At 38.6% G+C, this 72,089-nt stretch overlaps 1 non-coding gene across 1 annotated transcript; it reads right to left on the reverse strand.

Moving 5' to 3' along the window:
* Positions 1-20,970: 20,970 nt before the first annotated feature.
* On the reverse strand, positions 20,971-21,077 carry LOC127090136 (small nucleolar RNA R71). Its single transcript, XR_007791667.1, has one exon. It is a non-coding gene; the product is annotated as a small nucleolar RNA R71 (small nucleolar RNA).
* Positions 21,078-72,089: the final 51,012 nt, after the last annotated feature.

A 72,089-nucleotide genomic window follows, 5' to 3' on the forward strand; every position in this document is an offset into this window, starting at 1 on the left:
CAATTTGATTGAGTTCATTTGATTATCATGAGCTAACCTCTTTGTTTTGTAGGTTGCTTGGCTCACATGCCTTAAGCCTTATGCCTTGCACATCCATTTGCCTCTAATTAATTGTTGATGTCTGTTTCTTTTGCTTTGTTTTGAAGTAGCATACTAACATCTGCTTGACCATTTCAGGTGCTTTTAGTTGCTCAGTTCCTTGTGAACTTCTGCTTTGCTTTGCTTGTATAAGCAATTTGCATTGAGGTATATTTCTAATCTTCATGTAGTCTGGAAGACCTGGCCTGTTACTTGGCCAGGCAACTGTCTGAAGTCCTCCTTAAGAGGCAATGTTTGTGGATGTTTAATTTTGTCCCTGTACATATCCAAAGTCCTCCTAAGTGAAGAGGCAATTGGCAGAACCCAAGGGATAAGCAACCTATCCCCTTCTATTCTGTGTGTCATCTGCTTTGCTCACACCACTGTGTTGATGCATTGCATATACAAACCCAAGATCTTGTACAATTGTACAGTTGAGTCAGTATCAAATGTGTAGAAGGGTTCCCACTTTCTGAACCCACACATTCTTGTCTTAAGCTCCCCCAGGCCAGGGATAAGAGCTGTGAAGTCTCATCTTCACTCACCTTTCATCTGCTTCACCTTAGCCCCTCAATGGCAAGGTTAAGAGCACATTCACCCAGTTCCAGAGGTTTGTTTGTTGAGGTTGATATGACCCCTCGACTAAAACCTAACCCTTGTTTGAGCCACTTGCTTGTGTATAGTGTGTGCTATCTGTGCTTGTATGTTTGTGTGGCTTGCTCCCTGTGCAAGTCATGACTAGGATAGGCTGGCTCCCTGTGCCAGTTAGCTAGAAACCTTAACTTAGGGATGAATTTGCATGATAACATCTAGGCTCGAGTCGTAGTCTCCCTAGTGTTGTGTCTCCCTCTGTTATCTGGCTAGGCTAGTCCTTTATCCCTGCGTAGGGGAACTACGTTGCCCTGATCTTCATACCAGATGAAGTACGTAGGCAGGAGATTGAGCTGATCTCTCCGGGCGCCTTTCTTTCTTTTTGTGTGTGTTGTTTGACAGTTGCTAGGCTCGAGTGCCTGACTCCTTAGCAATTTGTTGTCTGTTTGTTTGAGTGTGTGCTTGACAGTTATAGGCTCGAGTTCCCGACTCCCTATTAACTTGTTGTGTTGTTGTGTGCTTGGAAGTTGATGTAAGACCATCGAGTGGCATTCAGGTTCCAGTGTGGGTGTGTTTTGGTTCGGATGCTGATGTAAGCCCAGTGATTGGCATTCAGGCTCCACGTTTGCCTTTGCTTGTGTTTGTTTGTGTACGTGTCAACCGAGCTACGAATGCTCTGATTCTCCTTCGTCCAAGGAGATACGTATGCATAGGATGCGATATCCTAGCGAGCATGTGTCGTTTCCCCAGTCCGAACTACTTTGACTCTGATGTCTATGCCTGATAGACTAAGTAGGCCCAGGATGCGATATTCTGCCGAGTCAGTCTCTTTTGTTTTCTTGTGTCTCTTTCAGCCATTGTGTGTGTGTGAGCAGTGTTTTAGCAACCATTTATCCTTCCTTTTGTGCGTGGATCCCGTCGAGTACGACAGATGCGTAGGGGTGCTAATACCTTCCCTTCGCATAACCGACTCCCGAACCCATTCTCTTTGGTCGCGAGACCATGTCTTTTCCAGGTTTACTCTGAGCGTTTCCTTTCCCTCTTTTGGGATAAATAACGCACGGTGGCGGCTCTGTTGTTTCTTCATTTCCCGCCGGTTTTTCGCGTGATGCGACACATACCACACACATGCGCTGAACAAACGGGTACTCACACCAACGAAACCAAATAAAGGGTGAACATACGCGAAAACAAAACAGCAAAAAGAAAAAGGGTGCCCGGAGAGATTTCTCACAACCTCCTGCCTATGTATCTCATCTGGTATGAGAATCAGGGCGACGTAGTTCCCCTTAACAGGGGTAAAACACTCTCCTAACCAGAGACCAGGGAAGCAAAAAACTAATAGGGAGAGTGATACTCGAGCCTAATAGTTGTCATGCAAACAATATCCCTAAGTCGAGAATAAGGGTAAGCAAACACAAAACAAATAAAAAGGGTGCCCAGAGAGATTGCTCACAACCTCCTGCCTACGTATCTCATCTGGTATGAGAATCAGGGCGACGTAGTTCCCCTTAACAGGGGTAAAACACTCTCCTAACCAGAGACCAGGGAAACAACAAACTAATAGGGAGACTATGACTCGAGCCTAATAGTTGTCATGCAATCAACATCCCTAAGTTGAGGTCTCTAACATGCATTCAACTTCCTCAGAAATCAATCATACAACTCCTACAGAAATGGAGGTGAGAAGAGGAAAGCAGATAAACACACCAGCACAAGTGAACAAGCATCACACACTATATCCATACAAGAGGCCCAAGCAATGGGTGGGCTTTAGTCAAGAGGGGTCATATCAACCTCGACAAACAAGCCAAACTGTAAGGGGTAATCTGTAGCTCTTAACCACTAACATTGAACGTTAGGGTGAAGCTAATCAAAGTCTGAATGAGGATGAGACCTCATGCTCTTAACCCTGGCCAGGGTGAGCTCATGACACAGAAAGCGTGGGGATCCAGAAAGTGGGATCCTTTTCCACTTGACAGACACTGTACAAAGATCTGGGGCACATGTTCAGAAGCATCAACACGTAGTGCGAGCATAAAGAACGACACACAGAATAACGGGGGATTGGCTACTAATCCCTTTTATCCGTCAATTTCCTCTTCTCTTGGAGGTCTTATCAAATAACACATGCCTCTTCTTGGAGGTCTTTGAGCACAATTTTAAACAAACACAAACAGAGCCTCTGAAGGAGGACTTGCCAGCAAAATGCCTGCCAAAAAGGTGACAGGACTTCCAGACTACATGAAGTAAGAAGCTAACTACCTGAGTGGTGTGTTAACCACAATCCAAAGCTCAAGCAAGAGCTAAAGCAAGCAAGCACTAAGGTACCTGTACAAATACTAAACAGTCAGTACTTCAGTCATAAAACCAGAAAATAAGCAGTGGAGCTCTCCAACAGTTACACAATTCAATGCATAATGCCAAGCACTCAAATGAACTCACGAGCTCACCACATCAATTAAAACCCTATAAAACAAACATAGGTTAGAACTCAATGCATCTCACAAGGTGAGAGCAAACCCAATCATCAATGATGAGTATCCAAACCTGAAACACAAGACAAAGTTAGTTTATGTACAAAACTCAACACAACAAAACCCTAGTGCAAAGGCCAAATTCAAAACCTAACAAAATGACCAAAACAGAACCCATCCTTCTGCACATTACACCTTCAAACACTCCATCCAATGTCCTCAAAAGGACCAGCATCAAATCAATAACCAAGTGTCTCAAATGGCCTATGCCATGTAATGATCACAAATATGCACAAAATGAACTTCCAACTTAGGAAATTCATATCAAATCAGAAATGCATGCAATGACTTTGAGATTTTTTGTACAAGTTCCTCATGTCATGAATGTTCAATGTGCAAAAAATCAAGTCCAGAATGATGCAAATGCAATATGAACAAAAATGCACCAATTCAATGTCAAAAATGTGACACAAATTGTCACATTATTCTCTATGTGTCAAAAGTGATGATAACATGTTAGGAAAATTCCAAACCATTGACCAAAAATTCATATTATGTATGAATGTCATGTATTCAAAAAATTGGATCCGAAGGTTCAAGAATGAGGATTTCACAACACATTGAATACACCATATCAAATTAGCATCACATGGATCCAAAAATTCACACATAAAAATCCAGCCATCAACAATTCATGAAATTAACACCATAAAAAAATAGACATCAATACAAAACCATGAAAAAAAATTGGGACTCATTTGGACAATTTTTGCATTTTTTATGATTTTACAAAACAAGCAAAATAATTGAATAATCAAATGGAAATGGAGGGAAACAAATAATTTGAATTAAATCCAGAAAAAACATCAATCGTCTGATATGGCGCGCATAAGCAATCAATGGCTCAGATTTAAATGCATGAAACGCTGCGTTTCATTAATGCGTCAGCACACACAGTCACCGGTCCTTGCATGCGTGGCCTGGTCAAACCCCTCACATCCAATCAAGCGTCCAAGCAAGCTTCCACGCAGCGCACACATGGCTCACACGTCATCCCAAACCCTAAACACGCAGACGCCGGAGCTACAACTCCGGTCGTCTCCTTCGGCGAGACGCGCGGAGGCGCCGCCGTGAAAATTTCCAGAAATCCACAAGGCTTATATCATTCAAACCGTCTCTCCACGAGGATTCCAAATATCAACTCAATTTCTCCTAATTCTCCATGGATTGTTCAAATCGAAGACAAACATTTTCTAGATCTAAACTCACAGTCAACATAACTTCCTCAATTCTCAGCCAAATTCAATTCTAAACATATGTACATGCTCTACTCAACACGATCTACAGTTCTATGTCCAAAAAACAGCAAAAGGAGAGATCGAAATTGAAGTCACCTTGGATTGGAGAGCTCTGAAAACGTGTCCTCACGCGCTCATCTGCTCCAGATCTTCTCCTATGCACCTCTTTTGAAGCTTTAAGCAAATAGCAATGGCTGAAACCACTTGAATTCACCTTAATTTCCAAAATCCATCAACATGATAATGCACATGAACTGCTCGAAATCTTGATGAATTGCACCAAACAAATGATGATTCTTGATCAGTGAAGGATGATGATCAAGAATATGCAAGAATCATTGAGAATTATGTGGAGAAAATGAAGAATCGAAGAGAGAGAAAGTTGAGAGAGTTCTTGAATTTCGATCTCAAAAGTTTGTTATGGCAGTTACAATTAGGGTTTGGCTATTTATATCTCATGCTAATGACAATGCTAATCACCTTTTCCATTTGTTAATCAGGATTAGTGAGATATGAAGCATCTTGCAAAAATGCACATTAAGCTCATGTGGCCATAATACACGTGCTCCTCTCCATGCAATGGCTTTAATCCACTTAAGAACATCCAATGGTCATGATTTGAATATCAATATCTTGCATCTTAAGTCAAAAATGAATGGTGAAGATTTAATTCATTTTGCACATGTGTGAAATAATGAGCATACAAACTTTTCCCATGCATGGAAAAGCTCATTTTGAGATGTCTTGAACATGAGAAGCATTTTGCAAAAAGAATGAACCAATTTGGAGCATTGTATCAAAAGTTATGCCATTTTGAATTTCCATGCACACTTTGTGATCAAATAATCATAACTCCTCAACCAATCATCATATGGACATGAATTAGGACTTTTTAGAAAGGGGAGACAAAGATCTACAACTTTGATGTTCACCAAAAATCCATTTGAAACATCTTTGATATTGAAAAGTCAAGTTGAAAGTGGACCAAAAACTTGCCAAATTTGGAAACTTTGAATTATAGGTCACTTTCCATTTTTAGTAACTTTTGCCATGACCTTTGAATCTTCAAGATGGATGTTTAGAATGATGAATGAACCCCATTTGAACATGATTGAGGTGTCTCAACTCATTTCCCCACCTCATAGCCCTCAGTTAACTGCACAGTTGACTTTTGGCCCTCAGATGACCTTGAAATGTCTTGATGATGATAGAACCATGATGATGGTGATATATCCTTGTAGATAAGATGATGTTCAAGACCTTTTGAAGAATCAAGGAACCCTAATTGAATCCCATACCCTCAGATGGTTGATAATCAATTCATAGAGACCCTTAGGCTTGAATCATGTAACTTCTCCATCTTTTGAAAAGACCTTGGAGGATGACCTTCTTATTTCCATATGATATGCAAAATGCAATGCCTAATGCTCTAAGCATGAAATGCAATGTGTCAAACTAGTCTCAAGAAGAGGAGGGCAAATTTTGAGGTGTTACAACGAGCATAAAGAACGACACACTGAATAACGGGGGATTGACTACTAATCCCTTTTATCCGTCAATTGCCTCTTCGTGGAGGTCTTTAGCACGGGTGCCTCTCCTTGGAGGTCTTTGGGCACAAAAGTAAACACACAAAAAACATCGCCTCCTATCGAGGTCTTCCAGCTAAGAAAGCGGTAAAATGCGGGAAAGATAAAGGGATCAAGAGATCTACCACACGGATAAAAATCTGAAGTAATAACAACTAAAGAAGCAAGAAACCCGGTGATCTCTCAAGCTATCACCATCAAAGAAAGCAAATCAGCAGGGTAATCAAAATAAATCTCCAAATGGTACCCCACAAATAAAGTGGAATACCAAGCAAGCTATCTCTTCAAGAGTCATGTGAGCCCTCACAAAAACTCAACAAACAAGTTAGAATAATAGGATGGGGTGCAATCAAGAGTTGAACTAAACAAAATGTAACCACATGAATCATGCCATTAAAGCTCACAAAAAAGCTCACAAGAAGCAACCAAGGATAAGAGGCCTAAACCTCTTGTCAAACAAATGCATCAAAAGGGTATCAAAGCTCAAAATCAGGGGGCAAGGATCCACACATCAATACATGGCATACATACCAAAACATGTGCCCGGACGTAATAGAGAGCATGTCATAATAAACACCAAGCAAATTAGAGAGCAAAAAGCAGCTACTGTCGCGATCGCTACTGCATCGCTTAGCGAAGCTTCGCTACAGGCTCGCCTAGCGAGGTGCTAGCGAATGCCTGCGGGTTTTGGTTTCTTCCTTGATAACAGTCCGATTTCGGTAATCCCAATCCTTATGGTACTCATTTCAGAAATTAAGTGATCAAATATTCAAGGCATTGTTTTACACATTCATGCATAACTAAACCCACAGGTGAAACCTAACGATACCCATTCTTCCACATTCACCCATGACGCCTCATACATTCAGAAATTTCAAATTGAAAGCGTAAAGTAATGGAGATAGGGCAAATCTGATCGGAGAGATCGAATGAAATTGAATCTCCTGGTTGGGTTTGCAAAGCAATCTTAGGGTTTGTGTGAGATAGAGGTGGTAGAGGTGATCCTGTGCAAAGGAGTTCTTTCCTTCAGTGTCTATGGAGGCTGCTCTGAATTTTGTTAGCTCTTCTCTTTTGCCAGGGTAATAGGAATATAATAGAGTTTGGCTCAATGAAATTCTGAATCTATAACCTGATTTTCGTGGCTTTGTGGGCTCAAATGAGAGAGGTTCAAGTCCAAGATTTTCTGTTATATTTTGAAAACGCGTGCGCTTCGCCTAGCAAAGAATTTGCTCGCCTAGCGAGCATGACAATTCAGATTCGCTAAGCGAACCACGCTGTTCGCCTAGCGAGCATGACAAACTTTTGCTCCTTCAAGATTAGCGTTTTGAATGATAAACAAACCCCATTTGAACATGTTGGAAGTAACTCAAGTCATTCCCCTGTGTTGACTGATCATCTAAATAGAACCCACAAAGTGTCTTGGATGATATTCAAGCTTCTCGGATCTAATCCTGATTGACATGATGAAATGCAATATGAAATGTTGAATGACCTAAAAATGAATGTATGAATGAGGGGGGGGGGGGGGGGGGGAATTTGAGGTGCTACAACTATGTACTAAGTGTGTTCCAAAAATAAAAGGGTTAAGAAACTTAAAGCAGAAGTATATGAAGAAAATTGGCCAAAAGTTCTCATTAGAAAAACTTAAATTTTGAGCACCAATATAAAGGGAGACTTATATAAATGCTTCCATGATGATCATGCATACCAGGCTCTTGCGCACCAAGCTTCTAAGAAACATGCCCATTAGAGGGAGAAGTATGGTCTTATGTCCTACTTAATTTTTGCTCTCTTTGTGCATATCTTTTTCATCCATTTAGCAAGTAACTCATTCCTTTTAAAATTTGGTATATGTGCTTTTTCTATTTATCTATTTTATGTTTCTCTCCTTTTTTATAATGCCAAAGGGGGAGAGTTGTACTCTCATAGGGAGTAGTGCATACTCTCTAAATTTGTGATGGGAGTTTAACCACTCCAATCTTTTACCCTTTGATTTTCTGTTTTGTCCACCTCCTTGAGTTATACATTGTCATCATAATAAATGGGGAGAATTTGGACCTATATGCTTGCAGGTACAACTATCTCCATATGTTTAGTGGTTTTAATGCTAATAACACCTAATGTCAACCTACATTCATTGATTCCTTGAGGATCTTTGATCAATCAACCTTTGATGATGACATTTATTAAAGAAGTAATATCAAGCCTCATCAGATAGAAGAAGTCAAGTCTCATATAAAGTGTTGAATCAATGATAAATAAAGCAATAAACCTTGAAGCTTCAAGGTTCTAAAAGAGAGCTAGTGTGAAATCTCGTTTGGTCTTGTGTTTGAGTCTGTATTGTAAAAGTATAAGAGCGCTTGGTTGTAACTGTGCTTATGCTTAACTGTTATTCATCAAGATTATGATTCTCTCGTTTTATATCTCGGGTTCTTGATTTTCCTGCTAAAATCTATGTCTGGATCTTTAGATTGTCTTGGTAAAATCTCTGATCGATTTTTTAGATTCGTCGGTAAAAACTCAGTTTGGTTCGTGACCTTAATCATCAAAAGCTCTGTTTGGTCTAGGGAATTACCCTATATAAAATCTCTCATCCGTTGTAATAAGGTTCATGGGTTTATTCTTAAAAGATCAAGGCATTAATTTAGTGGAACACTCAAAAATAAATTCTTGGGTAGAGGAGTAGACCAATTGGTTTCGTCAATCTTATGTAAATTATGGTGCAATCTTTCTATCCTTATCTTTTATTTCAGTTGTTTAATTTTCTTTCTATCTATATCCTTATTTCTATTTTTCACTGATCTATCTTTGCACTAATATAAAATTGTTTTTCAAAATAAAATATTTTAAAAATTAATCATATTTTTACACTTAATATATCGTCATTCCCTCTTGTATTTGAAATCACTTACAATACTCAAGTCACCATCAATTCCTATAGTCAACTATGAGTTTATTTCAATGGTTTGATTCTCTAGTAGAATGTCAATTTGTTATCCTCTATTAGTTTGTTCTTTTTGAAACCATTCGTAAAACTTATTATTAGAAGGAATAACTTAGATGTTTTTTTTCAACGTTCAAATTTGAGACAACTAAGAAATAGTAGAAGGTACAATGATACAAATTTATGTGATAATGTAAGAAAAAATTTGTTTTCTAAGTATTGGTCTTCCATTGATTTATAAAATTAAAACTTTGGCCAAATGTTATCTTGAAGAGTCTTAGAATATCTATAATGTGATCAATAGATATAAGACATTATAGGGTAGGTATACTTGAATAATGTAACCTATAGTTGAATGAATTTATGATGGGTGGAATGATTACAACTTTTCATGAAAGGTTATATTTTAAATTATTACTAAAATTTTATTTAATATGACAACCCATTGTAACTCTTTAGCGAAAGAGAATGGTCTAAATTATTATTCTGATTTGAATTAATACGGTGAACCATTGTAACTCTTTATTAAAATATGTCATGGTACATTCGCAAAAAGCCATAACATTATTGCATACTCATTCATCAAAGTTTTAGAAATAAGGAAAGGAAGATCCTATTCTAATAATTATTGGTATTCAACATCAATTAAAAGCACACACATTGATAATTAATGGCTTCAAAAGGTATGTTCTAAACCCTCTTTATTAATATTCATATGGTATGCTAATTTATGAAACTATGATCAAATTTATTGTTTGTGACATAAGATAAATTTTAACATGTGACATCAGAGCCCTAGTTGTATGTTTAAGATCTATTTAAATATTTTAATATGAAAATAATATGTTTTGAATGTAATATTTGTCATGGGCTTGCGTTCATGCATTGAAGTATAAAAGTTTGTGATCAAATTCATGTTATACGATGAAACTTGTAAACAATATTATAGTTTTTGCATCTTTGATTGATTAAGACATGTGAATGTTAACAATTTTTTTTAAAGAAATTCATATCCATGAATAACTCATCATTCTATATTATCATTTTAAAGTTTTTTTTAAAGTTATTTTACTTCTAAATCTTCTTGAAATTGATGCCAATATATTAGCATATTTCAACTAATATGTTACTATGATGTCAAATTTTATGAAAAGTTGTGTCATCCTAACCACTCTTTTTCATCCAAAAGAAGTTTGATTTGTGAAATGATTTGACAAGTTTAATCATTAGTATTTGGATGGAGACAAGTATCTAATCCTTGGCTAAGTACGACCAACATTCAGACTACTCAGGAGTTGAGAGGACAATGACATCTTAACTACTATTTGCCTCTCTTAAGAGCAACTTGATTGAACTCATTTTATTGTTAGATGTTTTGAGGAGGAAGTCAAACATCGACCCCCAAGTTAGGTACAACCGACAACCCAAGTACTTGAATGTTGTGTACAAGCATGTACACCTTATTTTTGTATTCCAGTTTATTGAGAAGTTGTTTCGAAAAGGGAAATTGACGTTGGAGCAAGTGTTTAACATTTATTATGAAAAGGTGTGTGTGAAGAATGAATGTAGAGATAAAATGAGATAGATTGAGAAGTTGAGAAGAGATTGATAAGAGAATGAGAAGAGAATGATGCGGATAATGGAATAGATAAGAGATATTTGACGTTGGATCAAGTACTCGCGTTGCTATGAAGTGAGTTTGATTTGGAAAACACTTGACGTTGGATCTAGTGTGCTTTTGTCTTTTGAAAAGTTTTGTTTTTATCGTTTGGTTTTATCTTTTAGTTAGCATGCATGGAAAACTATGAAAGAAATAGTGAACATAAACTATTACACTTGCATGGGATGGGGGGACATATGACCCACAGTTGGGGGATAGAACCACACAATACAAAAGGTAAGGAATAAGGATTAACAAGTTACAAACTAAGTACCATGCCTAAAAAAATCAAGTGGCATGGTGTCCTCAAACAATACAAGGCAAATGAATGATTAAAGATCATGATAGATTGGATCTACACTTGAATTAAACTTGAAAGCTCAAAGGCATGTAATAACACAAACACATGGAGTTAGTATGAGATGAAATCAAATGAATCAAATGGACATATTAAATGACAATGTTGATTCAAATAGATATGGATCATGAACCATCAAAGGATGATTAATCATAAGATCAGGTGTAGCGGTAAATTTTTTGAGATTAAGTTATTGATTAACTTAATTCATAAAGCAAGAGTCGTCACCATACTTTTATTATTTCCAAAGGAAAGGGGAAAAGTACGAACAAAACCCAAAGAAGTTTTAAAACAAAACTAATAAAAAGAGATAAGGATTCGGTGGTTGGTTATGCAAATGGAAGATATTAGCACCCTAAATCGATAGAACTCTATAGGAACCTCTTTGAAAATCTGTGCATTTTGCCTCAAAATGGTGTTGTTTGTAAAAGATTGGAGAGATGAGAAAACAAATATTTTTTTTTATGATTTTTGGGTTTGCCAAGACTTTCTAAGTCTCATGCCTACGTACAAACAAAGTGCAATGGAGGATCAAAATCTCGCAGTTCATGGTAAAAATAACAAAGATGTTTGTTTTGATTCATTTTTAATGAAAATACATTTTGTTATTTTAAGGAAAATACTCATCTAGTCACTCACAAGTATGAGAACTGTGCATTATCATAGAGAAGGGCTCCAACTTGGATAAAGATCAACAAGTATGCCACTATCTCTCATAGGTAGAAAAGAATTATCATCAATTTATGGGTATAGGAGAATTATATCTCAACTATGAAAATAACTCATGTCTAAACTTTGAGAAAAAATTTAAAAAGAAAAAATGTACAAAAGACATAAAATAGTTTGAATGAGTTATGCATTTTTAAGTATTAGTCTGAATATGCTTAAGATATATTAACATTTATTAAGAAAAAGGTTTTGAAAATTACTTGACAAAAGTCAACGTTTTACTGAGAAATTGATTCAAGTTTGAAAACAAGAAAGTTTTGAAAAGAGAAAGGAGATTTTTAAAATTAAAAAAGGAGAGGAGAAGAAGAGACTATCCTAGAGCATAAAGTAAAAGGTAGAGAGGAAATATCTAACCAAGAGATAACAAGTTTTATGACATAAGTCAAACAAGAATTCCCTCATTTGGATTAAGCCTCAAGTAATTCAAATAAGCAAAGAATAATCCATATGCCAGATGAAATCAAAGTAACCAAGCCAAGTCTTTAAAAGAAGCCCAAAATCAAAGGTACCAGATGAATCCCAAGGTCTCAAAATCACAAACTCCTAAAGCAAGGGTCATGGTCCTACTTCTAAGCCTACAACTCCACAAAAATGCTAATGATAATAACCATAAGTACATGAATCAAGAGAATCATTTTTAGAGGGTTTTCCTTTATTAATGTCTTTGAAAGAAAGATAAATCCAAATGGACAAAGAACAAATAATATAAGCATAAACAATATGATATGAGATGCTAAATAAAAGCATAAAGTAAATAGCAAAAATAAAAAGCATCAGATAAATGACATTAAAGTAAAGTTAATACAATATAATGTTAGTAAGTGATGTTAGTAATCAAAAAAGGGAAAGGAAATTTGTCATTTTTTGGAGAACACTCAACTATTCACCCACAAATATGAAAATATGGACCTTTATATCACCGTGAGAAGGGCTCCAACTTGGATAAAGATCAACAAGTATGCCGCTAGCTCTCATTGGTGAAAAGGAAACAACATTTTCCATATAATACCATGAGGAATAATAGACTTACAATCTCACTTATGAAAATGACTTACTGTAGCGGTAAATTCATGACCATCAAGCAATGGATAAACTTAACGTCAATAAAACCAGAGTCGCCACCGCGCTTTTATTGTTTCCAAATGAAAAGGGAAAAGTACAAACAAAACCCAAAGATAAGAAGTTTTCAAATCAAAACTAATAAAATGCCAGAGATTACAAGTAAGGGGGTTGGTTACACAGAGGGAAGGTGTTAGCACCTAAAGTGTCCTAGGTACTCCTAGGGAGCCCTTTTTTTATGTGTGTATGTGTTTTTGGTATAAAATATGTTTGAGAAAAATATAGTGTGAGGATGAGAAAAGAATTCATTGATTATATTTTTGTGTTTGACAAGACCTTTGGACTTGTGCCTATGTACCAACATAAAATGAGGGATAAAAACCTCGTAGTTCACGGTATCAATTTCAAAATGAGTGGATTGCTTTTAATCAAAATTTTAAGTTAAAAGAGGCACAAAGGGTCAAAAAGTTTGTATGGGTGTTAATTCTTTTTGTCTTTTGAAGTTTTAAGTTAATATAATTAGATTTATTTAAAAGTTTGATTTAAGAAAAGAGTTTGAAAATTGCAATGGCATAAGGTCAAAGTTTCTATTTGAAATAGGTCTAAGTTTGAAATCACAAGCAAATAAGGTTTTTGAAAAGGGGTAAGAGATTTTGAAATTTAACAAATGGGAGGAGATGAAGAGACTAATCCTAAGTATAATAGTAAAAGTTAAGAGTTGAAAAGATCTGACCAATGGGATGCCATCCAACAGGCAAGAGTGTCATATAGAAAACCCATTTTCCCTTTGGACTTCGAATTAAGAAATTATCAACAAGAAATTAGTAATATAAGACATTATGAAAGATCAAGGCATCAAATAAAGATAGCCACATCCAAGCAAGCAACTCCCATAGCTAGCAGTCTTCTTTGCCTTCTCATGTATCAAATGAAATACTCCTTGATTAACTCAGAATAAAGCATTATACATGAGGTCAAAATAACAGTTGCATCAAGACCATGTAGCAGATGAATTCAAGTGGATCCCAATACTTGCATCAGATGAAAGCTTCAAATTACAATAACTTGGTCTCAGAAATGTTGGCATTGGCCAAGTCCTTTTGCATATAGAATGTTGCCTAATCCTAAGTCCAAAAGTTCAGATCAAACCCAACAGTCCACACAAACATATTTTAGGATTTTTGTTATTTATTTAGGTATTTTAAGGTCCTAAGACCACAAGCACAAGCAAAATACATAAACAAATATATACAATCACAATATATGACTCAAATTAGCAAAGTGAAAATGACATAAACATAAACAAGTTAAATGATAGGTAAATGACAATGAATGATAAATGACTAAAAATTAAATTGCATAACGTAAATGACTTGAAAGTAAAGCAAAACTAATAAGAGTTAGTCAAATGTTAGTCAAAGTTAATTAAATGTTAGTGGTGTTTTTCTTTTTAATTGATTAAGTCATTCTTTGGAGAACACTCAACCATCTATTCACTAGCATGGATCCTTGAACCAAGACATCTTCTGAAGGAAGGAAAAAAGGCCAAGTTTCTACACAATACCATGAAAGATGAGAGACTTACAATCTCACTTACTAGAATGCTATGCCTTTAGGGTCAAATTTAGCTCTATGTTAAGCAATCATAATTGGACTTATGTAGAAGTCACAACTATCTGAGGCCGAGCAATAAAGATTTAGGTGCTAATGCATGTTAGAGATTTGGTATAATGAACCAAACTCATAAAACATACCACACACTAAAAGAAAAGATCAAAATGATGGACCTATCTCATCCATACTTGTATTAGTTCATCTAACACAAGGTTATTGATAAACCAATTAGCCTTAGGATATTGAGATTTCATTGGTCAATGAAAGGGATGGGAAATAATGGGAATGAAGATGAAGAGGGAGAGAAGCTGTGAGAAACACAAATTGGTCATTGGAGGAATTTTATCAAATTAAAATCATTCATTCATTTTGAAAGATGAAATATACATTTCATCAATCCCCTAAATCCAATGATTTTAATCCAACAAAAGTCAAATCAACCTTGACTAAGGTCCAAACAAATAGTATAACATCACAAGACCATAAAAATGGCTAAACACAATTTTTACACAATTAATCAATTAAAATCAAATTAAAAATGCATTTAAATTCAATTTGATTTGGTCAAAACCTAAAATATCTTCAAAACACCAAATAAATGACCAAGAGATTTATCCTAGGTCAAACAAGATCAAAGGACCTTAGACAAAAAATTCCATGATTTTTGAAAAGTCAGAAGTATTTTTAAACAATTAAAAATATGCACAAAAACATTTAATTCATGAAAAATATAAAAGTTAATCCAAACAAATAATTTTAATTTAGAAAATGAAAGAGAAAAATATTTAAAGATTTTTGGTGAAAGTCCCATATTTTTTGGATGAAAAATGAAATTATTATGAATTAAAAAAAATAAAGCAATTAAATGAAAAATCAGAAAATACAAAAAAACAAGGGCCATCAGATCTCCCTCATTAGTTGAGGTGGTATATTTGATGGCCAAGCGTGTGCTTCACATCGTACACCTCAGTCAACGCGTTATAGGGATGGTAATCACAAGGAGTGGTCAGGATTTGAACATTTTAAAAAGATCTGATGGTTGTGAGGCGTGACAACACACCACCGGAGCTAGGGCTCCGGTCTTCTTCTCCGGTGGACCTCACCGGACTGGTCCACCACCAACCACCATCAAAATGAAAAACAAGGACATGGATTTAAAGAAAAATGCTCAGGAACTCGAATATGGTCTCAATTTTCTCCAATTCCAAGTATATGAAAATATACAGGGATTTGAATTTTGAGGATCATAAACTGAGTTGCTTCGATTTGACAATCTTCTTGCCTACATTAGTAGGACTTCAGCCAACCAAAAATCACAAAGAATAGTGAAGAAATGAGGGAGAATCTAAGAGATGAAAATTCTGAAAAATTACCTTCGAGAGAGCTTCAACCTTGCTTGATCTTGATTCTAATTATGCCTGGCCTTGTTTCAGGAGCTTGTAGGAAGTGATTAAGATCAGAAAATGGCTTGGACTCTTGGAGTTTCAATCTCAAAACAGAATGAGTTTTGAAGCTCAATTTTCAAATGAAAACCTTCAAGGTTATCCTTTAATGGTGAAGGTTTCGATTGTAGGTTCAAAGCTTGAGCATGAGGTCCTCAATTCCGAGCATGAGGGGTTGTATTTATAGGCCATGAGATTCATTTCCACACACATCCAAATTTTGCCATTTTTAGCAATTTTCAATGCATGCTTGCATGGGCGTGTGTTAGGCCCATCAAGTGATGTTATCAGGTCCAAAATTGCTTGAGAATCATGCTGAAATCATGTCATGTGGCCATGCATATGTGTTTGAAATGTGAAGGTGAAAATCATCCAATTGATCCTTTGAAAAGAACCCATGTGCAAGTCCTTCATTCCTTGGCCAAATGAGATGATCTTGGACGTTTTTGAAAGATGAGATCAAAGGGAATAACTTTAATGTTAAACACTTTTCCATTTGAAACTTGGATCATGATGAATTTTGAGGTGGAAGTTTGGAAAATCAAACATGTTTGCAAATTTTTGAAGTACCAAGTCAAATGTTCACTTCTTCCACCTTGAATAACATTTGCTATGGACTTCAAATGGAAACAGTTCCTTCATAAAAGTTGTAGCTCTTTCAAACCTCTTAAATTTGGTCACATATTTGACCTAGTTTGGATTTGGCATGAAGGAGTTATGCGTTTTAGAAGTTGAGGAAAATCACTTGTTCAATGGTAATGGCCCAAAATGACCTTTGATGTTTCCTCTTGGAAAATGCATTTGGAAGTTAAATTTGAACTTCCTCCAAACATAAAAGTTGAAGTAGACATCTTGAATTTGATCATGGATTTTTAATGGATTTCATATCATGAAAAATGAGCAAGTTATTGCCTTGGGAAGTTGACTTCCTAACTAGGGTTCAGACAAAATTACCTATAATCTTTCACCATAAAAAATGACTTTCCAAGCAAAACTAGCTCTAGAATTAAACATGAAATTTATTTGGAATGTCATAAGGAGTAACGTTTCTCTTGGAATCATTTTCATATGACAAATATTGTAGGAGATAGGGTCTAGGGAACCCCAGTTTTAACCAGTTGACTTTCTCTGGTCAACCACCATGAACCATCTTGCTAGCTTGTCATTCTCTTGATTTTTGAAATTCATGGAGGATAATATATGTATAAGATGATGTAATATGAAGTATCCCTTGAAATATTTGATCAATTGATAAGGAAACTTGTTGAAGAAGTCACACAAGATACCCAGATGAATTAGGGCTTCCAAGGCAAACAAGCTTCAAATTCTTGATGATTTCTTGATCAAAATGATATGTGAAGACCATGGGGATCCATATATGATGTCTCGAGTCAATGTGAACCATATCTTGATTATTATCCTTGCATTGAGGGTCTCAAGCCCTAGATATGAGCTTGGTGAGGCATTGGTGAGCATACACACTACCTACAAAAGTAACAAACTATACATTGACATATTTTTGGTATTTTGGTTAGTGAATAATGAAAAAAAAGTATGATACAATCAAATGTGCTTGGTGATCTCTCCCAATGCAAACCCAATGAATGAGGGGTAAGGAGGATGCCAAGGTGTGATCCCAATGCTAATGCATATGATGAGATAGCATGAGGGATCTTAGGGTCAAAATTGGGGTCTTACACTTACTTTCGGGTAAAATTTAGCATTATGTTAAGCAATCATAATTGGACTTATGTAGAAGTCGCAACTATATGAGGCCGGTCAATAATAATTTTTGTGTTAATACATGCTAGAGAAATGATATGTAAATCATTCTCCTGAAGCTATGCCACAAAAAAAGAAAAAAAGAAATGATCAAGTACAAGGGCTAGGAGAGTGGTTCATTACACCAAACCATGCTTCATAGTACTTATGACAAACTTATGCATTAATCCAAAGTACCTTAATGATCCATGATCAATTAGGAGGTCGATTTAAAATGATGAAAGTTCATCAAGCACCAATTCAAACATCATGATCAAGATACCATCCAATTGATCAAAATAAAAAGAAAAGAGAATGGATTAATAAGAAGAGGACAAGAGATATCACACCCAAATTGGATCAAAGGCTTGATCAAGTCATCATCAAAATCAATCATCCATTTTGGTGGATTAGGGTTTTCACTCCATCAACACCCAAGATCATGCACAATGAAAATTAATCAAAATAAAGCACAGGATCTAATTCAAATTGGACCAATCAAAACATTTCAAATATCCAGCGTGTCTCCAAACTCAAATGACCTGAGATGAACTTTGATCATCTTCTCTAATGGTCCCTCACCAGAGTTTCATCATTTGGTAAATTCGGAACATGAGACCACCACTAATTTAACCTCATGCTCCAAATTCATATATCTAAACTGAGCATGGGGAATTTTTAGAGAAGTCTCATAAGCAAGCCACGAAAAATAAGCTTAAATGATGAACACGGTCAATCAACACTAGATAAGTTATGGGAAAACATCAGAGAGTGGATGACTACATTGTGGTAACTTGTTTGAGTTCAAATGATTCTAAGAAGTACCTTGTCCAAATGGTGATCAAAAGTTGATAAATCTCGATCTGGTTAAAGCACTTTAGGAGGTCTTGGAGCTTGGGAATTGTTGCAAAAGCTTCAAAGAAGATCGAAGTGCTAATGGAATCAATAAATTGGATTGAAACAAGCTAGAATTTAAAACACGATAATGGAATATTTTTGGAAAATTTAATATTGAAACAGGGATTTCTTGGCTCTCAAAAACTTGGAAATGAATGCAGTAGCTTCCTGATAACACTGAAATTTACCGTATTTTCGACTCCGATTTCACATGCATTCTAGTTGTTTTATTATCATTTTGTTGTGTTATTGCTATGTTTTCCTTTGTTTTCAGGTTTTTACTTTAATCGGAGCCCCGATCGAGAAAAGGAGTGAAAAAGAGCTAAAAACCCTAAAATTCAGCATTTTGTACTTGTGGCCTACCCCATAGCTGGCGCCATAGACCCTGCCATGACATGTCCAAGCTCAACTTCCCTCAACTTCCATGTTCCCCACTACTTCCACTAAGGCGCCTCATTTTGTGCTTGTGGCGGGCGCCATGGCCTTGTGGCGGGCGCCACAAGAGGAAAGTTTTTCCCTCCTATTTTCAAGTTGAAGGGCATCCTTGTCATTTCCATCTTTTTACTTGCTTATAAATAGAAACTCGAAATCACTTTTACAATCATCCAAACTTAGAGAAGAGGCAAACTCAGAGCAACTTTGTTTCACTTAGGCATATATTCAGTATTATAAAGTGGTAACCGCTTCGCATTGGAGTGTTACCATAATTGTGTAATCGAGTCTGTGATAGAGTCTGTAATCGAGTTTGGAGCACTTTGGAAGGAAGTTAATCCTGCCGCCATTTTCATTTCCGCTTTGCAATTTATTCAACCCTCCGATTGGAGCAGGTTTTTATTACTTGTCTTTATCTTATTTATTTTCCCGCACTCGCTTTACTTTTATTTATTTTCCTCGCACTCGCTATAAATTATTTATTTCCTCGCACTCGCTTTAAATTATTTATTTCCTCGCACTCGCTTTAAATTATTTATTTCCCCGCACTCGCTTTACTTTTATTTATTTTCCTCGCACTCGCTTTAAACTATTTATTTCCTCACACTCGCTTTAAATTATTTATTTTCCGCACTCGCACTACTTTTATTTACGTTCCGCACTCGCACTACTTTTATTTATTTTAATGAACTTTTACTTTACCATGTCTAGCTAAATTTATAAGGTTAGAATGTAAGGATCATAATTGAACCGATAATCCGTATAATTGTTCGTAGAAACACTTAAGGGCTATTTTAACTTTCAACTTAAGTTTTCCCGCACTTCAATTCCGTTGGGTAAGATCGAAAGCCGTCCAGTGTCTATCTAAACTTAATTGTTTTAACTATTTCAAAAACAGCGAAAGCGCTTTGTTTAGTTAATTAGGAGTTTTTAACTTAAGAAGAAAAGAGATTTTAAAACTATTTTCGGACGCGTTTATAAGTTTAGAGACTGGTTCGTGAGAATCTCTTTTGGTTAAGAAATCCAGGTTATAATACTTTTCAACTTAGTCAAGATACTATATTTGTTAAAAATAGGTTTACTACTCTAACGCAATGCACGCCTTTTTATAAGTGACAATAAGAGGGTTTGATTAGGGAGTACAACTCGGTTCTGAATACGCGAAAGTGACAGTTCCCGTTAAATTAGTTCTTTTCAAAGTAGAAAAAATTGCCCATAAGTAGCTCTATTAGCAAGTACTTGGATTATTAATTGATTACGTGAATTACATTCGACCCTGTCTTTATTAATTAATCTTTATTCAACACTTTACTTTTCATTGCACACTCAAAAAACAGCTATTTCTATTGCCTTTGATAAACACCATAACAATAGATAACGATAGATTAACACTTGGTCTCTGTGGATTCGACAATCTTTTATATTACTCTGACGCGTTCGTATACTTGCGAAACACCGCATCAAGTTTTTGGCGCCGTTGTCGGGGACCAATTTCGTCAAATTTCATTTCCCTATTGTTATATCGTTTAGACTTAGGCTATTTCCCGCCGGTCAATGCGAAGAACTCGCAGCACCAGAAGTTTAAGCTTAGTATACCCTCTGGCGGAACCTGAACGTTACGCTCGCGCACATTTATTCTTTCATAGAATTAAGAGAGCTATGGCCGAAGATCAAAACCAAAGACCTCTTAAGGATTTCGCTCAACCATCTAATGAAGAACCTAGTTCTAGTATAGTAAACCCAACCATCCCAGCTGATAATTTTGAACTTAAACCATCCCTGTTGCAACTAGTGCAACAGAGACAATTCACAGGTCTCGCTACTGAGAATCCAAACCAACATTTAAAAATATTTCTTCAATTAGCAGACACTTTTAAAACCAATGGAGCTTCTCCTGAGGCAATACGTTTAAGATTATTTCCTTTTTTCCCTCAGAGATAAAGCCCTATCATGGTTAGATTCCCTTCCACCCAATTCCATTACGACTTGGGATAACCTTAGAAGAGTTTTTCTTGCTAGATATTTTCCCCCGAGTAAAACCGCCGTTCTTCGAAACCATATAACTAGATTTACCCAAAACCAAGGAGAATCGTTGTTTGAAGCTTGGGAGAGATATAAAGAGTTGTTATGAGCATGCCCACATCATGGCTTAGAAAATTGGTTAATCATTGAAACCTTCTATAATGGACTTCATTACAACACAAAGATGACCATCGACGCTGCCGCAGGCGGTGCTCTGATGAACAAACCTTATCCTGAAGCTAGTGCCCTCATCGAAGATATGGCTCAAAACCATCAATCATGGGGAGTCGAACGAGCGACAGTTGAGAAGAAGGAAGCCCAAGGAGGAGTGCATGAACTAAGCTCTATAGACATGATGCAAGCTAAAATGGACGCATTAGCTCTTAAGGTCGAGAATATGTGCATAAACCCGAATACTGTAGCCGCAGTTTCGTCGGATTGTGAGATATGTGGAACCAAACGACACCAATCTGCAGAATGCAGTCTATTAAACGAAACCCACTCTGAGCAACTGAAGTACACCCAAGGGAACCCATACTAGAATACCTATAACCCTGGATGGAGGAATCACCCGAACTTCTCCTATAAAAATAATAACCCTATCCAAAATAATGCACCTCCGGGACCTAGTTATCAAGCCCCTAGATCAAATCAACCTATGCAACCTGTACCACCAAAGCCGAGCCTTGAGAAAATATGGAAAATTTTATCACCGCTCAAACCCAATAAAACAAGGAGTTCATGAACCAAAACATTCATGTTAACGAATTGATTACTCAGTTAGGAACCAAGGTTGACCAAATAGTTACTCATACTAAGATGCTTGAAACCCAGATCTCTCAGGTAGCTTTAAACCAAGCCCCTCAGACTACACCTGGAGGACAATTTCCTGGACAACCTCAATAAAATCCGAGAGGATAAGCCAATGCCATTACCCTACGAAGTGGGAACGCTTATGATGAGCCACCAAACCCTAGATTGAGTGAACCCGAAACTTCTAAGGAATGTACCAAACCCACGGACGAAGTAAAGGAACCAGAGGAATCTGAAAACCAGGAAGGTCGAGAAAAAGGAGAAGAACCTAAAGATAAAACTTACGTACCACCCCCGCCATATAAACCACCTATACCATATCCGCAAAGACTCAAACAAACCCAGATCAATAAACAATATCAAAAATTTATTGAAGTTATAGAAAAACTTCATGTAGAAATCCCTTTCACAGAAGCCATCACCCAAATACCTTCTTATGCGAAGTTTCTCAAAGACATCCTTACCAACAAACGTAGACTTGACGATCCGAAGCCTTTGGAATGTAATGCTATTTCCGAGGACAAATTAGCAAAGAAAGATAAAGATCCTGGAAATTTCTCCATTCCTTGCCTTTTGGGTAATCATGTCATCGAAAAAGCTTTTCTAGACTTAGGAGCTAGTGTGAGCCTAATGCCTTTAGCAGTTTGTGAGAGGTTAAACTTAGGAGAATTACAGCCCACTAAGATGTCACTTCAGTTAGCCGATAGATCTGTTAAATATCCAATAGGCATTTTAGAAGATGTTCCTGTTAGGATAGGTCAGTTATTTATCCCTATTGATTTTGTTGTCATGGACATCAAAGAGGACAATGATATACCAATCCTTCTAGGTAGACCATTCTTATCGACTGCAGGAACCATAATAGATGTCAAGAAAGGAAAGTTGACATTTGAGGTAGGTGACGAGAAAATAGAATTTATACTTTCGAAATTTCTTATGGCACCTGTGATGGGAGATTCGTGTTATGCCTTAGATATCATTGATGAATGTGTTAGAGAATTAGAACAAAAAGAAATTATAAAAACAATCAAGTTACCATCAACTCTCATAAGGGAAGATGATGACTTTAAGAAACCCTACATCGATGATAACCTTTACGAATGTTTATCCCTTACCCAAATCATATGCCATGCCCTAAGAAACCAACCTTAGAACTTAAGGAACTGCCTAAGAACCTGAGATATGAGTTCCTCGATAAAAAGATGAACCGTCCAATTATAGTTAGTGCTACCTTGAGCCTAGAGGAAACGAACCAACTTTTAGACATTTTACGAAGATATCCCTCAGCCTTAGGATATAATATCTCTGACCTGAAAGGTATAAGCCCATCCGTATGCATGCATCGGATTTCGCTCGAAGAAGATTCAAAACCCTTTAGGGAACATCAGAGAAGAATAAACCCTATAATGAGTGATGTTGTTAAAAAGGAAGTTCTTAAGTTACTTGAGGCAGGTATCATCTACCAGATCTCGGATAGTAAGTGGGTGAGCCCTGTGCATGTAGTACCTAAAAAGGTAGGCATCACAGTCGTGCAAAACGATAAAGGCGAACATGTAGCAAAACGTTTAGAAGGAGGATGTCGGATGTGTATAGATTATAGAAAATTAAATAAAGCAACTAGGAAGGATCATTTCCCTTTACCATTTATAGACCAAATGTTGGAGCGTCTAGCCAGATACTCTTACTTCTGTTATCTAGATGGATACGCTGGATTCTTCCAAATACCTATCCACCCCGAAGATCAAGAAAAAACTACCTTTACATGCCCTTATGGAACTTTTGCCTACAGACGAATGCCATTCGGCCTCTGTAATGCCCCAGCTACTTTCCAACACTGCATGATGTCAATCTTCGCAGATTACCTAGATGGTATCATGGAAGTGTTTATGGACGATTTCTCGGTTTGCGGATTTGATTTCCATAATTGTCTTGCTAACCTTGAGAAAATCCTGGAGAGATGCGTGGAGGTGAACCTCGTGCTAAACTGGGAAAAGTGTCATTTCATGGTGACCGAAGGAATGGTTTTAGGACATATAGTTTCTGAAAAAGGTATAGAGGTAGATAAAGCTAAAATAGAAGTTATAGAAAACCTAAAACCACCAAAAACCATCAGAGAAGTCCGAAGCTTTCTTGGAAACGCTGGATTCTACCGGCGTTTCATTAAAGTCTTCTCCAAAATAACTAAACCTTTAACTGGACTTTTAATGAAAGATGCTGAATTCATTTTCGATGAAAAATGCAATGACGCATTTAATCTTTTAAAGAAAGCGTTAGTATCGGCACCCATTATGAAACCACATGATTGGTTAGAACCTTTTGAGATAATGTGTGATGCTAGTGATTATGCAGTTGGAGCCGTTCTAGGACAAAGGAAAGATAAAAAATTACATGCCATTTATTATGCCAGTAGAACCCTAGATGTTGTCCAACTTAACTACGCAACAACTGAAAAAGAATTACTCGCTGTAGTTTTCGCTATAGACAAATTTAGATCTTATCTAGTAGGAGCAAAAATTATAGTTTACACCGACCATGCTGCCATTCGTTACCTATTAAGTAAAAAATATGCCAAGCCCAGGTTACTCCGATGGATTCTATTACTACAAGAGTTTGATTTAGACATAAGAGATAAAAAAGGCACTGAAAATGTAGTAGCCGATCACCTTTCTAGGCTAGAACATCTAAAACCTGAACTAGTACCCATAAATGATGATTTCGCCTATGATAGACTGATCGCTAGAGTAGAAACCATTGAAGATAATAACCTAGATCCTTATGAGCACTCCCAAAATTCCTTAGCAATAAGTAACGTACCCTGGTATGCAGACTTCGTTAATTACCTAGCTGCTGATATAGTACCCCCTGATCTTGACTACCACCGCAAGAAGAAATTCTTCCACGATGTGAGAAACTTCTATTGGGATGAACCGCTCCTTTTCAAAAGGGGTAAAGATGGCATTTTTTGCTGTTGCGTTCCAGAAGAAGAGGTAAATAGTATTATCGAGCATTGTCATTCTGCACCTTATGGTGGACATGCGAGCACATCTAAGACATATGCCAAGATTCTTCAAGCTGGCCTATTCTGGCCTACCATGTGGCGTGATGTCTAAGCTTGCATTGTCAAATGTGATAGATGCCAACGCACTGGAAACATTTCAAGACGTGATGAAATGCCTCTAAGAAACATCCATGAAGTAGAACTCTTTGACGTATGGGGTATAGATTTCATGGGACCTTTTCCACCATCCTTAGGAAATAGGTATATCTTAGTAGCTGTAGACTATGTGTCTAAGTGGATTGAAGTTATAGCTGCACCCACAAACGACACTAGGGTAGTAATCAAATTATTTAAAAACTATATATTCCCTAGATTTGGAACACCACGTTTAGTCATAAGCGATGGAGGATCACACTTTATATCGAGAATATTTGACAAACTTTTAAGAAAATATGGAGTTAGGCATAGAGTAACAACACCATACCACCCACAGACTAGTGGCCAAGTAGAAGTATCTAATAGGGAGATAAAACAAATCCTAGAGAAAACTATTTCTATTTCTAGGAGAGACTGGTCTCAGAAGCTTCAAGAAGCATTATGGGCCTATAGAACCGCTTTCAAAACCCTATAGGAACTACTCCTTATTAACTAGTTTATGGAAAATCCTGTCACTTACCGTTCGAATTAGAGCATAAGGCCTATTGGGCCATTAAAACTTTGAATTTAGATTACCTAGCCGCTGGAGAAAAGCGTACCCTAGACATTCATAAATTAGAAGAACTTAGGCAATCGGCGTACGAGAATGCGAAAATATATATAGAGAGGACAAAAGCCTATCACGACAAAAGAATAGTAAAGAAAAATTTCAATATAGGCGATCCTGTTCTCCTTTTCAACTCTAGGTTACGACTCTTCCCTGGAAAGCTACGTTCAAGATGGACTGGTCCTTTCGAAGTATCCAAGATTCTGAGATCCGGGGCCGTAGAAATCAAGAACGATACCTATAGTCCATTCATTGTAAATGGACAAAGACTGAAGCTCTACGAAGGAGGAGACATTCCAGCATACTACTCAAGCCACACCCTGATTGATCCACCGATTCCTACCACTACAGGTGTATAAATTCTAATCGTCAAGCTAATGACGTTAAACAAGCGCTGCGTGGGAGGCAACCCATGGTTTTTCTTTCATTTTACTTTTTCGCATTTATTTAATTTTAATTTTATTTTATCTTATCATATTTTGCATTGAGACTAAGATTTGAATGGTTTGTATTTTCAGAATCACTTTCTTAACTTTTACAGGATGCAGGATTTCGATGACATGCACGTGGCCTATAGAGATAATGCTCAGAGGGAGCGCTACATTGCTCTGTATCAGCGACCTATGGCACCCACACGTTATCCCGATCAGCACTGTATGGAGGCACTGGGTATCGACCCGAGTATCCGATTCCTTAGCCACCAGCTTCACTAGGACGAGTTTGCTGATGACTTGAGTAACACCTACAGGAATCTGACTTTAGAGTTCCTGAGTTCATTAGACTATGACCCATATTCTGGACCAGATGGGTATGCTGCTTTCAGGCTTTTCGGAGTTGAGTACTCCCTCAGCCAGAAAGAGTTCGGTGACTTATTGGGTTTCCAGACCACTCCTGATGCTATCCCGGAGACACCTATGGGATATTTTCTAGGTAAGGAGGTTGAGAAGTTCTAGAGTGATATCTCAGGTGGCGGAAGCCAGGATCCATCTATGCAGCTGTCTCATGTCATACATAACCCCGCCTTTAGACACTTTCAGATGATATTAGCACATTCCTTCTTGGGAAGGCCAGATGCAGAGACACTACTGAGTGAAGAGGAGATCTTCCTATTATTTTATGCATCCCAGTCTCGCCCAGTAGCATGTGGGAACTTCTTGTTATACAGTCTCAGCGGTATCTCCAGATCTACCGAAGGAGTCATCCATGTGGGCGGAATCATCACGCAGATTGCTGTCGCTTTAGGTCTGTCTCGCAAGCTGTCACATCTCCGGATCTACTGTGGGTACACTACCATGGACATCGACTTCTGTTTGACCAGAGGGTTGATGAGGAGAGCCTCTTTCCACCCATGTCAGTTCCGATTGCTAGTCGACAGTGAGGCTATCCATTATTTCACATTGCCAGATCCTATGATGACCAGTGTGCATGATCCAGCGAATTAGAGTTATGCTTTAGAGGGCCAGGGAGAGACCGTTGAGGAACCGAGATCACCACCCATTGCTGAATACATACCTACACCACCATCTCCCAGAATCACTGTTTTCTCTAATAATCTTTCACTGCAGACACCCGACATCCGCACTCAGATTGCTGAGTTTCGTAGAGAGATCGCAGAGCTTAGACAGGAGGTGGCTGACCTCACTTTACAGATGGGAGTGTCTGATCTCACCCATGCTACTGAAGCCGACTATCTATATCAGGAGATCGCAGAGCTCAAGCAAGAAGTAGCCATGCTCCGTGGTTCCTCTCAGGAAGATGACATCCCCACTATATGATCTCACCATTCCATCTTATTTCATCTTTCTTTTATTTTATTTTTCTCGTATTTACATAACTCATCTTATATTATTGCATTTGGAATATTATATAAACTACATCTATACACTGATATTTCTACTTTTATCTATATATGTCTTATTTTTCATTTTATTTGCATTTTTTATTTTTCAGTTATTTATTTATTTATTAGTCTAATATTTAATTTTTGTTTCAGTTTTATTTTTTGTTTTTACCTTTATAAAATTATGCAAGTCAATGATGCTAGGAAAATCACAAAACAAATGCTATCCGGACCCCTCAAAGCCAAAAGACAAGAGAAGCCCAAGCCAAAGGACCAAAATCCGGCCCAGCCAGATTTTTCCTTGTGGCGCCCGCCACAGCGTCTATAAAAGGTCGGGGCAGAACCCCTTTCTTCACCATTTTTGCAACTTACAACCTTCCAAACCCATTTTTTCATCTTGGAAAAACATCCTTGAACCCACAAAAAGCTCATACTTTTCTAACCACCACACCGTACAAATCATCTTTCCGAATTCCATTTTCATTTTCATCCGTCGGATTTCGTAAAAATCCAACCTTTTCACAAACCACTTCATCTTCTTCATCACTTCTCAAGTGCTTTCAAATGGAGTTTAACGGATTCATTCTTCGAGGAGGGAAACTGGGGGATAGACAAAGAAAAATTATTGAACAGTTGCAAAATCGGGAAATCCTCCCGACAAGGTATGTTGACGAAAACTGTCTCTACACTTTAGGTATCTATCATAGCATATTTCATTTATTATATAATTTAGGTTTGCATAATTTCTTTTCCAATAAAGAACCTACCTATGAGCGGTTAACAATTGAATTTTTGAGTTCCTTAATTTATATTGTCAACCCTAACACTGCTAGCACAGTTGGTACTGTCAAATTTAGAATGTTTGCTGTTGAATACCTATTCAGTACCGACGAATTAGCCAGCTTGTTAGGAATCCCTCATGGGGACGGTGCTATTTGTGAGGCCCCTTTGGATTCCGAATGGTCTGTTGAGGTATTTTCCTTCTGGGATCGTCTATCAAACACTTGCATAAACTCTTTTGAAGGAGTTCTTGCCTCAACTATCCATAACCCGACCATCAGAGTTTTTCGATATCTGTTGGCATGCACTATTTTTGGCCGGGAGAATCCAAATAAGGTTAATGCTAGAGAGCTTCTATTTTTACAAGGAAGCCTCACAAATAGACGTATTAATTCGGTCCCGTTCATGCTTGCTCATATGACTTTAACTTTGAATAAAGCGGGACCGATTTCTTTTGGTGGATTGATTACATCTATTGCTCGAGCGCTTAACCTGAACGATGAGATGGCTACCCTAGACCCCTTACCTCATCGCACAATTAACCTAAAATTTCTAAGAGACATGAAATTGTGTCGTTCGAGGAGAGAAGGAGGCTATATGCTTATGGTTCATGGTGTAGCCATCCCGTCTGTTGTTTTACCGTGCACTAGACGTACAGACGTACAAGATGAAAGGAATTGGACCTACGCTTTATATGCCCCACCTGTTTTGGGTCCTCTTCCTCCTAACATTCCTGATGAGGCGGGACATGACACTGAAGATGAATATGATCGGAGAGAGAGATCTCCCGTACCCAATGTGTCCCCCCATCATCCTTCACCACCACACACCGCACCATCTTCTTCTTCTGCAGGTACCACTCCTGGCTTCTATATTACAGAGGAGATGTGGCGTGACCACATGGCTAGAGAGCAAAGGCGTGACGACCTACTCTCTACCATCCACCAACAAATGGCGGATAACATGAGCTTCATGCAAGAGTCGCAGTGGAGGACATACAGGTCCTATGACACTGTTCTACACTCCCTGCAAACGATCACAGATACATAAGCCCGTCAGCAACACTACCACCAGAGACACATGGCACTCATTGAAGCCACTCAAGGTTCCATTATGGGTAACCTTCTAGAGGTGAGGACCGCTCAGGATGCCCTGCAGGCGAGGATGGATCAAAGAGACCGTCGTCGTACCCGATCCCGTCGTCCACCTCAGGATGGCGAGGGCACTAGTGGTCAGAAATAGGTTATCAGGTAACTCTTCCCTTATCTTATTTCGAAACATTGGGGACAATGTTCGATTTAAGTGTGGGAGGAGACTCTATCGTCTTTTTTTTATTGCTTTTCTCGTTTTTCCTTTTTTGCTTTTTCTTTGCTGTTTTAAGATAGTTTATTTATTGTTATTTCCTTTTAGTCGTTTATTTTTCTTTTTAGTATAATGCATGAGTTTGACGAGTCACCAAATATAGTAGATCTTTAGTACAATCCTACCTCCCCATACCTTTAGCCCCATCGAATTTTTTTTTGCAAAAGAAAATAGTTTTATTCCGAAAGTTTTCAGGTTTTAAAGACTTGTTTTGAGTAAGGATGCAGTGACTTGGGAGAACTTTGGGAAACATCAGTATCTACTTTAGCACCATAAGCTTCGTAAATATAGGAATCATTCCCGAAACCCCATATACCATGGCCTTAATCATCATTTCCGTATAAGTCCTTAGTAGTTTATCTCAGCAGTCAACTCCGACCTACGCATCCTCTACGTAGGGGACCGATGCAAATAAGTGAATGATCCAGAAAAACAAAAAAATAAAAGAAAGCAAAAAGGCAACTCCGGTATAGGTGACCCTCACAAAGTCATTTAAACCAAAGAATGGTAAAAAATTGCTACAAAAAGAAAAGAAAAAGAAAAAGAAAAACTTACCCACTGCTAGTTGGTTCAGAGGTATCTGGCACTGAACTCGGTAGGGCGGATTACGATCGGATCCCCCACAACTACAGTTGGGTCCAATAAAAGGGTTTACACATATTTATGTGCCAGAAACCCCATGCTCAGATCATAATCACTAACAGGCCACTCTACTATGAAGCATGTACGAATAACGGGCTTAATGTGATTGCGCCTAAATGAAAAGGACACAAAAAGAGATGAAGAGGCAGGCCTAGGTATTGTGGGATAATATGGGTTGGTTAATATAGGAATGAAGTTTATGTCCGTATTTGCGGATTAATGTCATCATGATACCCTTAGTTCACTCAGTTAGTACCTATCACTGCATCCCGACTTGAACTTAGAATTTTTACCTGAAGCACTCGTTTACACGAATTTTCTTTTATGAGCTTTTCAATGTTTTGCTTGAGGACAAGCAAAGGTTTAAGTGTGGGAGAGTTTGATAACACTGAAATTTACCGTTTTTCGACTCCGATTTCACATGCGTTCTAGTTGTTTTATTATCATTTTTGAAATTCTGGTATCAGATATAAGATGTCGAAGGTAATGTCACGACACTAATATCTGTTAATACACAATGGATAATAAAACGAAATGGTAAAGCACATAACACAAGCAATTGTTAACCCAGTTCGGTGCAACTCACCTACGTCTGGGGGCTACCAAGCCAGGAAGGAAATCCACTAAAATAGAATTAGTTCAAAGACTATCCGTACACTTCAACAAGTTACAGTCTTTCTCACCTAATCTCTACCCGTGCAATTTCTACCTAAGCACTCTTAGATATGAGAACCCACTCACTTCCCTTACAATCACACACCCGTGATTTTAAACAACAATCCCTTGTGAAAAGAAAATACTTTTCAATTACAATATTCTTGATTTTACTTCACAGTTTCAATCAAGAAGACACACTCTTGATCTTGCTTCAAAGCTTTGATCAAGAAGACAAATCAGTCCAATTCAATCATCAATGGATGACTTGAATGACCTACAGACACAAACCCTAGCTCTCTCTCTAAATTTCGCTCAGTCTTGGTTGTGTGTTCAAACAGGTTTTCTAAGTCCCTTTTTATAGAAACATTGGACAGCTTGAAAACCCTAAATATACTTTCCAATTAAATCTTTTCATATCAGCTGTAAAGATCTCCTTGGAAAATAAACAAATCTGGTTGATATCCCTGATAGATTGCGCCAGCTAGCCATATCTTTAATCAACCAATGATTGCCACCAATTGTGTAATCACAAAACACCAAACATTCATACTGAATGTTCTGTGTACAGGATGTCATGACATCGGGTCTGACATCTGGAAAAATCCTGCATAATCCAGTTTCCTTTTATAGCAGGTACAACCATATCAGTTACCATGACAATGAGTATGTCAACTGAAACAATCCTGCAGCATATGTCTTCCATATAAGCTCCAGTAGGTACAACCAATATCAGAAGCCTTGTCTTTGAATATGGCATTCTGAAACAATCCTGCTTGTATATCTTCTTTAACTCCAGCAGGTACATAGGATATCTCATGTTAAGACATCACACATAACATCTTGTGAACACTCTTTGTTTTACCAAAATTGCTGCCAACACTTAGAATCAACAAACTCCCCCTTTGGCAAATTTTGGCTAAAACATATATCTGTCCTTTTTGTTCACAAGGAAAACTATCAGCAGTTAAACCACTAAACAGTAGTTTAATTAGCAGCAGAAGCAAACAAACAATTACTAGCTATGGCTACTAGTAATACACATATGCACAAGGGTACTTCTCCTCCCCCTAAATCTGTGCAACAACAACAGAATTACTAGTTATGGATGCAACTAGTAAGACACACAAATGCACAATGCACCAGGGTACTTCTTCTCCCCCTAAATCTATGCATTCATAAAAAACAGCAACTGAAAACTCCAACACCTGTACCAGCCAGAATATCATACTGACATCTGCTACAACATCAACACCTGTGCACTTCTTCCAATAATAGTTGTCCTTCTGATCAGCCACATCCAACTTCCATATCAAGCACTTCTCCCCCTTTTTAGTCAAAATTGACCAAAGGTGACCAATCAGACAAAATAAATGTCTATCAGTCTAGCAGAGAAAGTTAAAACTGATGTTATAACATTAAGCATGTTAAAACAAAAATTCAGGAAGTACACAACATCATTATACACAGCAGACAGCTGAGATAATGAACAAATCCACGGAACTCATTAAGAGCCCTACATATTACATAACAGGCATCAAGAGGACTGCCACAAAATACAAAAACAAACAAGACAACAACCTTCCAAACAGCAGCAATTTCCTTCCAGCACCCCTTAAAGCCTCCAATACAGCCAGGGACAATTAATCAGAAGAAGAAGAATCACCTTCACCTTCATCTTCATCTTCAGATACACCTTCAGAGTCTTTTGAGTTTTCAGAACTGGACTGGGATCTTGTATTTGAGTCCTTCCCAGCTTTCTCTAACTCCTCCTTTTCGAGGCTACAGATAAGAGCTTCCAAAGCTTCTTTTCTTGCCTTGGCCACCCTTATCCCATTGTCCAGTTCCTTGCAGGTCTCTTTCAGTTGGTCAATCAAGCTTCCTTTAGCTGTAGACTCCCTTCTGGCAGATGTCATGACATCGTTGACATGACTACCCTCAAAAAGCTTATAGTGAATTGATAGAGGGGTCTTTCTCCTGCTTGGAATATCACTTGTACTCAGGATTCCTGGTTGTTGACTCAGGATGATCCCATAGATGATAGATGGGAATGCAATGGGCAACTTAATAGCACTGGTGGAAGCATGTCTAATGGTTTGTTCAAATATGAACTTGCCAAAATCATAGTTAACCCTTGTTCCAATAGCATGAATGATCCTCCCAAGAGCAATGGAGATGGTAGATATGTGATTAGTAGGAACCCAATTTGCAGAACCAATCTTATGCAAGATGGCATACTTGGCAGTTAGTTTACTAGCTGCAAGGTGTTTCCTACTGGGCCATTCATTAACTTGGCCAGCTGTAATCATCCTATAGATCTCATTATCTGTGGCCTCTAGATCTACCCCTTCATCAGTTCCTCTCCCCAGGAACTTGTTGATGATAGTAGGTGATAGTTTCACACACTTACCCCTTACAAAAACTTTGCAGCCCTTCCTGCTGTTTCTTTCATATATCTCCTCAGGGATGTTCACAATGAATTCTTTGACTAACCCCTCATAGCACTGAGGCAAAGTAGTCACAGTTTTCATAAGACCAGCTGTCTTAATTAACTCCATGACTTCCTTTACTTCACTTGCCTCTTTTCCCAATTCTCTTTCAACTGCTACCCTTCTTTGAGTCACAAACTTCCATTTGGTAGCACCACCTTCCACGTGAAACGAGATATTGTCAAGGTGAACAGCAACCACTTTGTTTGGAGACTTCTTTATAGGCTTCCTTTTAACAGGGGAAATGTCTGAGACATCATATTCGACATCCTTATCAGATTCAGAACTCTCACTCTCCTTCATCTTTCTGACCTCTTCTTTACTCCAAGTCTTGGAGGGACCTATACCAGCACCCCTTTTATTTTTCCTACTTGTCCTTATCTCAGCCATACTCTTCCTCTTCCTCAGTCTATTAGCTACACTTGTTTTCACAAGACTGACCAACGTGTCATCTTCTTCCTCAGACCCTTCTTCCTCAATGTTCTGAGCAGTATCAGGAGACATACTAGGTAAGTTTTTTTCAAGAGAACACATACCCTCAGCAGCTACTTCTTTTTCTGTTTTAGATGAGTTATCATCTTTCTCAGCTTGGCTTTCTACCTCAGGTGAGGGTTCCCTTCTGGACAGAGGGGTAAAAGTCTCCTTAACTCCATGCTCTTCGTTCAGTATGCTAGTAACTAGGTTTCTTATGATGCGATCAATAGAGTGCATGTCCTCAAGTGATTTTTCAGGAGTGTTACCTTGCTTAGCTTTGGCCATGGAAGGTGTGCTTGGAACGTTACGTGGTATCATACGCAGAGGAGTTACTTCCATCAAATCTTCATCTAAAAATTCCATGGAGGAAGTTCTAGTATGAAAGGATTTTGAGCTAGATGTTAACGAATGTTGAGACATGTTGTTGAACTTTTGAGAAAACTTTCTTTGCCCTAGCAGAGGTTCTTTGATTATGTTCAGGCAGAGTGTGTTATTTCCAATACTAAGAGATGGTTCATTAGTAATGTGGTTTTTTCTTTTCATTGGCCAGACAATATTATTCTTGCCTTTTACACTCCACATTAATTGCCATACTTTCTCAAAAAAACACGCCCCTAATTTTCCCTTTTCCTCATGCAAGTCCTTTGCAGTCAGGTTGTCATAGCATCGAGTGTGACATTGTAAATAATTCTCAGCAATTTCATCCACCCTGGTTGAGCATTGTTGTTTCCAACTGACATAGTTCCTTGTGTCTCAGTTCCAGCAAAGCTCTTACTAACTTCAGTCTTCATACCACCAGTCATGTGTTCAGGTGTTTGTGCCATCAAGACCTTTTCTTCCTTAGGGTTAGCTATTAACACCCTTACCTGACACTTTTCTTTTCCCTTGATGATTCTTCTTGCAACTGTACTCATCTTAGAGGGATTATCCATTTGAGAGCTCCACATGTAGCAGTTGTTGTTGGTCCTGATTCCTTTCATAATTACTTCACTGTCTTTGTTCATAATCAGATATTCAGTTTTAGTGAAGATGATACTCAGACCTTGATCCCCTAGCTGACTGATGCTTATTAGATTTAAAGTCAAGCCCTTGACCAGAAGAATATTGTCAAGTTTAGGAGCTCCAAGACATTCAAGCTTGCCTATCCCCTTTATTTCACCTTTAGCTCCATCACCAAAGGTAACATAGCTTAAGTCATGAGGGTGAAGATCAGTTATCAAGTCTGAGTTCCCAGTCATGTGTCTAGAGCATCCACTATCAAAATACCATTCTTCTTTGAGAGCCATTAGACTTGTGACATTAGTCTTAGGAACCCATTGCTTCTTGTTGATAGGCCTGTAATATTTGGGTCTGGGTTGATAGTGGATCTATTGATGCCCATGGCTAGGATAACCATACAACTTATAACAGGAAGACTTAGAGTGTCCAGCTTTCCCACAGTAATGGCATCTCCATCTTTGGTGTCTGCCATACTGCTGTCTTCTCTTCTGCTGTTGCTAATGAAGGTGGGTAGGGTAACCATACAACTTATAGAAGAAGGCCCTTGAGTGTCCAAATTTCCCATAGTAATGACATCTCTATCTTTGGTGTTTGTATTTTTGCTGTTCTTTCTTCTGATGGTGTGACATATGATGTGACATCTTGGAACTCCTCTTACTATTGCTGCATTTAGGTTTAGCTTGAGGTTTGCAGCCAGTGTAGCTACTTTCAGCCTTGGTTTTATGGTACCCTAATCCAGATTTGACTCCTGTGACTTGTCCAGTCTGAAGAATCTTGTCTAAGGAGTCAGATCCATTGTTCAGCATCCTTACATACTTGGTTGTTTCTTCTAGTTTTGAGTTTAAGAGCACAACTTCAGTCTTTAGCTTGAGGATAATTTCCACATGTTCTGCTTTTTCTTTCTCCAGTTGGACTATCTTCTGGCTCTCAACTTGTTGAACTTCTTCTAGCTTGACCTTTAGAGCCACAACTTCTGTTTTCAATTTGGAGATGGTTTCCAAGAATTCTACCTTCTCATTCTCGAGTTGAGTTATGTCCTTTTCTTGATTTAAAGACTGTTTGTTCAGTTCAACACTTTTCTGACACAGTTCTCTGTAGGTAGAGGCCAATTCCTCAAAGGTTACTTCACCATCACTTGACTCTTCATCAGATTCACATCTTCCTGTCAAAGCAGTCACAAGATTTGCAGCCTCTTCAGTGTCACTCTCATCAGACCATGTGGCAGCAAGGCTCATCTTCTGTTTCTTAAGGTAGGTCCCACATTCAGACCTGATGTGTCCATACCCATCACATTCATAGCACTAAACCTATTTTCCTTCTTTGGGCTTCTCATCTGCTCTTGCTTTTCTTCCAGCATTGTTGGATTTACTGATGTCAGACGAGATGTTCTTGACATTTGCCTTGGATCTGACATCCATTTTCTTTAACAGTCTGTTAAACTGTCTCCCCAGCATTGCAACTTCATTGGCCCATTCTTTATCCACATCTTGACTGTTTTCCTCTTCTGTGTTGGAAACAAAGGCAATGCTCTTGGTTTTCTTTTCAGTTCCCTCAATCAATCCCATCTCAAAGGTTTGGAGGGAGCCAATTAACTCATCTACCCTCATGTTGGAGATGTCTTGAGACTCTTCTATGGCAGTTACCTTCATAGCAAATCTCTTGGAGAGTGACCTGAGAATTTTTCTTACCAGTTTTTCATCTGTCATCTTTTCTCCCAGGACTCCTGAGGCATTAGCAATTTCAAGGATACTCATGTGAAATTCATGAATATTCTCTTCTTCTTTCATCCTTAAGTTTTCAAACTTGGAGGTGAGTAGCTGTAGTCTAGACATCTTCACCCTGGATGTGCCTTCATGAGTGGTCTTGAGAATGTCCCAAGCATCTTTAGCTATTTCACAATTGTTTACCAATCTGAAGATGTTCTTGTCCACTCCATTGAAGTTGGCATTCAAAGCTTTAGAATTCCCAAGGGCTAGGTAATCCTCCTCCTTGGACCATTGTTCCTCAGGCTTTTTCTCAGTGGTGGCTTCTCCTTCTTTAGTAACAACAGGATGCACCCAGCCTGTCAAGACAGTTTTCCACGCCTTGTTATCAAGGTATTTTAAAAAAGGAACCATTCTTGGTTTCCAATAGTCATAGTTAGAACCATCCAAAATTGGTGGCCTATGAACAAATCCTCCATCCCTCTCCATTATACCAGAAAGTATTCTCCCTAGATCTCACCCAGAGCCAGAGCAGGATGCCTGCTCTGATACCAATTGAAATTCTGGTATCAGATATAAGATGTCGAAGGTAATGTCACGACACTAATATCTGTTAATACACAATGGATAATAAAACAGAATGGTAAAGCAAATAACACAAGCAATTGTTAACCCAGTTCGGTGCAACTCACCTACGTCTGGGGGCTACCAAGCCAGGAAGGAAATCCACTAAAATAGAATTAGTTCAAAGACTATCCGTACACTTCAACAAGTTACAGTCTTTCTCACCTAATCTCTACCCGTGTAATTTCTACCTAAGCACTCTTAGATATGAGAACCCACCCACTTCCCTTACAATCACACACCCGTGATTTTAAACAACAATCCCTTGTGAAAAGAAAATACTTTTCAATTACAATATTCTTGATTTTACTTCACAGTTTCAATCAAGAAGACACACTCTTGATCTTGCTTCAAAGCTTTGATCAAGAAGACAAATCAGTCCAATTCAATCTTCAATGGATGACTTGAATGACCTACAGACACAAACCCTAGCTCTCTCTCTAAATTTCGCTCAGTCTTGGTTGTGTGTTCAAACAGGTTTTCTAAGTCCCTTTTTATATAAACATTGGACAACTTGAAAACCCTAAATATATTTTCCAATTAAATCTTTTCATATCACCTGTAAAGATCTCCTTGGAAAATAAACAAATCTGGTTGATATCCCTGATAGATTGCGCCAGCTAGCCATATCTTCAATCAACCAATGATTGCCACCAATTGTGCAATCATAAAACACCAGACATTCATATTGAATGTTCTGTGTACAGGATGTCATGACATCGGGTCTGACATCTGGAAAAATCCTGCATAATCCAGTTTCCTTTTATAGCAGGTACAACCATATCAGTTACCATGACAATGAGTATGTCAACTGAAACAATCCTGCAGCATACGTCTTCCATATAAGCTCCAACATGTACAACCAATACCAGAAGCCTTGTCTTTGAATATGGCATTCTGAAACAATCCTGCTTGCATATCTTCTTTAACTCCAGCAGGTACATATGATATCTCATGTTAAGACATCACACATGACATCTTCTGAACACTCTTTGTTTTACCAAAATTGCTGCCAACACTTAGAATCAACAATTTTGTTGTGTTATTGCTATGTTTTCCTTTATTTTCAGGTTTTTACTTTAATCGGAGCCCCGATCGAGAAAAGGAGTGAAAAAGAGCTAAAAGCCCTAAAATTCAGCATTTTGTACTTGTGGCCTACCCCATGGCTGGCTCCATAGACCCTGCCATGACGTGTCCAAGCTCGACATCCCTCAACTTCCACGTTCCCCACTACTTCCACTGAAGCGCCTCATTTTGTGCTTGTGGCGGGCGCCATGGCCTTGTGGCGGGCGCCACAAGAGGAAAGTTTTTCCCTCCCATTTTCAAGTTGAAGGGCATCCTTGTCGTTTCCATCTTTTTACTTGCTTATAAATAGAAACTCGAAATTACTTTTACAATCATCCAAACTTAGAGCAGAGGCAAACTCAGAGCAACTTTGTTTCACTTAGGCATATATTCAGTATTATAAAGTGGTAACCGCTTCGCATTGGAGTGTTACCATAATTGTGTAATCGAGTCTGTGATAGAGTCTGTAATCGAGTTTGGAGCACTTTGGAAGGAAGTTAATCCTGCCGCCATTTTCATTTCCGTTTTGCAATTTATTCAACCCTCCGATTGGAGCAGGTTTTTATTACTTGTCTTTATCTTATTTATTTTCCCGCACTCGCTTTACTTTTATTTATTTTCTTCGCACTCACTTTAAATTATTTATTTCCTCGCACTCGCTTTAAATTATTTATTTCCTCGCACTCGCTTTACTTTAATTTATTTTCCTTGCACTCGCTTTAAATTATTTATTTCCTCGCACTCGCTTTAAATTATTTATTTTCCGCACTCGCACTACTTTTATTTACTTTCCGCACTCGCACTACTTTTATTTATTTTAATGCACTTTTACTTTACCATGTCTAGCTAAATTTATAAGGTTAGAATGTAAGGATCATAATTGAACTGATAATCCGTACAATTGTTCGTAGAAACACTTAAGGGCTATTTTAACTTTCAACTTAAGTTTTCCCGCACTTCAATTCTGTTGGGTAAGATCAAAAGTTGTCCAACGTCTATCTAAACTTAATTGTTTTAACTATTTCAAAAACAGCGAAAGCGCTTTGTTTAGTTCATTAGGAGTTTTTAACTTAAGAAGAAAAGATATTTTAAAACTATTTTCAGACGCGTTTATAAGTTTAGAGTCTGGTTCGTGAGAACCTCTTTTGGTTAAGAAATCCAGGTTATAATACTTTTCAACTTAGTCAAGATACTATATTTCTTAAAAATAGGTTTACTACTCTAACGCAATGCGCGCCTTTTTATAAGTGACAATAAGAGGGTTTGATTAGGGAGTACAACTCAGTTCTGAATACGCGAAAGCGACAGTTCCCGTTAAATTAGTTATTTTCAAAGTAGAAAACATTGCCCATAAGTAGCTCTATTAGCAAGTACTTGGATTATTAATTGATTACGTGAATTACATTCGACCCTGTTTTTATTAATTAATCTTTATTCCACACTTTACTTTTCATTGCACACTCCAAAAACACCTATTTCGATTGCCTTTGATAAACACCATAACAATAGATAACGATAGATTGACACTTGGTCTCTGTGGGTTCGACAATCTTTTATATTACTCTGACGCGTTCGTATACTTGCGAAACACCGCATCACTTCCTCTATTTATAGGGAATGTGTTTGGATTCAAATACGGGTGGAATCAAGCTTAATTCGTGCAAAACGAATTTGATCAAAATGTGTAAGAAATGTGACCTACAATCCATCAAAACTCAGTCAAATCATGAGTTTCATAGGTCAATTAACTTCTGGAGACTTGGTTAAACATGTTTAGATCCAAAACGTGTGGTAATTTGGCTTTTAATTGAGAATTAGTGAAGTTCAAATTCAGACCATGGTGATTTCTTCAGTTTCAAGTCACCATGTTCAACTTGATGGGGCATCTAACTCAGGAGGCTTTTTGATCCCATTCTTTTTGCAATGTGTTGACATCGTATCAAAGATTACAATGTGCCAAAAAAATGTTGCATTTGGATTCTTGAGCATAAAGTTATGGCATCTTGAAGTTGGTAAGAAAAACTGGTCATGTAACTTCTAAAATTCTAAGTCCCAAATGGCTGAAAATGACCTGTAATGTCTCAATGACTTCCATGGCCTTCCTGGCATATTTTTGAAGGTAGAGAAAAACAAGAAAGGGGGGTTTGAATTGTTTTGGAAAATAAATCTTTTTGATCGTTTAGAAACACATAGAGTAAAAGCAAATAGACACAGAATTTTATACTGGTTCGTTTGAAATTCAAAGCTACTCCAGTCCACCCGGCCAAGGTGATTTCACCTTCAGAAAGGACTTAATCCACTAATCTTGAAAGATTACACAAACAACTGTATAAGAGAATAATCCCTTATCCCTCTTGTCATACCCCAAAATTTGCCCATCAATAGTTCAAGACATTTTTCAGGGGCATTCCGACTCATTTTATGGCACTGATCTTAAAGGGACAAAGGCCCAGCTCACGAATGGCCCAATCCAGAAAATGGCCCAAACTGGCCTGTTCGCTACACACTCGCCTAGCGAACGTTACGTTCGCTACACGCTCGCCTAGTGAACGTTCGCTACACGCTCGCCTAGCGAAGCAAACGTTCGCTACCAGCTCGCCTAGCGAGGCTGACAGACAACAAAAAAATTCGGGCTTCGTTCTGAGCCCATTAGGTCATGAAAAAGGGCATTATAAATACCAGCACTTCAGTAATGAAAGGGAGAACGAAAAATAGAGGAAGACGGACGGAAACCCTGGCCCGGAAACCCTGGAGGCTACTTTAGAGAGTTCCGAGTGAAGAAACCCTGAAGGCCGCTTCCCCGCCCCGAAGCTACCGCCACCCAACTCAATCCGGCTCGCCAATTCAAGGTTGCAATTCGATTGCAAACAGGTTTGCATTACTATTATCGTGTTATTTTCTTAATTTGCATGTGATACCGCTTTATGTTCTTAACTTGCATGTGATAATATAATTGAATCCATAAACATATTTGAGGTTTTGCATGTGAATTTAAGTGTGCCTGGATATTGTGAATGCTGAACCATATAACTATGTGTTGGATGCCATAAGCCATGCCGCAGGTTGAAGTCATACTGTTCTGAAATTTAAAACTCGCAGCCGCTCGCTAGCACATCGCTAAGCGAGCACGCAGCGAGTGTTCGCTAGACCTTCGCTAGGCGAAGCAGAGGCGAACAAGGGCAGCCGCCAATATTTTGTTTGTTATGTCTTATGCGTATCTGGTCGATTCTATGTTAATTATACACTGTTTTCTTGCTGCTGTTTTTCTTTTACGGTGTAATCCTCGATTGCACCCGGATTTGGTATGCTAACCCGTTTGTTGAATTTTGCAAAGGTTCATATGTCCCAGAAAAAAGATCGCCGTTTAGGTCTTCCACTTTATTTGTGGGATACCCTTGGGGAGACTCACCCTAAATTGCTTAATTAATTTTAATGTGTTAATTTTAATGTATTAATTTTAATGTATTAATTTTAATGTATTGATTTTAGTATGGACTTAATTACTTAATTGACTTTAAAATATGACCTTTAAATAAGTGATCTTGGACCTCTCTTTTGCCTTACGGTATTATGGTATTACGGTCATGTCCCGCGAATGTGGGGATACACTTAGCAATGGCCCTTCGATTAAATCATCATAAAATAAATCATGGTCCCTCGGATGTTGCCTTCGAAAATACGATTTTGTCCCTCGATGACCCTTCGGTGTAGCCTACGGTTAAATGATGATCGTCCCTTCGAATGCTAAGGTATCCTTACAACTGTTGCCTTCAATGACCTATCGATGACCCTACGATGACCCTTAAACATCCAAAGGGTAAGATTACTTACTTCTCAATAGTAAGGACAGTTTTACCCTCATAAGGATAGGAAATGCCCATAACGACCTCAGGAAGGTATAACTCTCAATTACTGGATCATAACCTAAAACATTTTCCACCCCTCACACTTTGCAAATCCTAGAAAATCACCACTTGGTATACATTCCTACTAGAATCATTACCAAGTTACATTTTTCTAAACCATTTTCAAAATCAAATGAGATAAATACTTTGTATACATTCATACGAGAATCATTACAAAGTTAAACTCTCTTTCAAACATTTTTTTAAGCAATTCACCGACACTTTTCAGACAAGAATATAAGTGATCCAGTAATTAAGAGCCCATGGATAACCATGGATACAAAGGGTTCTAACACCTTCCCTTTGTATAATGTACCTCCCGAACCCAAAATCTATTGAGGTCTTTCCTGTTCTTTTCCACCTTTCCTTATTGGATAAAAGAAAAGTCGGTGGCGACTCTTGCTATCCGCGACATTGCGATAAAAAGCAAAACACCCCAAGTCAGTTCACCGTATGACAGAACTGGCGACTCTGCTGGGGACACTTTAAAAAGAGAGGTTACCTTAAAAAACAAGATCACTTATTTAAAATTGTCTGATTTACTTTTAAGGGATTGCTTGGGTATTCTTGAGCGAAAGATCCTACACCCGGATCTAGTGTACCTTAGGTAAGTAGCAATAGATCATCGCGACTATCCGGCGTATACTGGAATGGTTAAAATGATGGCTACGGTTAATGTGACACTTTGGTTGTCCTGATGTTCCTCATGTTACTTGAGGAAAAATTTGGCTTCCGCGTGGTGTCATTAAAGCATTAACCAGACCTTTAGAACCCTAATTGACTCATCCTGGCCATTAGAAAGTAGTGAGCTAACTGACTTCGGTTCCGACTGGGGCTTGGTTGAGACTCGATGCTACACTCTTTGAGATTGGACCTTAGGGAAGCTTCGGTCAACCACTTGGTGTTTCACTGAAGTGGACTTAAGGAAAGGTCAATGATTTGAGATCCTTCTAGAACCCGGTTACTATTCTAGGACAGGTTGAACCAACTAAACTTCAGTGGGGAGGGTACTTACCTATGGAACTCATGCAAGCCTTAAAACCTAGGGATGATGGTTGTGTGACTTGCTTGTGCTTGTTATTTATTTAACCTCATAACATCATAACATCATAACATCATGACATCATAACATTGTACTAACCATTTCAAGGACTTAGGGATTTAACTTTGCTCTATTTTGTATGAAAAAAAAACAAAAAAAAAAACAAAAAAAACAAAAAAAAAAGTTTCCCTTTTCGGTAGTTTATGCAAAGTTAAATTCCAAAAGGCCTTGAAAACATTTCATGCATTGCATAGCATAACATAGCATAACAGGTACTCTAAAGGGATCAGTGTTCTCACGGTTTTCCTCCACACAGAAAAATGGACCTCGAACAAATTGTCAAAGACCTCCAGGCTCAGAATGCTCAACTCCAGAAGATAATCTTGAACTTATCCAGGGGGCAGAAGGAACTGAAGGCTCTCTTGCTCGAGAAGAAAAAAGACAAGAAATCTGTGAGGCACACTAACCCGGGAAGAAGGCAGTTTACGAAGATCAATATGACTTTAGCACAGGCACTGCAGGGTATGCTAAAAGCAAATTTAATTACCCTCCGAGATCCTCCTGCAAAATCCAACACTACTTCTCCTCGTTATAATCCCAATGCCAGGTGTGCATATCACTCCGATAGCCCCGGGCATGATACAAACAATTGTTGGTCGTTGAAGAACAAAATTCAGGATATGATCGACGCCGGAGAATTTGAATTTGATCCGCCTGAGACTCCTAATGTCATCACTGCCCCTCTGCCTAATCAAGATGAGACTGTCAATGCTGTGGAAGATACTGATATCGATTGTGACTTAGATAGCTGGATTTCCCCAACAATTGGTGACATACTCGATAGTTGGAAGGCTGAAGACACTATCCCGATTTCCTTTAGTCGGGAGTAATTGTTATTGCTATTTTAGTATTTCAAAAGCATTGTGTCTATACCCGGGGCATAATAGCTAATTTTAAGGGTTTTGTCATTTTCATAAGCATATTCATATTCAATAAATCAATGGACTTTTTGCATTCAAATATTGCGCTCTTTATCTTTCCTGTCATTTTTTTCAAACAAGCTATGTTTTCTTGCACACACTCACGTAACAAATCGCGTATCCATATTCACTCTGGATCCTGTTGATAATAGCTCTGCTACTGTTCATTATGACTTTGAAAATCCGATCTACCAAGCTGAGGATGGAAGTGAGGAAGGTTGTAAAGTCCCTGGAGAACTTGCCAGACTGGTACTACAAGAAGAAAAGACCATACAGCCGCAGGAGGAATCAATTGAAATTGCGAATCTGGGTACTGAAATAGACAAGAAAGAAGTCAGAGGTTTCTTGGGGGCACTCGAATTACATTGCCCGATTCATCCCGCACTTGACTGTTACTTGCAAACCCCTCTTCAAATTACTAAGAAAAAATCAAGAGATGGTATGGAGTGATGAATGGCAAAATCAAGAAGCATCTCCAAGAACCTCTAATTCTGATACCACCAGTTGAAGGAAGACCTCTAACTATGTATTTGACCGTGTTAGAAAATTCAATAGGGTGTGCTGGGGCAACATGACGAGTCTGGTCGAAAAGAGCATGTCATACACTGCCTTAGCAAAAGGTACCGACTGTGAAACAAGATACTCACAGCTCGAGAAAGCTTGCTGCGCTTTGGCTTGGGCTGCTCGCCGACTAAGACAGTCTATGTTGAATCATACCACTTTATTGACTTCTAAGATGGATTCTATCAAATATCTATTTGAGAAACCTGCTGTCTCCTGAAAGAGTTATCACTGATAATGGTACTAAACTGAACTCTACACGCAGTTCAAAATAAAGAACCATAACTCTTCTCCGTACCGGCCAAAGACGAACGGCGCCGTGGAGGCTGCTAACAATATCAAGAATATAACAGTAACATACAAAGACCGGCAGGAGATGTTACCTTTTGCTCTTCATGGTTACCGCACTTCGACAGGGGCAACCCCTTTCTCTTTAGTCTATGGAATGGAAGTTCAGATTCCCTCTCTAAGAATCATGAAAGAGGCGGGCTTAGATGAGGATGAACGGATTCAGACTCAACTCGATCAAATAAATTTGATTGAAGAGACTCGTGGCTGTTTGTCATAGGCAGATATATCAGAAGCGCATGATCCAGGCATTTAACAAAAAGGTCAAGAGACAGGTATGTCAAATTGGCGACTTGGTGATCAAGCGTATCATTCTACCACAAAGTGATCCCAGGGGCAAATGGACTCCCACATACGAAGGGCCGTGTATGGTTAAGAAGATATTCTCTGGTGGAGCCATGATACTTGCTACAATGGATGGCGAAGATGTTCCGCATCCCGTGAACGCAGACATGGTCAAAAAATACTACGCATAAAAGAGACCCGCTAGGTCGACGTACCTAGGCAAAAGTAAGGGCATCCCGGCGAACCAAAAGGGTTCGGGCAAAAATTAGGGATAAACATATAAAGACGTACACCCGGCAAGTCGAAAACCTGAAAAGGCGGCTTGAGCAAAAAAGGGTATCCCGGTGGACTGAAAACCTGAAAAGGCGGTCCAGGCAAAAATTAGGGATTAAAGCGTATGACTATGCCCCGTTCTCTGTCTGCTTCAACCAAGTTCAAAGGACTGAACAAGCTAATCACTTCTATCCGACAGCAGGAGATGAGAGGCTTGAAGACATAATGACAGTGGTGGAATTAAAATCAATAGGGTTTTTTCTGCATAGCTTTCTCTTTATTTTCTTGGCAATTTCCTCTTACTAGGATTTCTGTCTCCTTGTACTCAAATTGCCTATGTATAGGCCCTCTTTCAAAATCAATGCCATTTCATTTCGGAAAAAATGTTGTTATTTTACTTTTCTGTTTTGTTTGCATAAACGTCCATTGATTTAATTTGAATTGATATATGCATTTGAATATGATCAATGTTTATCAAAAATACATGCCTAGAATAGTAATAGCAATTACTACACGACTTCAGGATCGAGGAGAAGGTCTAATCATGCTTCCCAATGAATCCGTTGCTAATTCTATTCCCCAACAAGAACCAGCTATTGCCCAGCAGAGGTCGGCATCACCAGACATACTGGTCATCTCTTCTACCCTCAGCCAGGCTCGGTTGAATATCTTCTACCATCAGACAGAAGTCGAATACCCCTAGCTAAGGAAGGGTCATCAATACAAATATCTCCGACCCGAAGACTGAGATTTGTTTCCCCAGTAGAGTCCCCTGGAAAAACGTTTCAGACACATAGTGCATTCATTACATCATTTCACATCACATACCTACATACAATTTTCGTTCCGCATCATATACATTACATCATTTCATATGCATTACATCATACAATGCTCTCATTTATTCCAGACGCATAATTCACTCATTACATCATTTCACAGCACACGCATGCATACAACATTTGCATCTCATGCATCATGACATGGCATGAAGCTAACTTTATTTTTCAGGTTAATCATCCTCCTGACACAGTCAAAACAAAGGTCCATTCAGACGGACATCTTTATCAATTACACTCAAGATTTAACTATATCCCTCAGATACTGCCTAGCGTACGGTACATTCCGAAGTGTAGTCCAGCGTACGACTACTTTCTTCTTCAGATACATCTTTCAGATATACTCCATGTCAACATTCATTCTGACATCCTCCTAACGATGGCATCTATAAGCCCATCCCAAATATTCATTGCAAATACAGCATACACAAATACTATCAGATATGGCCTACCGTACGGTTCTTTCTGATTCAGCCCAACATATGACTCCTTCCACTCAGATACGATCTAACGGACGATCCATTCTGATCTTCAACTACTCCCAACACGGTCTAATGTACGACCCAGTTGGACCTTCACTTCTCAGGTACTACCTAGCATACGGTCCACCCTGATTCATCTCAACACATGACTCCTTCAACTCAGATACGATCTAGCGTACGATCCATTCTGACCTTCAATAACTCAGATACAGTCTAATGTACGACCAAGTTAGACCTTCAAATCTTCAAATACCACTCAAATACAGTCTAATGTACGACCAAGTTAGACCTTCAAGTCAGATTCTGCAAATACAGTCTAATGTACGACCAAGTTAGACCGTCAAGTCCTCGGATTCTGCCCAGATACAGTCTAATGTACGATCAAGTTAGACCAGATTCTGCTCAGTGACAGTCTAATGTACGACCAAGTTAGACTGTCAAGTCCTCGGATTCAACTCGAATACAGTCTAATGTACGACCAAGTTAGACCAGATGCTGCTCAAATATAGTCTAATGTACGACCAAGTTAGACCTTCATCCCTTGCTCAGGTGCTACCTTCGGATAGGTACATTCCTGAATGGTAGTCTGGTATACGGCTACTCCCTTACTCAGGTGCTACCTTCGGACAGGTACATTCCTGAATGGTAGTCTGGTATACGGCTACTCCCTTGCTCAGGTGCTACCTTCGGACAGGTACATTCCTGAATGGTAGTCTGGTATACGGCTACTCCCTTGCTCAGGTGCTACCTTCGGACAGGTACATTCCTGAATGGTAGTCTGGTATACGGCTACTCCCTTACTCAGGTGCTACCTTCGGACAGGTACATTTCTGAATGGTAGTCTGGTATACGGCTACTCCCTTGCTCAGGTGCTACCTTCGGACAGGTACATTCCTGAATGGTAGTCTGGTATACGGCTACTCCCTTGCTCAGGTGCTACCTTCGGACAGGTACATTCCTGAATGGTAGTCTGGTATACGGCTACTCCCTTGCTCAGGTGCTACCTTCGGACAGGTACATTCCTGAATGGTAGTCTGGTATACGGCTACTCCCTTGCTCAGGTGCTACCTTCGGACAGGTACATTCCTGAATGGTAGTCTGGTATACGACTACTCCCTTGCTCAGGTGCTACCTTCGGACATGTACATTCCTGAATGGTAGTCTAGTATACGACTACTCCCCTGCTCAGGTGCTACCTTCGGACAGGTACATTCCTGAATGGTAGTCTAGTATACGACTACTCCCTTGCTCAGGTGCTACCTTCGGACAGGTACATTCCTGAATGGTAGTCTAGTATACGACTACTCCCTTGCTCAGGTGCTACCTTCGGACAGGTACATTCCTGAATGGTAGTCTGGTATACGGCTACTCCCTTGCTCAGGTGCTACCTTCGGACAGGTACATTCCTGAATGGTAGTCTGGTATACGACTACTCCCCTGCTCAGGTGCTACCTTCGGACAGGTACATTCCTGAATGGTAGTCTAGTATACGGCTACTCCCTTACTCAGATGCTACCTTCGGACAGGTACATTCCTGAATGGTAGTCTGGTATACGACTACTCCCTTGCTCAGATGATACCTTCGGACAGGTACATTTCTGAATGGTAGTCTGGTATACGACTACTCCCTTGCTCAGATGCTACCTTCGGACAGGTACATTCCTGAATGGTAGTCTAGTATACGACTACTCCCCTGCTCAGATGCTACCTTCGGACAGGTACATTTCTGAATGGTAGTCTAGTATACGACTACTCCATTGCTCAGATGCTACCTTCGGACAGGTACATTTCTGAATGGTAGTCTGGTATACGACTACTCCCTTGCTCAGATGCTACCTTCGGACAGGTACATTTCTGAATGGTAGTCCGGTATACGACTACTCCCTTGCTCAGGTGCTACCTTCGGACAGGTACATTCCTGAATGGTAGTCTAGTATACGACTACTCCCCTGCTCAGGTGCTACCTTCGGACAGGTACATTCCTGAATGGTAGTCTAGTATACGACTATTCCCTTACTCAGATGCTACCTTCGGACAGGTACATTTCTGAATGGTAGTCTGGTATGCGGCTACTCCCTTACTCAGATGCTACCTGCGGACAGGTACATTTCTGAATGGTAGTCTGGTATACGACTACTCCCTCTTCAAGCAGATTCAGCCTAACGGACGGCTCATTCTGCAACTCAGAAACGATCTAGCGTACGATCCATTCTGATCTTTCATCCCCATCAAAGTCATCCGTCTAACGAACAGCTCACTCTGGTACTCAGATATGGTCCAGTATGTGATCCATTCTGATCCCTTATCCCCAGCAGTATATAGCATACTCCGACTCCCCGGCGAAGTCGACAGCATAATGGATGACTCACTATACGGTCTGATGTACGACCCGGTGTGACACCCATGTCTCCAGATATCGCCTAACGTACGACACAATCTGGAAATCTCCTCATCAAACTTCCTGGATGGCATCTTTAAGCCCATCTCCGTCAAGATTGATGGACAAGCGCAAATTGTTGGGGCATTCTAGTGTTCAATAATCTTTCACCTCCAGACCACGAACGGCACATACCATTCTGACTCTCTCGGTTCAAGAATATTGAACAGGGGCAGCTGTCATACCCCAAAATTTGCCCATCAATAGTTCAAGACATTTTTCAGGGGCATTCCGACTCATTTTATGGCACTGATCTTAAAGGGACAAAGGCCAAGCTCACGAATGGCCCAATCCAGAAAATGGCCCAAACTGGCCTGTTCGCTACACGCTCGCCTAGCAAACGTTACGTTCGCTACACGCTCGCTTAGCGAACGTTCGCTACACGCTCGCCTAGCGAAGCAAACGTTCGCTACCAGCTCGCCTAGCGAGGCTGACAGACAACAAAAAATTTCGGGCTTCGTTCTGAGCCCATTAGGTCATGAAAAAGGGCATTATAAATACCAGCACTTCAGTAATGAAAGGGAGAACGAAAAATAGAGGAAGACGGACGGAAACCCTGGCCCGGAAACCCTGGAGGCTACTTTAGAGAGTTCCGAGTGAAGAAACCCTGAAGGCCGCTTCCCCGCCCCGAAGCTACCGCCGCCCAACTCAATCCGGCTCGCCAATTCAAGGTTGCAATTCGATTGCAAACAGGTTTGCATTACTATTATCGTGTTATTTTTTTTAATTTGCATGTGATACCGCTTTATGTTCTTAACTTGCATGTGATAATATAATTGAATCCATAAACATATTTGAGGTTTTGCATGTGAATTTAAGTGTGCCTGGATATTGTGAATGCTGAACCATATAATTATGTGTTGGATGCCATAAGCCATGCCGCAGGTTGAAGTCATACTGTTCTGAAATTTAAAACCCGCAGCCGCTCGCTAGCACATCGCTAAGCGAGCACGCAGCGAGTGTTCGCTAGACCTTCGCTAGGCGAAGCAGAGGCGAACAAGGGCAGCCGCCAATATTTTGTTTGTTATGTCTTATGCGTATCTGGTCGATTCTATGTTAATTATACACTATTTTCTTGCTGCTGTTTTTCTTTTACGGTGTAATCCTCGATTGCACCCGGATTTGGTATGCTAACCCGTTTGTTGAATTTTGCAAAGGTTCATATGTCCCAGAAAAAAGATCGCCGTTTAGGTCTTCCACTTTATTTGTGGGATACCCTTGGGGAGACTCACCCTAAATTGCTTAATTAATTTTAATGTGTTAATTTTAATGTATTAATTTTAATGTATTGATTTTAGTATGGACTTAATTACTTAATTGACTTTAAAATATGACCTTTAAATAAGTGATCTTGGACCTCTCTTTTGCCTTACGGTATTATGGTATTACGGTCATGTCCCGCGAATGTGGGGATACACTTAGAAATGACCCTTCGATTAAATCATCATAAAATAAATCATGGTCCCTCGGATGTTGCCTTCTAAAATACGATTTTGTCCCTCGATGACCCTTCGGTGTAGCCTACGGTTAAATGATGATCGTCCCTTCGAATGCTAAGGTATCCTTACAACTGTTGCCTTCAATGACCTATCGATGACCCTACGATGACCCTTAAACATCCAAAGGGTAAGATTACTTACTTCTCAATAGTAAGGACAGTTTTACCCTCATAAGGATAGGAAATGCCCATAACGACCTCAGGAAGGTATAACTCTCAATTACTGGATCATAACCTAAAACATTTTCCACCCCTCACACTTTGCAAATCCTAGAAAATCACCACTTGGTATACATTCATACTAGAATCATTACCAAGTTACATTTTTCTAAACCATTTTCAAAATCAAATGAGATGAATACTTTGTATACATTCATACGAGAATCATTACAAAGTTAAACTCTCTTTCAAACATTTTTTTAAGCAATTCACCGACACTTTTCAGACAAGAATATAAGTGATCCAGTAATTAAGAGCCCATGGATAACCATGGATACAAAGGGTGCTAACACCTTCCCTTTGTATAATGTACCTCCCGAACCCAAAATCTATTGAGGTCTTTCCTGTTCTTTTCCACCTTTCCTTATTGGATAAAAGAAAAGTCGGTGGCGACTCTTGCTATCCGCGACATTGCGATAAAAAGCAAAACACCCCAAGTCAGTTCACCGTATGACACCTCTCAAGTATTCAGACTGCACAGAGTCACTTGAGGAATTATCTTAGATAATATTTGTAATGCCCAATGCTTCAAATAACAAGTAAATATTACAGAAATATAAGAGCAACAATTTTCACGTAAGAGCAGCAGCTCGTGAAAGAGTAAAAGAGGATGATTGAGATATTTGTATTGTTGTGTGTCTCAAGTGTTTTTTTTTCTTGTGATGCATTTTATCCTTTATATAGGGAGTTTGAGAGGACTGTTGGTGATGACAGGATCTTGGTCATTGAAGAATGATTATTATCATTACTCTCCTTGTTTCTTTCCAAAACCGTTTTGGGGGTGTCATAATTTCCTTCTAGAAATAATTTCTTTCTAAAAATAGATTTCTTCATGGTTACGTGTTCTGAGCTGAGGAATCCGTATTCAGAGTCTTGTTAATCAGAGTTCGTCTTCAGAGGTTGCTTCTATCTGACCAAATCAGAGTTTCTCTATAATCTTGACTTCTTCAGATTCAGAGTCTGGATTCATTCTTCTTTAACAAAGTTTCTGACTTCTTTTTGTTTTGCTGGTTCCTGCATTGATCAGAGTCAGAACCTTCCGAACGCGTTTCCTCTGAGTAACATCTAAGTGCTGGATTATGTATCTGATGATTCATCTTTCTGATAGTTTGATCAGAGTCCTGCATACTTAAGAAAATTTTTCGTTAGGGTACCATTTTTGTTTCATCCTTTGTTATCATCAAAATCTCAGAGATATATTGTAGAACCAAGTTTGTTCTTACAATCTCCCCCTTTTTGATGATGACAAAACAATACAGAGAGAGGTGAAACAATAAAAATCTCAGATCAGATAATGAAGGGGACTCCCCCTGAGTTAGATCCTTAGATAGATCAGAAGTTCTTACTGGACTTTCCTTGGTTTAGTACTTTATCTATTTTCTTGCATATCTCTAGACATTGGTTTAATAATAATTTTTATTAATGTTTGCAGTGCCTTGAGAGGTTTTAGTTATGTGTCCATCAAAGCTTGTTTTAGTTCTCCCTTTTTTTGTCAGAATCAAAAAGACATCGCAAAAAGATTGATATTGATAAAGCAGAGAATAATAGAGCAGGTACAAATAAGCAACATTAGATCAGAAAGCAAATAAAAACATCAAAGAAGAAAAAAACAACAAGCAAAGTAGCCTAGGTGCCTAAGGGTTTGGGGGTGGAGGCATCCGTTAGAGTAACTGAGACAACATGTTCTTAATGCTGTTTTTGACAGAATCATGTTGATCCGGCCTAGCCCGAACCACTTGTTGTTCCTTTTGCAGTTCCTCTAGAGTCTTCAAGACTAGAGGGACGGACCTAGAGTTGGAGTGCTCCCCCTGAGTCAGAGCATCAGCTTTGGCCTTGGCAGCTTCTTCTGCAGCAATACGAGCTGTTTCTTCAGCTTCGGCTTTAGCTTTTGCCTCAGCATCAACAGCAGCTGCAACAACTTCAGTAGCAACCTTCTCTCCAGCTTCTCTGATCCGTTGTTCTTCTTATCGACGTGCTTTCTCTTCTATTTCCTTTATAGATTATTCCTCAGCCTCTCTGGCCAAGCACTCTTGGAGCCTAATACCGGTGTTTCTGATGAAGTCGTTGCGGACTTGTTTAGAGAGGCCTTTCAGTTTGAAGGCTTGAGAGGTCATCCAACTGATCACTCTGTTCCAGTGGATCCTTAATTCAGAGGGATCATCACTAATGCTAGAATTGATAGTCAGAGACTTGATCTTCTCTATTGAAGACTCTGTAAAAACTTGTATCGCTTCTTCTAGGGCAGGGAAGGCTATTTCTGGTTCAGTGGCAGAGGCTGGTGAGTTTGGGGCCTTGCGATTTAGTGTGGGAGTGATGGAGGCAATAAACGTTATTGGTGGGGCAATAGCAAAAGGTGACGGTGTTGGTTGTTCAGGTTGTGGATTTGGTTCAGATGGTGAGTGGGTTGGTTGTTGTGCAAGTGGTGGTGTTTGAGGTGGTGCATATGTAGTTGGATTTGGATGTTCAGGAGGTGGGGAAGTGACTTATGGTTCAGGTTCAGAGTGTGATGGCTGTTGAGAGGCCAGAGCACGAGCTTGTAGTTGAGCCAGAATGGGGGATTGGGGGTCAGATGGTTGGTTGTCGGAGGAGAGTACATAGTATGGTGGGGATTATGGAGATGGTGATGATGATGGTGATGTAGTTTCATTCAACATTTCTGCTTTAGAAACGAGTAGTGTGGTGGTAGCAAGGTTGAATTTAAGTGAGGGTGGGTTAAAGGTTCTGGTGGTTGAGGGAGGAGTTTCAGAGGAGGTGTATATTGGAGTGGTTTGGGGAAGAGAAGAAGCAAGAGCTTTTATTTTAACAGAGCGGGAGAGAGGTACAAACTTACTTGGAGAGCCATCCAGAGGTGCTGGAGGTCTTGACCCAAAGGATTCTCCCAGTCTTACTTTCTTTGCCTTCTTGGACTTCTCAGAGGGCTCTCACATCCTCTTCATAAAGTATGGTGGATGCTCAGGTAGCCAGTCCACTGTGAAATCAGAGATGTCCACCCATTGATTGACAAGGTCCTGTAGATAGTAAGCTACTACCTCTGGAGGGTCAATCTTTTAGAATAGGTAGAGTCCGTTGGGAATCTCCCTATGTTCCCTGAGTGCTTCCTAGGAGGTGTCAAGTGTTGGTTTTGCTCTGACTTGATCAATGATCCCCATGCTCTTCAGATTCAGAGCATTCAGCGGTCTTCTAGTGTCAATAGTGACATCTTCCATGAGTTTGAGCTGAATCAAGTTATCCACTAAGCCACTCTCAATCAACACATCTGATATAAGTCTCCCTAGAGGGATGTAGTTTCTGGTCTTCATGTTGTTTTTGGTGGAGCTCTTTTTTCTTGGAGTGTTTGCCTTCAACACTCTGTTGAAATATAGTAGGGTTTATTTCCTGTGACAAGTATTTTGCCCTAGGGTTGATGTTGTAGATGCGTCTTCCTCTTGTCTTCTCCATGTTCAGAAGAGAAGCAATAGATTTCTCAGTGATGACTATCTTGACTCCCAGAACGTAGGAGACAATATAGTGAGCATCTGAGTCTGTGAAACGCCAGAACTCCTTCACCAGATTTGTGTACACAGGGCCATAGAGTCGTTGAAAATAGGTTTCCCACCCTTGCATTCTTAACTCTTCAGTTAGGTCTACGCCATTCTTCTTCATGTTTTCAAAATCCACTAGTGACTCACATAAAACTTCAAGCTTTTCAAACGGTGTTGCTAGGTGGATGTGAGGTTCACGATCAAGGATATATGGTTCCCTGTAGATTGGGGTTGAGACAACGCCGGTGGTTACTGTAGCTTGTTGAGTAGAAATGGGTGTTTGTTCCGTTGAGTTCATTTGTTGGGAGAAGTTGTAAATGGATTGTTGTTGAGCGTCCATGAAGAACTATGTTGACGATGAAGGTTGAATGAAGAACTTGATGAAGAACTGCAAAAATCTTGAGGAAGATAAAGAACTGAGAGAGAGAGAGAGAGAGAGAGAGAGAGAGAGAGAGAGAGAGAGAGAGAGAGAGTTTAGTGTAGACGTGAGTGTAAAGTGTGCAAATGTAGTGTGTGAAATGAATTTATACCCATGAGGATGCATGAAAAACGACAATAAGAAGTGTAGTTTAACTGTTAAAAATTTAAATGCAACACGTTAACCAAGTATGCACATTTGGAGGAGAATGATTACAGCCCATGATGGAGGTGTAATCCCTAAAGCAGCATATTGCTCGAGGAGATTTCAAGAGTCTGTCTCTTGATTTTTGCTAGACAGCTGTCTAGAAGTTCCAAGGTCAGACGCATGAGGTACCAAGTGTTACTTTATCTGATCTTCAGGAATACCAAAAGGTTGGATTATGAGGATTTTTTATTCAGATAGCTTCTAACCGGAAGTAACATCAGACTCAAATTCAGATTCTAGATGGTACTTCAGAGTCTTATTTTGCTATTTCAAAGGCATATATCATTCTGGACAAATTTGAATGTTTAAAATTTTCAAAATGAAAGAGAATCTATCTTTAGCGAGGGGTTTGGTAAAAATGTCAGCCCATTGATGGTCTGTATCAATAAATTTTAAAGTGATTACCCCTTTTTGAACATAATCTCTAATGAAATGATGTTTTATTTCTATGTGCTTAGCTCTGGAATGCAAGATAGGATTCTTACTTAAACAAATGGCAACAGTATTATTACAGAAAATAGGAAGGTTACTCTCAACAATCAGAAGGTCTTCAAGTTGATTTTTCATCCAGAGCATCTGAGTAGTGCAGAGTGATGCTGATATATATTTTGCTTATGTGGTGGACAGAGCTATGGTTGATTGCCTTTTGCTGGCCCAAGATATAAGATTATTTCCTAAGAACTGACAGTTCCCAGATGTACTTTTACATTCCATTCTATCTCCTACATAATCTGCATCACAATAACCAGAGAGTCTATACTATGATGTTTTCTCATACATCAGGCCCAAGTTAAGGGTTCCTTTCAGATACCTGAGGATTCTTTTAACAACTGTTAAATGAGATTCTCTAGGATCTGATTGGAATCTGGCACAGAGACATACACTAAATAAAATATCAGGATGTGTAGCTGTCAGATAGAGAAGAGAGCCTATCATACCACGATAGAGCTTCTGACAAACCTTTTGGCTAATTTCTTATTTTTCCAGAATGCAGGTTGGATGCATAGGTGTCTTAGCAGGTTTGCATTTAGCCATTTCGAACTTCTTCATAATGTCATTTATGTGTTTACTTTGATAAATGTAGGTAGCTTATGAAGCCTGATTGATTTGAATCCATAGAAAGAAGTTTATTTCTTGCATTAAGCTCATTTCAAATTCTGCCTGCATTAGTTCAGAGATTTCTTGACATACATAAGGGTTAGCTGAACCAAAAATAATGTCATCAACATATATTTGGCATATCATGAGATCATTTCTAATGTTTTTACAGAAGAGTGTAGAGTCAACCTTTCCTCTAATAAAGTCATGTTCCAGAAGAAAATTACTTAGTCTTTCATACCACGCTCTAGGAGCTTGTTTTAAACCGTACAGTGATTTCTTAAGTTTAAAAACGTGTTCTGGACATTTAGAGTTTTCAAAACCTGGAGGTTGATTGACATAGACTTCTTATGATATATAACCATTAAGGAATGCACTCTTGACATCCATTTGATATAGTTTGATTGAATGATTTACCGCAAATGAAACAAGTAAGAGAATAGATTCTAACCTGGCGACTGGGGAAAAGGTTTCGTTGTAGTCAATGCCTTCTTGTTGACTGTACCCCTGTGCCACCAATCATGCTTTGTTTCTGACTACTTCTCCCTTTTCGTTCAGTTTGTTTCTGAACACCCATCTGGTTCCAATAATATGAGTTCCTTTAGGCTTTGGAACAAGATCCCAGATGCCATTCTATGAGAATTGATCTAGCTCTTCTTTCATAGCTAGAACCTAGTCGTTGTCTTGAAGTGCCTCATCACAGGAAGTAGGCACAATTAGAGATACTAGTCCTAGAGGAGTTTCTTTAGATACTTTGAATGTTGACCTAGTTCCGACAGGTTCATCCTTGTTTCCCAGAATCAAATCTTCAGAGATGTTGGGGCGACTTCTTGATCTTTTCTGAATGGTTGAGGCTTCAATTGCATTTGGACTTTGTTTATCAGATACTTCTGGTGTTTTAGACTTTTTGTCAGAACCTGCAAGAGTAATCTCCAGATCTATAAGTTTTTCAACTAGCTTTGACTTTTCAGGGTCAAGCTTATCATCAAATATAACATGGATTAATTCTTCCATAATTTTGGTTTCTATGTTGTATACTCTATAGCCTTTAGAGCGTTCTGAGTATCCTAACATAATACCTTTTTGTGCTTTTGAATCAAACTTGTTCAGATGTTCTTTAGTATTTAGAATAAAGCAAGAGCATCCAAAAGGATAGAAATAAGAAATGTTGAGTTTTCTTCCCTTATACAGTTCATAGGGATTCTTCTCCAGAATAGGTCTTATAGAGATTCTATTCTAAATGTAGCATGTTGTATTTACTGCTTCAGCCCAAAAGTGCTTAGCCACATTTGTTTCATTGATCATTGTTAGTACCTTAAGATTGGCATTAATTTTGTAAAACAAATAATGTACTCACCTCTGTTGTTTTAATATGTTGGGTTGAAGAAATTCAACATCTGGACCAACATGTCATGTAAGATGTCACGACATCGGGACTGTGATATCTCACATGTGTATCAAACTGAATCAGTTAATTCTGTTTTGGTTTGTGATTAATTAGGAGATCTGGTGAATATCCTATCTCCTATGTGAAGATCTTGAAGATTCAATCAGAAGATTTGGTGAAGATATTTGATAAATATACAGTTTCCAAATAGGGAGATCTTTTAGGAAATAAAAGATTGATTGAAGATCTTGATTGTAGCAGAAGATTTCTGCCAGCTCTGTAACAGCAAAGAAGAAGATTTGTTGCGATTTTTGAAGGCCCAAATCCAGTTGGGTGGTTAGGTTATAAATAGGAGATTGTAACCTAGGTTTTGTAAGCCTCAAACAATGTAAAAATTAGAGGTGTGTTTGTGAGGTAAACCTCCCAACCTGTGGGAAGGTTACCAAGTGTTTCTCAGTGCTTGAAAGCATGAGATTAGTTATAACTCAAAGCCTGTAGGCAAGAGTGATTATGTTCTTGAATGAACCTGTGAAGCATGTTCAAGATGTTTTAACATTACATGGTAATTGTAGTGATAGGAATGGAAACTGGAGGTTTCTATCTAGGAGTTCCTAGGTATAGATTGCATTGGGTAGGGATTAAGTGAGGAGTTGTAAACGGGGGAGTTTAACTCTGAATTAATACTGCTAATAGTGGATCTTCTTCCTGGCTTGGTATGCCCCCAGAGTAGGTAAAGTTGTACCGAACTGGGTTAACAATTACTGGTGTTTTTACCTTCTGCACTCTGTAATTTATCTGTTATAATTCAGTCTATTTCTAGTCTGTTTATGAAGGGAAGAACAGACTTGACACATAGCCTGCAGTCTGATTGCAAAACAGAATGTTATGACATTCATTATTGACTGCTGTTACTGATAGACTGGTTATTCTGTTACAGTTTATCCATCTGTAATGTTGTGACAAATGATGTTCAAAACAATGTTGAGACATCCTGCTTAGAACTGGACAGGATCAATAATCATAAGGGCTATGGTTGATTTCTACTGTGTGTGTACACTAGATGGACAAAACTGGATGTTTTTATTTCCATGTTGGTATATTATCAGATGTCTAAACATTTGTGACTGAGTGCATATCAGTACTGGATTTTAATTATTATAACTGTCTTGCCGTATTAGTAATAATGTTGGATCAGATGTCATGACTTCGTGTAGAACATCTGAACTCTGACTATACCAGAATTTCAATCATGGTTCTGGCCATCTCTTGGAGTGTCCTATTCTTCCTCTCTACAACTCCATTTTATTGTGGAGTTCTAGGATAGGAGAAATCATGGGATATTCCATTAAAATCAAATAGTTCCTCAAATGGATCCCTTCTTGCCCAAGCTTTGTCCTGCTTCTTTCCTAACCTCCATTAAAGGATAAACTTGAAGATTTCTTTTGAAATCGAGTTTCAATTCTCATTTTGTTTTGGAATTAAAACTCCAAGAATCCAAGCTTCTTAATCATTCATTTCATCTCCTAAAAGTGTATAAAGGCAAGCCCAAGCAAATTGAGACCAAGATCGAGCTTCCTCAATGAAAACAAAAGGTGAATTTTGTGAAACTTTTCTTGTTAGATTCTCCCTCAAATTTCCATCATTTCACTTGATTTTTGGTTGTTTAAAGACCTATCAATGTAGGCAATAAGATTGAGTTGCGTTGAGGTCAAATCGAAGCAACTCAGTTCATACTCCTCAATTTTCAATTCCATGCATCTTTCAATAAACTTAGAATTGGAGTATTTTGAGGTCAAATTTGGATTCCTTGCGATTTTCTCTTCAAATTAGTGTATGCACTTTTTATTTTGGTGAAGGTTGATGGTGGACCAGTCTCTTCAAATTCCACGCATCCTTTTGATCATGTTTAAACATTTTAATCCCGACCCTTGGTTTGCATGACCATGTTTGTAACACGTTCGACTAGTGTGTTTGATGGACACCACACGCGTGCCCATCAGATCTGGCACCTCAATTAATGAGGGACATCTGATGGCCCATGTTTTTTCCATTTATTTTATTAATTATGATATTATTTTAATTACCTTTATTTTTAATAATTCATATTAAATTCATTTTTAATCCAAAAAATATGGGACTTTCACCAAAAATCTTTAAATATTTTCCTTTTCCATATTTTGAATTAAAATCATTTTTTGGATTAATTATGATATTTTTTGTGAATTAATTGATTTCAAACTTGTTTTTAAATATTTTAAAATACTTCTGACTTTCCAAAAATTATGAATTTTTTTGTCTAAGGTCCTTTCACCTAAGATAAATCCCTTGGCCATTTATTTGGTGATTTGAAGGGATTTGAGGTTTTGTCCACTTAAAAATGCTTTAAATTCATTTTAAACTTGATTTTTATTTGTTTAATTGTTTAAAAATATTATTGAGCCATTTAATTGATCTTGTGATGTTTGACTTTCTGTTTGGCCTTGGTCATGGTTGATTTGAAATTTTATTTAATCAATTCTATTAGATTTAGGGGGTTGATGAAATGTACATAATATTGATCAGATGAAATTCCTCCTATAATCAATTTGGGTTTCTATTTCCCCTTCCCTCTTCATCTTCATCCATATTCTTCCCAAATCCATGATTGACCAATGAATTCTCTTCATGTCTAATGCTAGTTGATTCATCAATGACTTTGTATCAGAAGAATCAACATGAGCCCGACTGAGATACGTCCTTCCCGCTTTGTTTTTGTGTGTGGTATGTTTTAGGAGTTTGGTTCTTTGTAACAAGTCTCTAACATGCATTAACACCAATATCTTTATTGCTCGATCTCGGATAGTTGTGACTTCTACATAAGTCTAATTACGATTTCTTAACATAGAGCTAAATTTGTCCCAAAAGGCATAACATTCTTCATGGAATTGTATGAAGACTTGACCTTTTTTCCATTCATGAGCGCTAGTGGCATACTTATTGATTTATCCAAGTTGGAATCCTTCTCATGGATGATGTCTTGGTTCATATCTACATACTTGTGAATGGATGGTTGAGTGTTCTCCAAGGAATGACTTAAACAATTGAACTCTTCACTAACATTTGACTAACCTTTTATTGACCTTGCTTTACTTTCAAGTCATTTACTTAATGAAATTTAAAAATCAGTACCTTTATCATGCATTGCCATTTTACATTTCATGCATGATGTTTAGATTTCAGTCATTTTCACTTAAGCCATATTTTGTGATTGTTTATATTGTGTACTTGTGATTTATGTTCTGTTTGTGGTCTTAGGACCCTAAAATACTTAATAACATCAAAAATGCTAAAAAATATCTTGGTGGACTATTGGACTAAATTTGAACTTTTAGACTTAGCATAAGGAATCTTCCCTATCCTTTGAGGACTTGGCCGATGTCACTATTTAAGATTTAGCTATCCTTGACTATGCCTTTTATCTGATACAAACCTTGGTTGATCATGGTTCATATGTCACTTTATCTCTGTGCTTGATTGATATATTATTATTATTAATGTCTGATGATTGCTTCTGAGAGTTTGCCAGGGAATATTTCATCTGATACATTTTGAAGACATTGAAGACTGCTTACTATTTGAGTGCTTGCTTGAATATTATGGTCATCTTTATTTGATGCCCTGGTCTTCATATTATTGGCTTGGAGGTTTGCTTATGCTTATTGCTTATTCAAAAGTCCAAAGGAAATGGGTTTTTTATCTGACATTCTTGTCTTGTGGATTGCATCTATTGGTAAGACCTTTTCAACTCTTAAATTTTAATTTTTGTCTAGGGTAATATCTTCATCTCCTTTCACTTCTTTAATTTCAAACTTAGACATGTTTTAATGATTAGAAACTTTGGCCTTATGCCAATGAATTTTCAAACTTTTTCTTAATCAAATATGTGAATGAGCTTAACCATATTGACTTAAATTTCAAAAAGACAGAAAGAACTAACCACCTCATTCAAGTCTTTGGCCTTTTTGTGTCTTTTTCTGTTAAACTTTTGTTAAAACCATCTCACCAACTTCTTTGAAATTTTTACCACGAACTTCGGGGTTTTGATCCCTCACTTTTATGTTGGTATGTAGGCATAAGACCGAAGGTCTTCTCAAATACAAAATATAATTAATGAATTCTTTTGTCTTACCAAAACACTTGCACATAAAAAAAGGGCGCCCTAGGACACTTTGGGTGTTAATACCTTCCCTCTGTGTAACTAACCCCCTCACCCGTAACCTTTGACGTTTTATTAGTTTTGATTTGAAAATTTCTTATCTTTGAGTTTTGTTCATACTTTTTCCCTTTTCCTTTGGAAACAATAAAAGCGCAGTGGCGACTTTGGTTTTATTGACGACGAGTTAACCAATAGCTCGATGGTCATGAATTTACCACTACATAAATAAAGTGGTGACTTTGCTGGGGAGTAGTCCTCAGCGGGTTTAGCCTAAAATTTTGCTTGGATATACTTGTATATTTGATGTTTGTTTATATATATATTGTTGCGTGATATTCTTTGTCTGTTGTGCTTGGTGATCTCTGTGTGGTGAGATAAGTTCTAACCCGAACTCGAGTGCAATTTAAGATGTGAGGGTGGTATAATCATGTTGGCTTTGAAGGAGTAGTCCTAAAGGAGTTGACATGCGATCCCCTACTCAGTGGAGACCTCTTTAGAGTTACTGATGTCACACAAGTAAGTCATGGATAGGCATTACTTTCTCTAATTTAGGGGTCCGAGAAGCTGAAGACCGTAGAACATTTGACCCAATATGGCCTATTTTAGGACGTAGCGCGGAGACTGTTCAAGTGTAGACTTGATAACAGTTGTTATGCGATACTACACTCATACGATTTTCTCTTGAGAATACTATGGGTTGATGAGTCAGTCATCCTAACCTATAGTATCCGATAGATGGGATCACGACTCTTGGAACTTTTTAGAATATGATCTATAGGTTTTTATCCATAGTACACTCCTTGGGGATGATTCTTAACCCGACTCCATGCTCATGACTCGCAACAAACCCTTTGATTCTTGGTTGATTTGATCATTCTCATCAATATCAATGGAACTTGGATGTTGATAAGGTGAAAACCATAATCCACCAAAATGGATGATTGATCTTGATGATGACTTGATCCATCCCTTGACCTTTGTTTCTGTTTGTTTAGTGTGTGATTGTTTCATTCATGCATACATATGCATCATAACATTCATCACAACAATAAAATCTTAAGGAAACTAAGGTATATTTGCAAATATTTTCAGATCATGGATTGTGGACAAAGGAACACTAAGAAGTACAGTTCCAAATGTCCAAACTTGAAAGAGCTAAGGAAGTTGTCATCCTTTGTATTAGATCCCTTGGAATTCAAGCAACATCATGGGAAGCTTTTGTCCGTATTGTTGACTGATGTGGTTGAAGGACTTTTGAGTGGCTTGGTGCAGTTCTATGACCCTCTCTACCGATGCTTCACTTTTCCCGATTATCAGCTTGTGCCCATTTTAGAGGAGTATGCCCATCTCTTGGGAATTCCCGTATCTAACAAGGTACCTTTCAGTGGATTGTGGGAGATCCCGAGATCTTAAGTCATAGATGAAGCTCTCCATTTGAAGAAATCCAAGATTGATGCCAATTTGGTGAAGAAAGGAGGAATTTTGGAGTTGACTTATAAGTTTCTCATTGGTAGAGCGACTACTTTTGCTCAAGCCGGTAGCATGGACGCTTTCGAAGCCATCTTTATATTTCTCATCTATGGTCTAGTTTTGTTCCCTAACATTGACGGTTTTATTGATGCTAACGTCATTAGGATATTCTTGATTGGGAATCATGTTCCAACTCTGTTGGGTGACATGTATTTCTCTTTGCGTTTAAGGAATTCTAAGGGTGCTGGAACCGTTGTGTGTTGTGTTCCTCTTCTATACAAGTGGTTTATTTTGCACTTTCCTCAGACACCTGCTTTCTTGGAGATCCGAGAATGTCTACGGTGGTCTCAGAGACTTATGTCTCTCCTAATGATGATATTGTTTGGCATGATTCTTCCTTTGATGGTGTAGAGATTATTGACATTTGTGGTGAGTTCTCTAATGTGCCCCTTATTGGTACACAAAGCGGAATCAACTACAACCCTGCATTGGCCCGTCGTTAGCTTGAGTTCCCCTTGAGAGATAAACCTAATAACGTTCAGTTAGAGGGTCTATTCTATCAAGAGCGTAAAGATCCCCAACATTTGAAGAGTAGAATGGTGCATGCTTGGCACAATGTTCATAGGAAAGGAAGATCCGAGCTTAGTCCATGCAACTGTGTAGCTTTTGAAGCTTACACCATTTAGGTGAAGAAGAGAGCTTTGGAGCTCAAGATGCCATACGCTTACGAGAGACCTATGCATGTGGTTGTGGTTGAGAGACCTAACTAAGATGTAGAGGATTTGGAAGACGCACTTGCCCAGATGAAGCAAGATGGAGACTTGTGGGAAGAGCGGTTCCATGCTTTGTACCGAAAGCATGTAGAGTCGCTGCATGAGTCAAGAGACAAGGATGCACTTATTGAGGTTTTAGAAGAGCACACAGTGAATAGACCGAGAGAGCTAGAGGATTTATCTTCCTCTAATATGCCTCTGCCTTTTGGTGCTTGGAAGAATATTGTTAATCGGCTCGTCCTCGAGAAAGCTCAGATGCAAATAACTTTTGAGTCAGAGATTTGATGTATCCGAAGGAAGTACACTCCCTTGGCCAGTTCATCCAATGCAGTTGCTAGGGATCCTTAGGATGACATTTTCCCTTTCTCTTGTATTTATATTTTGGTTTCTGAAAAATTATTGACTGTAATCCTTCCAAATTTTATGAATAAAAAGAGATTTTATGGTCAATTGAATTGTTATTGTTGATTACTATTATTAATTAAAAGTATATGCAAATAGGACTTTATATGTTCCTTGAAATTAAAATAAAAACATTGCATTTCATGCATCATTTGCATAACAGGTTTCTTCAGCCAAATGTATTATTGGTTCTTCTTCTGTGTATCAGTCAAGCTGACTCATCACAATAACACTCGAGCTAATCGCCTGAGAAGAATGAAGCACCTTGAACAAGAGAACAAAGAGATTAAGGATGAGATTTCCTGACTTACTGCTCCGATGGAGTCTGTAATTGCTGCTCAGAACCAACCATCTCCGCCTTCTGTAACTCCTCCTCCTAAGAGGATTGTGATTTCTGATATCGCTTCAGCATCTACGCCCATGGTTGCTAGCTAGTCTGTTCCTGCCATGTATGTTGGGTTCCCCTAGGGATTGCCACCAAACTTTGTGCCTGAAGGGTATGCTCTGACATTTTCTTCTATGTCGGCATCTAGCCCGGTACTGTGTGTGCCTCCTCCCATTGTGCATACTCTGTCTCGTGTCGAGGAAACCATCTATCACTCTGAGCCGTCTGAAGGTCCCGATGTTTATGAGAAGATGGACGAGATGAAAGACCAATTCCTTGAGCTGAGAAAGGAGTTGAAGACCTTAAGAGGAAAGGATTTGTTTGGTAAGAGTTCTGTTGAGTTGTGTTTAGTGCCCAACGTCAAGATTCCTATCAAGTTCAAGGTCCTATACTTTGAAAAATATAAGGGAAATACCTTCCCTCTGAGTCATCTTGTCATGTATGCTCGAAAGATGTCTACTCATACCGAGAATGATCATCTACTCATCCATTACTTCCAGAACAATCTACTGGTGCTGCACTCAGATGGTATATGGTCTTGATAATGCTAATGTTCATACTTTTAATGACTTGGGTGAGGCTTTCGTCAAACAATATAAGTATAAAGTAGATATAGCTCCAGATCAGGATCAGTTGAGATTGATATCCCAGAAGGACAAAGAGGTATTCAAGGAGTACACCCAAATATGGAGAGAGTTAGCTGCTCAAATTAGCCCACCCTTGGAGGAGAAAGAGATGACCAAGATCTTTTTGAAGACGCTGAGTTCATTTTATTATGCACGCATGATTGTTAGTACTCCTAATGATTTCACCGAAATGGTGAACATGGGGATGCAGTTGGAAGAAGGTGTTAGAGAAGGACGGTTGTCTAAAGATGAAGCGTCTTCAAGCAAGAAATACGGTGGTAGTTTATCCAAAAGAAAGGAAGGGGAAACTAATGAAGTGTCTGTGGGGAAGCAGAGAAGACCTCTTGTGAGGAAGAATTCCCAGTCCCGTCAACATCATCATCAAGTATCATAAGTAATTCTGGTATTTACTAATGATTCAGCAAATAAATCGGTTCTTGTTCAACAATAATATCAGCAACAACCATAACAACGTACCAACTACAACAACAACAACCATCATCAGATTTTTGAGAGGAATAAGGTCTCTTTTGAACCTATTCCTATGACTTATACAGAGTTATATCCTTCTTTAGTTGTCAAGAATCTGATTCAACCAAGAAATCCTCCACAAACTCCTGAACCTTTGCCATGGTGGTTCAAGCCAGATTTGCACTGCGCTTTTCATTAGGGAGCTCTCGGCCATGACATTGAAAATGGATATCCATTGAAGCAAGAGGTTCATAAGCTGATTAAGAATGGTATGGTGTCCTTTGAGGACTAAGCACCTAATGTTAAAGCCAATTCGTTGCCTGCTCATGGAAATGCTTCTGTGAACATGGTAGGCGGATGTCCTAGAAATTTCAGGGTTTTTGACGTGCGTCGTATCCGGAGGCTTTGGTGGAAATTCATAGGGATTTGTGCTTGGTAAGTGATTGTGAACATAACCATGATGGTTGTGTTATTTGTAGCGCCAACCCTCGAGGATGTGTAATTGTCAAGAGGTATATTCAGAAATTGATGGATAAAAATGGTATTCAAGTTCAATAATCCAGGTATATGGGGAATGATGTAAATGTTATCGTTCCAGTATTCAAGACCCTCGAGCGGGTAGTTATTCAGTTCAACAGCAATAGCAGCAAGAATGTTAATTGATTGGTATCAATGTTGGTTATACGGATAGCGTGCCCCGTCCCCTATTCATCTGATAAAGTTGTACCATATAAGTACAATGCCACCATGATTGAGAATGGGCAAGAGGTTCCTCTTCTCGCCGCAGATTCAGTGGTAAGCATTGCAGATGTAGTGAAGGTGACGCATAACGGTCGAGTGTTTGGCCCTGTATCTCATAAAGTTGTGGAAGATGTTTCAGTGGGAAAGAAAGCAGAAGTTCCTGCAGTTGATCCGGTTAGCGCTCCAACTTGTCAGTCTGGTGAATCCAGCGGGTTGAAGGCTAATGGTGATAATGAGGTACTTTGTTTGATCAAGAGAAGTGAGTTTAATATTGTAGAGCAGTTACTCCGGACACTGTTAAAAATTTCTGTGTTGTCGTTATTGATGAATTCTGAAGCACATAGAGAGGCTTTGCAGAAAGTCTTATAGCAAGCATATGTGGAGCATAATGTTACTGTGGATATGTTTGACCACATTGTTTCCAACATTACCTCCTGTAATAACCTGAGTTTTGTGATGAAGAACTTCCGGAGGAAGGTAGAAATCACAACTTGGCACTCCACATTTCAATGAATTGCAAAGAGGACGCTCTGTCCAATGTGTTGGTTGACACAGGTTCATCATTGAATGTACTGCCCAAGTCAACTCTAGCAAGGTTGTCTTACCAAGGTGCCCCAATGAGATATAGTGGTGTGGTTGTTAAAGCGTTTAACGGTTCCCAAAAAACTGTCATTGGAGAGATGGACCTTCCGGTTAAGATATGTCTGAGTGATTTTCAAATTACTTTTCAAGTAATGGACGTCCACTCGGCCTACATATGTTTGTTAGGAAGGCCATGTATCCGTGAAGCTGGGGCTGTGACGTCTACTCTGCATCAGAAGCTGAAATTTGTTAAGAACGGCAAGCTTGTCGTTGTTGGTGGGGAAAAAGCGCTTTCAGTAACTCATTTGTCATCCTTCACATATGTGGAAGCTGAAGAAGAAGTTAGAACTCCGTTCCAAGCTTTATCTATTGTTGATAAATTGAGGAAGATTGGGGCATTCATTTCTTCTCTAAAGGATGCAAAAGAGATTGTTCTGGATGGTGGCACCGAAAATGGGGTCGCGTTGTAGAAGTTATTGAGAACAAGAACAGGGTCGGGCTAGGATTTCAGCAAGGGCCAATCAACGGAAATGTCAAAGCTATGCAAGAAGTTTTCCACAGTGGAGGGTTCATTCACAAGGATGATCAACACTCAACTGCAATTATTGAAGACAGTGATGAAGACGAAGCTTGTGCCAACTTTGTGACACACAACTAGACTTGCAACAATTGGATTACTGTAGGCGTTCCTGTTGCTATGCACCATTCAAAGTAATTTGTTTTATTGTTTAATAAAAATCCTTCTCCTATGCCTAAGGGAGAAGTGAAACATTGTTGGCGTTTTGAATATTATCATCAATAAAAAATACAATTTTATCCATCCACATCTATGATGTTTGTTTTCTTTCTTTTTGCATTTATGAAAATGGTAATCATAAAAAAAACATAAATAATAATCTTTCCATTTGCATAATATTTGTTTTCACTCTACTTCTTTAAAATCAAAATATCAAATCATTATGCAGGTTGATTCTCAAACCCATTGAACGTAATAATCCTACTCTCTCTCTAAACTTTGATTTCCCTGTGTTTAAAGATGAGGAAGAGAATAAAGAAGTGTTTGATGAGTTATCCTGTTTGCTTGAGCACGAGGAAAGAACCATTCATCCATTTGAAAAGCATATTGAATTAGTCAACTTGGGTTCTGAAGATCATGTGAAGGAAGTCAAGATTCTGTCTCAACTTTGTACAGAGGTTAAGAGGGGTTGGTTGATCTTCTTCGTGAATATTCTGATGTGTTTGCTTGGTCCTATCAAGATATGCTAGGTTTGGATTCTAATATTATGGAGCATAGACTGCCTTTGAAGCCAGAATGCCCGCCGATCAAGCAGAAATTGAGAAGAACTCACCCTGATATGGTAGTGAAGATTAAGGAGGAAGTGCAGAAGCAAATTGATGCTGGTTTCCTTGTTACCTCTGAGTATCCATAATGGGTGGTCAATATTGTGTCTGTTCTTAAGAAGGATGGAAAAGTACGTACGTGAGTTGATTATAGAGATTTGAATAAAGCCAGGATGAAAGATGATTTTCCTTTGCCACACATTGATATGTTGGTAGACAACATAACTAAATTCAAAGTCTTTTTATTTATGGACAGATTTTCCGGATATAATCAAATCAAGATGGCACCCGAAGATATGTTAAAGACCACATTCATTACACCTTGGGGAACATTCTGTTAACAAGTGATGCCCTTCGATTTAAAGAATGTTGGTGCAACGTACCAGAGAGCTATGATCACTCTTTTCCATGATATGATGCATAAAGAGATTGAAGTCTATGTTGATGACATGATTGCTAAATCAAGTGATAAAGAAGAGCATGTTGAGCATTTGTTGAATTTATTCCAGCGTTTGAGAAAGTATAAACTCCACTTGAATCCAATAAATGTACTATTGGTGTTCGCTCTGGTAAGTTGTTGGGCTTTATTATCAGCGGTAAGGGTATTGAAGTTGGTCATGCCAAGGTCAAACAAATACAAGAGATGCTTATGCCTAAAATTGAGAAGCAGGTCAAAGGTTTTCTCATCCGCTTAGACTATATCTCAAGATTTATATCGCATATGACTGCCACATGTGCGCCTATATTCAAGCCTCTTCGGAAATATCAGTCTTGTGATTGGGCCGAGGATTACTAAAAAGCTTTTGATAGTATTAAAGAGTATCTGGTTGAGCCTCCGATTCTGTCTCTGCCTATTGAAGGAAGACCATTGATCATGTATTTGACTATGCTTGATGAGAGTATGGGTTGTGTTCTTGGTCAACAAGATGAATCTGGAAAGAAAGAATATGCAATTTACTACCTCAGTAAGAAGTTCACCGATTGTGAGACTCGGTATTCTATGTTTGAGAAGACATGTTACGCATTGGCTTGGGCTGCTAAGTGTCCACGCCAGTATATGTTGAATCATACTACTTGATTGATATCCAAAATGGATCCAATCAAGTACATTTTTGAGAAACCATCTTTAACTGGGAGGATTGCCCATTTGCAGATGTTATTGTCAGAGTATGATATTGAATACCGATCTCAAAAAGCTATTAAAGGTAGTGTCTTGGCTGACCATTTGGCTCACCAACCTATTGAAGATTATCAGTCAGTGCAATATGATTTTTCTGACGAAGAGATTTTGTATTTGAAGATGAAAGATTGTGATGAACCATTGCTTGAAGAAGGGCCAGAGCCTGGTTCCCGTTGGGGCATGGCATTTGATGAAGCTGTTAATTCTTATGGTAATGGCATTGGGGCAGTGATTATTACTTCTCAAGGCACTAATTTTCCATTTACAGCTAGATTGACCTTAAAATGTACAAATAATATGGTTGAGTATGAAGCTTGCATTATGGGGCTTGAAGAGGCCATTGATCACAGAATTAAAAATCCTGACGTCTACGGAGATTCAGGTTTGGTTGTGAATCAGATCAAAGGAGAATGGGAGACGAATCAACCCGGTTTGATACCGTATAGAGATTATGAGAGAAGGATTTCAACTTTATTTACAAAGGTTGAGTTTCATCATATCCCTCGAGATGAAAACCGGATGGCAGATGCTCTTGCAACGTTGGCTTCCATGATTATGGTGAAATTTTGGAATGAAGTTCCCAATCTGACTGTGATCCATCTTGATAGGCCAACTCATGTGTTTGATGTTGAATAAGTCAAATATGATAAGCCGTGGTATTTTTATATCAAATGTTTCCTCCAAAGTCAGATTTTCCCGCCTGGGGAATCTTTGAAAGATAAAAATACTTTGAGAAGATTATCTGGCAAATTCTGCCTGAATGGTGATGTGCTTTATAAGAGAAATTTCGATATGATTCTGCTCAGATGCGTTGATAGACACGAGGCAGACTTATTGATGTTTGAAGTCCATGAAGGTTCCTTTGGTACTCATTCCAATGGACATGTTATGGCAAAAAAGATGGTGAGAGCAGGTTACTATTGGCTGACAATGGAATCTGACTGTTGCAAGTTTGTGAAGAAGTGCCACAAGTGTCAAATACGTGCAGATTGAGCCCAAAGCTTCGAATAGACATCGTTTCATTTTGGTGGCTATTGACTGCTTCACAAAATGGGTTGAAGCGACATCATATGAAAATGTGACTAAGTAGGTTGTGGTCCGATTTATCCAGAATCAGATTATATGCCGTTATGGAGTGCCAAGCAAGACCATTACTGATAATGGATCGAACTTGAATAACAACATGGTGGAAGCTCTTTGCAAAGACTTCAAGATTGCACTTCCATGTGTTATGGTCAGTTATATCAACAAAAAATGAAGAAATCTTTTGATAAGAAGGTCAAGACTCGTGATTTCCGAGAAGGTGATCTCGTGCTTAAGAAGATTATATCTTTCAAACATGATGCTATGGGCAAATGGACTCCTAATTATGAAGGGCCATATGTTGTTAAGAGAGCCTTCTCAGGCGGTGCTTTGATTCTTACAACTATGGATAGTGAGGAGTTCATGCACCCTGTGAATGCCGATGTAGTCAAGAAATACTTCGCCTAAAAAGGAAAAGAACAACTCGCTAAGTTGAAAACCCGAAAGGGAGGCTTAGGCAAAAATGAGCGTCTTGGTGGATTGAAAACCCGAAAGGGCGATCCAGGCAAAAGTTAGAGACATAAAATAGAAAATTTTATTCGGTAGATGGAGTACCCCACCTTGGGGAAATCTAGGCAAAAATGAGGGATTATGGTAAGTAACTGCATTCGGTTGGTCCTAATCTTTGAAGCAATTTTGAACAGTTATTTGGTTCTGATTCATCATTCTGAAACGAAGGTAAGCACACATTGCATTTCAAAGTTGGTATGGAGATTAGTTGCCATTGTGTTCAATGTAGCCCTTTTCCATATAAATTACCACTTTCTAGCTTTGTAAAGATCCATGGAGTCCCGCTATTTGCGCACTACCATTCGATTAAATAAAGTTGAGCTTTTATCCAATTGTTTATTATTCTTATTTGTTTCTATTTTAAAATTGAATTTTATGATGATAATTTTGAAATAAATAAATCAAAGAATAAACATTTTCTGAAATAATAAGACATCTACTTTAAGAATAATCGATTTCAAAAAAGAAATGTCAACAACAATCTAAGAACGACAAGTCTTAATGTGTGAAGCATGGTTGGTCTTCCCCGAGCAGTTGTTTGGTGACTTTTTCCTCCATGATTGTTTGTTGTTCATCCTCAGCATGGTTTATGAGTTTCTTCCCAGGAAATTATCATCCCTGGTATAGTTGATGGGTTGATCCCCAAACAATTCATCATTCATCTCTAGTAGAGTTG

This window comes from Lathyrus oleraceus, chromosome 5, assembly GCF_024323335.1.
Source record: "Lathyrus oleraceus cultivar Zhongwan6 chromosome 5, CAAS_Psat_ZW6_1.0, whole genome shotgun sequence".
Taxonomy (NCBI): Eukaryota; Viridiplantae; Streptophyta; class Magnoliopsida; order Fabales; family Fabaceae; genus Lathyrus; species Lathyrus oleraceus.